Below are 70,152 nucleotides of genomic sequence, written 5' to 3'. Positions count from 1 at the left end.
GCCACCACCACGGGCTTGCGCACACTTGCATGTACTTGTCATCAGTGCGCACGCACACCAAGAAGACTGCAAAGGCTACAAAGTGCGTGAGGAGGGGGAACAGGCAGAGACCCAGACAATGTCCCATGTGAGAAATACACTCCATGTTGCATTTGGTGGCAACCCAGAGCAGCAGAAGTGAGAGAGAGAGTGCCCAGCATGCCTCACAGACAGGCAAGTCCAACTGAAGTGTAACTTTTCCTGCAGTCCCCTGCTGTGGGGTCTTTTAGGATTTGTGGGGGCATCTCAGTGACAGGCTATTATTTAGACCCAGAAAGGGAAGGACAACTCCACCCGTGCCCCTTGCAGGCAGCCTGTGTGCCCTAGAGTTGGTCACTGCTGAGGTTGTGTATTCTCAAGTCGACCCAGTCTATAAAAACCTGCAGGTCTGAGGGATATGGCTCCTTTCTTAACATCCTGTGTCAGCCCAGCCTCTGTCTCAGCCAACATGGGCTTTTACCCATTCTTTGCAGCACTCAGACATCTAAATTCAATCCTATTCCAGCCTGCTCAAAGCCCTATAAAGCCCTCACTACGTCAGTGTTACTCATCTTGGCCTGTCAACTAAATGATGATAAAGCAGCAAGGAGGAGAAGGAGGAGGAGGACCGACCCCTCTGCTGCTGGTGGTGTAGGACAGGGTGGCGTATGTGGAACATACACCTAAACTCGCAGAGATGCCTAGCAGGGAGTGCAGGATCTGGCCCAGTGTCTCTCCCTCAGCTGTGTTTGTACAGGGCCTGACACAGGCTGCTTTGTGATGCATCTCCTCTATGCCATCACCGCACCATGGAGACCAGTGGGGAAAAGCAGAGCAAATGTTTTTTTCTGGTCACTCTCTGGGTTGACCTGGAGGGAGCCGTAGTGACTCTCGAGAGAGTTAGCGGATTGTAACGTTTTATTCTAGTAGCCGTTAGATCTTTTCTCAAGTGTTCAATTATTTGTATTAGTCGTGATTAGTATTACTGTTCACAGTAATACTAGCGATATTGGCTGCGGGGACATGGAGGGAAGGAGACGCTCACAGCCTGTGCGGGTAAGTGGCCTGCTGGCTGTTCTTGTTCACTTCTGCTCTTCTGTTCCTGACAACTGGTTCTCTTCCTCTTCGATGGAGGGTTTTTTCTAGTGAGAGATTGCCGTGTTCCCACCCCTCATGCACTTTCTGTCCCTTACAGCCTAGTGCAGTCCAGTTGATGGAGGCTCTTTTGCCTGCTTTTCTCCTTATTCTTGTCCATTTCTGGCCCCAGCTGCTTCTCCTACTTCTTGGCACATCTAGCGTAGCTGCATCCTGCAGCCAGGATCAGTGCAGCCTGGTGCAACCTGACCGTTTTTTTCGGGTCTAGGTCTCTCTCTTCCTGCAGCCTGTTCTCTAGCTGGGGGACTTGCACTGGAATCACGCTCTGATCTGCACTGTGGCAATCTGCCCAGCTAGAATAACAACACGCCTGGCTTGGAGAGGAGTAACTGGCCGTTTTGCCGCCCTTGCTGCCTGGGCCCCAGGATGACTTCTGCTAAACATCTGCTGTCCATGTTCAGCTCCCCCAGGTGGAGGCAAGCCGCACGGCCGGACATGGCACACCAACGCCAGCACCTGCCCGGCCCAACACAAGCTGGAAAGCCCCCAGGGTCTGGGTCCCTCCAGAGCAGGACATGTTTGGAGGGCTTGGGAGCAGACAGCAGGTGAGTGGCTGTGAGGCACTGGCAGAGACGCATCTGTTGCCATCAGCTTTCCTATCTGGGCAGGTTGTGGTCCCTGTCCTGCACTCCCCTATGCCCTGAGCTGGCTGAATAGCCTGAAATGCTTGCAGCAAAAGGCAGAACAGTCCATGGACACCCAGGTGCCCCAAGAGGCCAAGCTGAGACTCCTCCGTTTGCAGCATCTGGGCACCTCCCAGCACTTGAGCCTGCTGGGGGGCGGGGGCGGGTATTGGCTGTAATTTAGAGATGGGGAAACTGAAGCAAGGCTGTGGGGAGGACGTGCCCAAGACCACCCAGGGAGTGAATGGCAGAACCAGGAATGAAGCCTGGCAGTTTTGCCCCCAGGCATGTGATGGGAGAAGGAGACGCATGTCACCTTGATCTAGTGCCTAGGATCTAATGGTGCCCCAGGTCTCCCCTTGTGCGAGGCTGCATTCAGGAGGGCCTGGTGAGAGCCCCTCTGGGCAGCACAGGACAGAGCCTGAGGTGCCTGCCAGGTTCCCGGGAGTCAGGGGGCTTGTGCAGATGACGTGGAGGACGGCAGGGGCTCCCCAGCACCTCGGGATCCCCCAGGGGATGATGAGGCTCCCTCCATTCAGCTGCCATGTCGCTCTGCTCAGGGCACTACAATGTGTTCCCTTGCAGGGTATCACTGATTTTGCTCAATACGAGAAACGCTGCAACCAGTATAAAGAGCTCCTCCGAAGCAGTCGTGCCCTGACCAAAGAGCTGGAGGAGCAGGAGACTGAGTTGCTGCGGCAGAAGCCCAGCAGGGACGTTTTACATCAGCTGCAAGATATCATGAGGATGGTAGGACCACGGCCCGCTGTCCCTCCCACCCCCCGCCCTCCTGTGGGGTGGGTGGGTCTGAAGGCCTGCTGAGGGGTGGGGCGTGGGGCTGCTGGCCTGGGCGGGTGTTACTGTGGGTGTGAGGCCGTGTGTCTGTCTGGTGGGTTTTGTACACATGTGAGTATGTGGATGGGAACGTGGTCTCAACGTGCACCCTGGGATGAGTGTGAGTGCAGGTGTGTCTGTCGGGCAGTGTGTGCACTGGTGACAAGTGCATGTACGTGCATGTGGTGTGGACAGGACTTGTGTGTGTGAACCTGTGGGGGTGGCTGGTGTGTGTACATGCACACGTGCTCTGGGGACTGGCCTGTGGGGGTTTCTGAATCAGGGGTGATGTGGTACAGCCGGTGCGGCCATGGGGCCTTGTCCCAGGCAGCTGCTTGCTGCTCCCTGTCCTGACGCTTCCTTTGCTCTCTCCTGCATCCCACAGAAGTTGCATCTGGTCGGGGAGATACAAAATTATCAGCGAGGAATCGACCTCCTTCAGGAGACAATCATGAGGAGGGAGCCGTGGCAACAGATGCGGGCCTGGGACAAGGGGCTGCCCCCAATCAGGTCTGTGTGGTCCTGGGCAGGACTGGAACAACCCGTCACAAGGGCCCAGGAAGGGGCTCGGCAGGGTTGGCTCTGACAGCAGGGAGCCTGAGTCTCTCCCTACCAGGGATCCTCCTTCCCTCGCCCTCTGGCCCCTCACACCTTCTCCTCATCCTGGGCACCTCTCTTCTGAAAACTCACTCAGGTCCTCCCTTTCCACTGCATCCCTCTCTGAGTGCCTCCCTTTCAGGGACTTCCATCCCCCACAGGTCTGCACGGCCCCCACTGCAGCCCCTGAAGGACTTGGGGAGCTGGGCTGTTTGCAGAAATCCACTTGCCTCCTGACACCCCCGGGGGTTTCTCCTGCTCCAGGCTGACCGCTCCGTACCAACCTGGGAACAAGACGCCACGAAGACAACTATCGGAAAAGTTCCCAGAGCTGGAGGCACGGGGCAGCCCCTGCAGATGGCGCCGGGACTGAGAAGAGGGAATAGATGCTTAGATTAAGTTAATGAATTAAAATGATTTTTAAAAATTGAATGATTTTATGTGGATACAGATGATTGTGTCCCTGCTGGAAAAAAAAAAAATCAAGAAGCTGTCCAAGTGTGGAAATACCCCATTTCCACCTGTTTACGATGAAAAGTGATGTTATTTATGCCTGACTTTTCAAACCCATTTTGCATCTGGAAATAGAAAAGTCTTCTTCTGGGTCTGGTCTCTCGGGACATCCCTGAATCTGTGCCCCCGCAGCCCAGTATGAACTGCAGGCTTGGCTGACACCCAAAGACATTGCTGGAAGAATTTCCACAGACCCGGGTGGGCTCTGGGTCACGTCATGTTCCAACCCCGGGATCCTTCACCATGCCCATAACCAGGGGAGTGACCAACCAGGTGACCTCCCTCTTCAGTATTTCTCCCCGGTGCCCCGTGCACCTGGCACAAAGTCCCTGATAAGACCCAGCCGCCTACTACGGGGGCGGCAGTAGCTGAGGAGACAGCAGAGGGGGCAGCAACAGCTGATTCCCCCTAAGGGAAGTGGGGCAGAGGGTCGAGCGTAGCTGAGGTGGATCCGAAGGGGCAGCCCTTCTGAGCCCTCTTAGCTCGCCCGACAGGGAGCCGCGCTCCCGAGCCGTGTGCGGGCGGTGCGCAAACAGGCGCGCTCTGTAAGGGTTGCTGGCGTTTTTGCCAGTGTTCGCATAAGGCGGGCACAAGGTAGCAGCCCGGAGGGGCCCCACCAGCAAGCGAGAGCAGTAGACGCAGCTCTGCAGACATCGTGCAGACACGGAGCGCCGCTGCCAGGGGCCTCGCCCTGGCGCTGCCGCCTGCCATGGGCTCTTCTGAGGCCTCCACCCAGACGGAGCTCATGGTGGGGTCGGCAGCCCCTTGTCCCCCTGTCTGTGAGGGGAGCTCGGTGGGGTCCTGGGGGCGGGGAGGGGAGGGCCTGGTGGTCCCCCTGCCTGTCCCTCCTGTGCCCAGCTTGGGGCCCTGGAGGAGCAAGTTAGCGTGCTCCAGGCTGAGATGAGCAGGCTGAGGGGGATCAGGGATGCAGAGGACGAAATGGATGCCTATCTCTGTTCTCTACAAGACGGTTGCCCGCTCTACAGCCCCCACAGGAGACGCGTCCAACGCAGGAGTGGCAGAAGGTGTCCTGATCCACAGCTGCGTGGCCTAGAGACGTGGAAGCTCCCCAGGTACACCTGGCGAACAGGTTTGAGGCCCTGGCAGCTGTGACAGAGGAAGACAGAGGAAATGCCTCCGGCGAGGATGATGCCACTCCCCACGCAACAAGGAATAGGCAGGGATCGAACACCGGCAGAAAAAAACTCTGGGTCCTCGTCATCAGAGACTCCATCGTATGAGGGCTGGAAGGTCCCATCTGCCAGCCTGACCCCATGATGCGAGAGGTCTGCTTCCAAAATAAGCCTCCTTTGCTGGAACTAGAGACCATTGCTCCTCATTATCCTACCCAGAGAGATGGTGTGGACCTAAAAAGGAAATCTCTTCTACTTCTACATCTCTGGATGTAGTCTTTCTGGACTTCAGCAAGGCTTTTGACACTGTCGACCATGCCATCCTCATTAAAAAACTAGGCGACTGTGGCATCAATGGCTACACGGTCAGATGGATTGCGAATTGGCTGCATGGTCCTACTCATAGGGTGGTGGTGGACAGGTCATATTTGACCTGGGGGGAAGTGGGGAGCAGAGTCCCCCAGGGCTTGGTCCTTGGGCCTGCGCTGTTCAATTTCTTTATCAGCGATTTGGACGACGGGGTGCAAAGCAACCTGTTCAATTTTGCTGATGATACCAAAATATGGGGAGAGGTGGGCACATTAGCAGGGAGAGAAAGACTGCAGAAAGACCTGGATAGGTTGCAGGGGTGGGCTAACAAAAACAGGATGCATTTCAATACTGACAAGTGCAGGGTGTTGCACTTGGGCAGTAGTAACCAGCGGCACACTTATAAGATGGGAAACTCCTTGAGAGTACGGAGGCAGAAAGAGATCTTGAAACCATTATTGACTCGAAGATGAACATGGGCCAACAATGCGAGGTCACGGTCGGCAGGGCTCACCGGACCTTATCGTGCATTCACAGGTGCATCTCAAGTAGGGCCAAGGAGGTGATCTTCCTCCTCTATGCGACACTGGTCAGGTCGCAGCTGGAGTACTGTGTCCAGTTCTGGGCACCCCACTTCAAGCGGGATGTGGGCAACATAGATAGGGTACAGAGGACGGCCACCCGCATGATCCGGGGACTGCAGGGCAGACCCGACAATGAGAGGTTATGGGACCTGAACCTGTTCAGCCTTCATAAGAGAAGGCTGAGGGGGGACCTGGTGACAATCTATAAACTCACTAGGGGGGACCAGAAGGGTTTGGGGGAGACCTTGTTTCCCCTAGTGCCCCCCGGGGTAACAAGAAATAATGGCCACAAGTTGTTGGAGAGTAGGCTTAGATTAGACATCCATAAGAAGTACTTCACAGTTAGGGCGGCTAGGATCTGGAACCAACTTGCAAGGGAAGTGGTGCTGGCTCCTACCCTGGGGGTCTTTAAGAAGCGGCTTGATGCCTACCTGGCTGGGGTGATTTGAGCCCAGTTTCCCTACTGCCCAGGGCAGGGGGTCGGACCTCGAGATCTGCAAGATCCCTTCCGACCCAACTTCTGTGTTTCTATGATTCAAATCGGGAGGTCCAGATGCTCTCCACCCCAGGGTGCTGAGGGAATTGGCAGGGGTTATTGCGGGGCCCCTGGAAGGGCTTTACAAGCACTTGTGGTGCTCTGGCCAGGTGCCGGATGACTGGAAGAAAGCCAATGTGGTCCCCATCTTCAAAAAAAGGAGGAGGGAGGACCTGGGCATCTATAGGTCCATTAGTCTTACTTTAATCCTCGGGAAACTTTTTGAGAAGATCATCAAGGAGCCCATCTGTGATGGGCCAGCAGCAGGGTTGATACTCACGGGCAACCAGCACGGTTTCATTAGGGGCAGGTCCTGTCAGACCAACCTGATTTCCTTCTATGATCCGGTCACAAAAGCATTGGGTACAGGTGTCGCGGTGGATGTAGTCTTTCTGGACTTCAGCAAGGCCTTTGACACTGTTGACCACCCCATCCTCATTAAAAAACTAGGTGACTGTGGCATCGATGCCTACACAGTCAGATGGATTGCAAATTGGCTGAAGGGTCATACTCAGAGGGTGGTGGTGGACAGGTCTTTTTCGACCTGGGGGGAAGTGGGCAGTGGAGTCCCCCAGGGCTCGGTCCTCGGGCCCGCACTGTTCAATTTCTTTATCAGTGACTTGGACGATGAGGTAAAGAGCATCCTGTTTAAATTTGCTGATGATGCCAAGATATGGGGTGAGGTGGGCATGCTAGTAGGGAAGGACAGATTACAGCAGGACCTGGATAGGGTCAGGGTGGCTAGGATCTGGAACCAACTCCCAAGGGAAGTGGTGCTTGATGCCTACCTGGCTGGGGTCATTTGAGTCTGTTTTTCTCTCCTGCCCAGAGCAGGGGGTCAGACTTGATGATCTACAAGGCCCCTTCCGACCCTACTTCTTTGAATCTATGAATCTATAGACAAGATTATCAGACGCCTTGTTTCTTTCTTTGCTTTGCAAAGGTCAAGAGCTGTCAGGGGCAAGGTTTCTACCCCTGCTGGTGCATTGCATGAGATGGGAGCTGAGCAAAGGGCCAGGCTGCAGCCAATAAGAAAGACCAGGAAGAGGAAAGCGGTGGGTGCAGAGGACTGGCAGGCCTAGATGGTGTATCATGCAAACTGCTGTGCTGAACTGCTCAGGAGGGGGCAGCAATGGCCAGGCTTGCAGAGATGTGCCGTGTACTTCCTGGACCACAGAGGCCACCAGCGAGGCTGCTGGCTTGGCGAGGCAGGCTGTGGACATGCTGCTTGGGAAGGAAACGTAGCGGTCTCATAACAGTCCTTACCCAGTAGTGCTGACCATCCTAAAGTGGTGCTTTGCTTTAGCTCCCATGCCCATACCTTCTCCCCTCCCCAGGCCCAGGATGACTTTCCCAAGGGTCAAGCTCAGGTTTCCCATGCCAGGGCTCAGCTGTAGTCAGCTTGCTCAGGGGCTCCTGCCGGAGGCCGCTGGAGCAGCCTGGACTGGGGCAGGGGCTGGGGCTGAGATTTGGTTAGGGACTGAGAACAGGCAAGTGTGGAGCTGTCTGTCTGCTCGGGATGCGTAGGACTCCCTGTTAGTGCTGTATTGCAGTGAATCACCTCCTCCACGCTGCTAAGAAGCTGGATGGAGCCTGAGGACCCCACTTGGAGATGGATCTGGGAGGTGTTTTGGCAGCAAGGAAATTTGCAGCAGGACCAGCAACGGGGTTTGGGGACTTCTAGGCCAGTCACTGGAGCCAGGCTGTGCGGGGTCTCCTGCAGGAGCAGCTGAGCGCAGGTTAGGGTCAGTTTTGGGACCAGGGTTAGGAACAGGAAAGGGATAGAGGTGTCTTCCTGCTTGGAGTTGGTCAGACTCCTGGAGATGTATTTAGGGTATGGTGGGAGAGGGCAACCCACATGCACAAGCTGGATCCTGGGGCAACCCAGCGGGGCATGGACTGGGAGAGTTGCCAGCATTGGGGTTGGCATTTTGAGTGGCAGGGGCGTTTTGCTGCACGGCTGTTTTGGCAACTGGAGATGCATCGACTGTGTCTCCCATGCCACCTGTGGCTTTCCCAGGACAGGTCCTGTCATGAGGTATCCCAGGCTCTGCTTCCTGGGGTTGCTGGAGCAGCCCGAGTGAGGTTTTGGGGGCAGAGGTGGTGCATGGCCCTGTGCCTGGTCCCCGGCGTTTGTTCAGAGAAGAGAGCAGAGCAAACCCAGGGAGCCCAGCAGGGGTTTAGCTGTGAGAAGGGCCCTGGTGCCATGCACACTGCTCCATGCAGTGCCCGCCATGCCTGTTTCTCGTGTTGGCACTGGTTGAAAACAAAGTAGTTATGATAAAGTGGGAAACAGCATTTCCTCCCCGTGCCCTCAAGTTAATGTCCCTTCTTGTTTCTGTTAGTAATCATCAGGCGCCGTTTGGTGAGCGACAGCAGAACCAGTTTCAGGGAGGATTTCGCTCTGAGATCTTTCACCCTGGAGTGAGCAGGTCAGGATCGGTCCTTGGGCAACGCTGCCGGAGGCGCCATCGGGGGTCGAGCTGGGAGGGGAGCGAGGGGCTCTTGTGCTTTCAGGCCTGTGGTCCGTGTCCAGAGAAAACATGAAGCATCAAGACGGAGCCGACAGGACCCTGCCCTTGGCGTGAGGGGCTGATTAACACTCCCTGCAGGCGTGTGTGTAAGACACAGAAGCTGGGCATGCTCTGGATGCCACCCCCTGCCGAAGCCATGATGAGAAATGTTTCTCCTTTAGCTCTGCGTGTTTTATCTCCAATTCAGAATATCTTTTATGGCACAGGTGTCGCACCTCTTCCCAAAGCTTCCTGGGACAGAGCTCCCCTCCCCACCAGGATGCCTGGAGCGCGGTGCAAAGCCAGTGTGGACTGGACCCCGGTTACAATCCACTTAGATCCACCTGTCTTGATGGCGCAGAGCAGGGGATTGAACTCTCCTGGGTACCAAGAGGCATCCAGTAAAGCTCCAGGGACAAGCAGTAACAGCTGTGGGGAGGAAAGAGTCCTGTGGAGGGTGGCAGGAGTTTCCCTTGGATGGTAGAAAACGGCCAGGAAGGGAAGGTCTGGGATGAACAAGCGTCCTGGTTTAGGCAAGGAGAGAGGGGAAGGGTTGGGAGGGAGGAAAGGTATAGATTTGATTCAGGGGAAGAGGCCGTGCATGAGGATGGCTTCCAACAGGATGGCATAGTCCCTTTCAGGGGTAGGTGTCCCCCCATCGACGGCAATGACTGCAGTTGGAATCGGCGAGGGACATCCATCAGAGGAGAGGCAGGAGACCTACGTACTGGAACCAAAGGGAGGAGTGCAGCATCACCAGGGCCTGTGAGCACCCGCCCAGCAGCGCTCCATCCCCCAGGGCAGGTGAGGGGCCTGCAGCACCGCGGGGGCTTCCTATCTCTGTGCAGGAAATGCAGAAATGGGCAGGAGATCCACTCCCTGCAATGTGGGCACGCAGCCCCTGGTGCTCCCTCACACCACTTCCAGCGGGGTTGGAGACATCTCCAGGTGCTGACACTCCCCACCCCTCCCCACTCAGCCAGTGCTGCCCAGGCTGAGCATGAAGGGAGCCCAAAGCTGTGATGCTGCTGGGCACCCACAGGACCCAGGGAAGGGGAGTCTGTGCTCCTCTTCTTGGTATTCCTGACAACCAGGGGCCTCAGCCCCTGGCTAGTCATGTGGGGTGAGAAGAGAGTGTAGCAGCAGGGAGCTGTGTGTCTAAACCAGCTGCAGGTCTTGCACCCTAAGCCCAGGGCTGTCCCCACCTGCCAACCCTAGTGCCAGGAAGGCTGTGGGCATGGCTCTAACCCAGGGTTCCCGTGCCTGTGTCTTGGATGAGCAGAGGAGGGGTTGGATGAGTGTGAATGCTTTGAAACCCAGTTCATGACTGCGCCTGTTCGGTGCCAGGATGGACAGGCTGCGGTGGTTGCTCAGGAAGAGGTCGGCCAAGGTGCTCTCCATGGGAGAAGAGAGCAGCAGGGAGCCTGGGCACGAGGATCGGGGCCCCACCTGCCGTGACGAGGAGGGGCCCATCAGGGCACGGAAGTGGCTGTGCCCCATCTGCTGCCAAAAACACCGGGACCTCCCAGTGGCAGGGGAAAGGAGGGAAAGAAATCAGGCACCTCCAAGTCCAGATGGAGGTGGCCATGGGTGCCACCGCCTGGGCAGGCGGGAGCCAGTGCCATTACAGCTCCCGGCACCTGAAGAGCCATGCAGCTCCCCTCCTGGGTCATCGGGCAGCCTGGAGCCCGGCCCTGCAGCCCCACAGCAGGAGGCAGCCCCCTGCCGAGCCAGGGACGAGGGCCCAGCCGCCCTGGGGCAGGAGCTGAGCCAGGCCCACAGCAGCCCCTGCTTCAGCCGCAGCTCCTCCTGGGATGACTGGCACACATCCCAGGAGTCCGGGAACACCAGCCCCAGCACCAGCTCCTCAGAGGAGGAGGTGGACCCTGAAAACTCCCCAGAGGCCAAAAGCACCAGCACGAGCAGTGGCTCCTCCTTGGAGGACACCGGTAGCTCAGAGGAGTCCAACACCACCACATCGACCAGCAGCTCCTGCTCGGAGGACTCCAGTACCTCCCTGGAGTCTGGGACCAGCCCAGCCCCCGGTCCCACCCGCACAGGTGAGGGGAGCCGCTGGGGCCGGAGGTCTCAGCACCTTTCACTATGCAAGGCCAGTTGGACCCTGCATGGAGCCGGGCAGAGGGATCCTGGCCAAGGTGAGTGGGCTGAGCCACACACCTCCCTGGCACGTCCTGGGGCAGACAGGGGACCTTAGTGCTGGTGAGGGGAGCACAACACCATGTCTTCCCCCAACACCCACTTCCCTTCCCCTCAGGGGCACACGAGTGACCCTCTCCCCTTTCCTCCCTGTGCAGTGATTCCCAGCCCGGCCAGTGAGGAGCTGGAGGAAGAGGAGGATGAAGAGGAGGAGGAGGAGGAAGATGGAAGGTCCCCAGAAGAAGCTGCCCTCCTCCTTGTGAAGAACCACCTGCAGGACCCAGGGGAGGTATGAAACTGCCCCAGCGGAGCCGGCACCCACTCAGTCCTCCATTCCCCCATGCGGCCCATGGCAGGAGGTCACCCCCTGGGACCCAGAGCCCGCAAGGGGACACACTCAGCCCAGGGGCGCTGCTCGAGGTGGGTGTTTGTGAAGCCCCAGCTGGGTCCCTCCCTCCACGGACACTGCCCTGCTCTTTACAACGCCTGCCCCGAGGAGATGCATCTCAGCACCGTGGGGGCAGAGGAGGCCTGAGTCCCACAGGGGGTTTGGGGAGGAGCAGGAGGCCCCTGGCTAAGAGCCTGCTTTAGCCCTGGTCTCGCTCCTGGTAGATGCCGGACGGGAAGGACAGGCAGCGCTTCCTGCTGGCGGTCATCAGCCTGACCATCGCTGTGGACCAGAGCAGAGCGGTGGCTGTGGAGCTGGAGGACCTGAAAGCAGCCGTGCTGGAGAGGGTCATGGTGAGCAGCACAGGACGGTGTGGAGAGAGGAAAGGAATGGAAATAGGGTCTCGTGAGGCCAGGAAGCAGGGGAGAGGTGGAGCAGGATGAGAGGGAGAAGGGCAGGCATGCCTGGGTCTGGGCGCTGGGCAATCCTGCATCTGGAGGGCAGGTGAGGGTGGGATCAGGAGAGGTTTGAGTGCCATGCTTGCAAGGCTGTGGGGGGGAGAGGGCCAGCCCAGCTGGGTGGGTGGGAGGGGGGTGGTTGGGATCCTGCTGCCTGCGCCTGCAGCACTGGGTGGTCTCCCATAGGGGAGGTGGCTGATCCTTACCTCCCCATCCCTTTTGGGGCTCACAGGACCTGATGGAGAACATCTCAGTGGAGGCTGACCGAAAACACATCCTGGCGTACAGCATAGATGCCATCCTCTGCCTCAGGTATGGGGACCTCTGCCCAACTATCCTCGCTCTGCCATGGGCCAGGGGGATCCCCACGGCTCAGCCCAGCTTCCCAGGCTGTTTCCTGCCACCCCAGTGCCACCGCCGCCCCGCATAGCTCAATCTGACGCAGGCTCCTCTCTCGTCACAGCGACCCGAAGCTCAGCCTGGAGCCAGCGCTGGAGTCGCGCCTCCTGCGGGCCGCCATAGAGAAGAGCTTCGTGGCCATAGGGCGTGAGACCCATCGCAACCAGGTAGGTCCCCCTGCCACTGCCATGTCCCACAAGCCACCCCCTGGCAGGAGAGGCCCCAGGCTCCGTGGCACTGACCCTTGGGTCTCCCTCCCCTTCCAGGTCATGCAGCAGCTGTACGAGGAGTACCTGGAGAGCCTCCTGTGCTGCATCTTGTCCAGCGCCCCCAGCCTGGCCAAGCTCTACTCCATCTGGGAGGTGAGTACCATGCAGAGGGGCTGGGCTCGGGCCGGGACAGCTCCTGCCTTCTGCACTGCACCAAGCCTCTCTCAAAGTGTAAGGACAATGGAGAAGTCTGAGCTTGAAACCCAGGCCCTGAGGAGGAGGATGCCAAGGCTGCTGAGTTAGGCAGGGCACGTGCTCATTGATCATAACATCTTCCTTCCACAGCACTTTACATCATGGATTGAGCCGTCGGATGCCCAGCACCGTGCACTGGGCATGAAGATGTTTACTGGTGTCATTGCCTTTGCTGTACAGCTCCTCCCACAGTTTGAGGTCAGTGAGCCCTGACCTCAGTGTCCTGGTGCCCTGCCATTGGGAGCGTGGGGTTAGAGCTGGACAAGGCTCTTCACTCCAAGGCCTCTGCTTCTGCCTCAGTGGTACCTCCTGGCTCTTTACGGGTCTCTTTTCCATGGCCTGCTCTGGGCATGGTCAGCCCTGGACACGGGGCCTACTAGCACTGGAGTATGAGGCACGGGGAATCATCCTGGGGCCCTGAGCAAGTCCCTGGGCTCCAGGTTCCCATGGGAAGAGAGGGGTGTCATGCTCTGGCACTGTGGTCTCTGCCTCCCTACCCTCCTGCTGGGTAATGGGGGGAGGTGGAGAGAGACAGCCGGGCCAAGGGAATGTAGTGGGGAAGAAAGGTGGGACATGCATGGATTCCTCGCTCCTCTCCCCATGCTTAGGGCTCCCCTGACATACCGGAGGTCGGAGACATGGCAGCCTGCCTGGGTCTGATGATCAACGACCCGAAGGAAACCATCAGCTGCAAGACCAGGGCGGGCATGTATTTGCTCGCTCAAATCTTCCTTCATCAGAGGGGTAAGGAGACCCAGGTGGAGTACAAGGCTCTGATGCCAATGGTTTCCCTCCAAAGGCCTGGTCCCAGGTGTGGGGCCAGACGCTGTGTCCCCCTCTGTCCATTCCCGACCTGGGAAATACTCTGGGTGTCTGTGTTAATGAACTTGTCCTTTCCACCTCAGCGCCCAGCTGTGGCCCTGCAGCCTGTGCTAATGCACCAGTCCTGGGTGTCCCATGCGGGCACCAGGGAGCCCATCCCAAGGCCCCCAGCCCAGACTGGTCCCAGGATGCCTGGTCCCGGCTGGCTTCTGCTGAACGATGCCCTCCCTGCTGGGGCCCTGCTCTTCACGCTGCCAAAAGGGCAGCCAGAGCCCCACTGGGTGGACAATTGAGCACTAAATCTAGGATGGCAGCTCAGAGCCACATGTCTCCACTTCTCCTAGGACAAGACATGCGAGGGGCAGAGGAGCTGCGGTGCAAGCACCAGATGGAGCAGAGCCAGGTCCAGAAGTACAGGGACCTGGCGAGAGTGGGAGAGGTGAGGATGATGTGATGAAGGGGTGCAGAGGAAGGCCTGATGCTTATGTCCAGATTGCAGGGGTCTTCCTGCGGTGGGTTACAGCCTTGCAAGTGCCCAGGGTGCCGTGGTGCCAGGCCCCAGAGATGTAGGGTTTCGGTGGGATGTGCCAAGCCTTGCATCTTTTTGTTCCAGGGCCTGAGAAAGATCTTGCTGGAGGAGCAGAGAAAATCTTTCCTGCAGAGGGCCCTTCATGCAGTTCACAGTGGACAGATGCACATCAGCCAAGCTGGGCTTGTCTTCCTGTATGCAATCCTGGGGGAAGCCAGCTGCTTGAAGGGACACAAGGTCAGCAGCCACGTTGGGAAGTGCGGGGAGGGTGGAGAGTGAGCTCAGGGACCCTCACCTCTGTCACATAAATTTGCTGTCATCCCATCCCCACTTGTTGCCTGGGGACAACATGGACCAGAGAGAAGTCACTGCACGCTGCAGTCTAAGCTCTAGGTCATGGTGGGGTCCATTTGCACCTCACAGACTAACTCAATTAATGACCTTCCCTTCTCTGGAAGGTGCAAATCTCCCTTTCCTTCTGAGCAAACTGGCATTTAGCAGAACAGGAGGCCTGCCAAGTGCCTTGGAGAAAGGAATGAATTCATCTGCCTGGGCAGGATGGTACCAGCCTGTCTCTTACAAGTCATGCCCCTCAGGGTCAAGATCTCTGGCCAGGCCTAAAGATACAGTGTGTGTCCCCTCTGGACAAACTTCCCCTTCCCAGCCTCCGGTCAGGAGTCCTTAGGAGCTCCCCAGAGCCCCACATGGCTACATTTCTCCTGCTGCCCCCGAGTCTGCTGGCGCAGAACAGGGAAGGGGACACCCCAGGCCAAGGCCAAGCTGCTGACCACTGATCCTGTATGCAACAGGCTAGACCCAGTCACTTTGGGGCCCAGATCCAGCCCACAGGCTGTAGAATGAGCATTTTGGATCCATCCCAATATACAGTCATTGAGGATCTCATGCCAAACATCTATTAAACGATTTTGTTTGGGAAGGTCCCTTCCAGTCCCTAAACTATGAAACTCTAAGCATGCTTAGGTATTGTCTCCTGCTGCATAATCATCCAGGGTCGCTTAATGATCTACAAAGCTCCTTCTGCACAACTCTCCTAGAAATGTTAAAAGACTGGGGACTGTCAAGGGTGGCGCTGGGGAGGTAGCTTATTTCAGACAGCTACATCTGACACAATGCTAACACAAATATCCACAAGAAGAAGTCAGCCCTCAGTTGAGGCTGAAGTGAAGCCTGAACATTTCTCACTTATGGGAGACAATCCCATCCTCTAATCAAAGCCACCCAGAGAAAGAGAGACATGGAAAAAGAAGATTAAATGCAATTAAAAAAAATAAAATTAAAAAAAATGAAATCTAAAATAAAATTTAAAAAATAGAACAAATAATTATAACTTTTATTTCTTCCTTCCTTTCCAAAGGTGTGATAGGGAGAATACAAATACACCTACCAGCAAGGGAGAGCCTGAAATGATTATCTTGCATCCAGCTGCCAGCAAGGTATCATTATCTATTGTTTACTTATATGGGAAACAATGGGCCTCTCTCTCTGCCTGGTCTCTCTGCTCAAGTGCAGCAGACAGGGCTCTTGGATCTAGTGATGATGCTATAATGATGCTTTCTGGATGCGGCATGCACCGGATGATATTATATGCATAGGACCTGATTACACTCCACTCTCTCTCTCTGCCTTGGCTAGTAAACCTTTAATTGCTTCTGTGACTCCCAGCAGTCATTAAAAGGGGGTTGGGATGTAGCCAAAGCCAGAGCAAACTCACCACAGAGAAGATCCTCCCTTGTCCCTACCAACTCACGGGGTACCTTTTCTTTCTGTGGCTGTTAGTTGTTCCTTCTCTCCAGACAAATCATTTCCCCACAACCACTAGGACCAGGGTGACTCCCTGGCCCTCGACACAAGCCTATATACTCAGAAACTCCACCTACTTCTGGTCACCCCATCCCTGCTTCTCAGGGCCGGATCCCCATTAACCAATCTATAGGCTTGCCTTTTTGCAGGCTCACTTCTGTGTGGCCACCTGCTTCCACTCAAGCTCCCTCTGCCCTGCCTCACAGCCACACTAGGCCTTCTGCAAGCTGCCCCTCTGCTCTGACTTGCAGCCCCTCAGTTTTGCTTCATGGCCAGTCTCTCTAGCAGGGGTAAGTTGCCTGTATTACTATAGAAGCAGCTTGCTGGAGCTGCTATTTACCTTATTGCCTGGACCCCAGACCTCATAGGTAGGTGGCCTGAAGCTTTTCTGTAGCCGTGGAGCTACTACTTTTCCTTCTGGGTTGCCCACTTCTCTCTTCTGGCCCCCTGTCACTGGCTGTCTCTCTCTCAGAGGGACAAGGCAATAGTCCTCTGTTACATCCCCCAAGGTCCTTTTCTGCAGTACTGGAGCTTAGTTCATAATTCCCTAGTCTCTCTTTGTACATGTAATTGCTCCATACCAAATGCAAGGTCTTTGCACTTGTCCTTATTGAACTGCATTTGATTCATTTTGGACTATGTCTCCAAGTTTATATCGATTATTTATCAAGGGTGGCTTCAATTCCACCCAACTAGGTGTCACCTGCAAATGGGCAGAGTGGGCACTCAATCCCATCTTCCACATCATTAATAAGGATATCAAACAATATCAGACCCCCGACAGACCTCTGGGGGAAACCAGCTTAGTACCTCATCCCAACTAGACGCCCCAACCCACTAACGACCGAGTATTCTTTGAATATGACTAAATAGCCAGTTCTATATCTGCTCTGCAGTATTACCATCGAGACAGCATTACCTTAGCTTACTCATGAGAATGTCATGGGAGACAGTTTCAAAAGTTTCCATGGAGACCCCAGCAGTACTGGGACCATGACAGCACAGGGGCAGAACTTGCATGGAGACCATGTCCTACAGCACTGGCAAGGTGTGTAGCAGGGCAGAGAGCTGGTCTGGGGCTGTGATCTTGCTGCAGTGAAAGCATGGTGTCGGGGCACAGCTGTGATACACTGCTCGCATGCCCCAGGCCGGGGTGTGCAGGCAACAGACTGTGGCTCTGTCCTAGCTCTGAACCATGCTGTCATCACTGTAAGATCCCAACCCTGGCCCTGGAGCAGTTCCCCATCCGGGAGCATGCCCTGCCAGCATTGCCGGGGCTGGTCTCTATAGAAATCCTGGCCCCGTGCTGTCACAGCCCCAGCCCCAGCCCCAGCGCTGCTCCAGGGAAATCGGATGCAATGATGTGGGCAGGAGCTGCTGGGAAATGGAGTCTGGCCACTGGCCAGATCCACCAATTTGCCCACCCCAGCTCTACATGGAGAGAAGCTAAACAGGAGACGCACACATCCCAACAGGGACATATTTCTGGGTCTTTCACATCAGACCTGGGAGCCCTGAGCACCAAAGCCATCTTTCTACTGACATGCTGGCCCTGCTCTTTGTCATCTTTCCTGGGGCCTTGACATCAACCCCAACTTCAAGTGGAGAAAGAGTTTTGCTTTCAAAGCTTCTTGAACCATGTACCTGACCACAATGGCCCTTTCCAATAAAACAGTACTAGATATTTTGTAATCAGCTCTACCTTGACACCCTGAGCTAAAAACACCAGATTTCTTTGGAGGGCTGGGGAACCCATGTTTTCCATAAGGGTAGATCATGTTTGCATCTTTCTTTCTTTGCAGGTCATGAATTTGTATTAGAAGCAGGAAGAGGAGATCAACAACAACACTTATTAGAAAAGAAAATTTGATATGAAATTTATTAGTCTAAAACTACTCTTAACTCCTACGCACTCATCCTACTCGGTGCCTGTGGTTCATTGTCTCTCCCTGCACGGCCTTCGAAGGATTATCCCTTCAGGGGGGAGCGCTAAGGCAGGCTGCTAACACAACAGATGCTGAAATGGACTGACTTTGCCCCGGTGCCTCAGAGGAAGGCGAAAAACCCCCAGATGATACTTGCACAGGTGAGGGGGAAAAAATTCCTTCCTGGCCCCAAATGGCGACTGGCAAAAGCCCTGAGGCAGGGGGTAACAAAATGCCACCCGCACAACACGAGCGTCCTCCATTAGGCAACCTGGGGACCACGAGCACATGGTGTCTGTGCTTTTGCGACCCTTGGCGTGGCAGGGCTGATGGATGAAGCTGTCGAACCCTTCACCCACGAGGGGCTTCTCAGGCTGCGTCTTTGGGGACAAGCTGAAGTCTAGGGAGGACCGCTGTGAGCGGGCGGATCTGCTCAGTCGGTGACTCTCGTGCGGTGGCTTCGGCACTGTTGCAGGATCTCTACACAGCCGCCAGGCTCCTGGTGAGGTGCTAGATGCCCTCATCGCTCATGGAGGGGCTCTTGTGCTCCTGATGGTTAGGAGCTCTCTCTGCACAGTGCGAGAAAAGGGAGCAAATGTTAAATATGGACATGGTCACACTGACACAAGGCCCTGCTCCGAGGAAACAGGGACTGAAAGCTTTCCCAGGACACAGAGACCACAATATGTGAATGAGGGAAAACAAAATAGTCCCCCCTTAGCTTTCAACATGGAAGCAGCTGAACACCTTCAGGCATCACAGCCCAACCAGATCTGAGCTGAGCTAGAAGCGCAGCATGGAAAACCCCAGCCGTGGAAAGGTGGACAGGTGGACGCGCGGGGAAGCAGCCTCCAGCCTGTCCTGGGGTTGTTTAGTGACTTGGGGGAGCTCCTTTGAGAAAGAGGGCGACACCTGCACCAGGCAGGTCCATCCACAGCCCCGGGGAGGGACGAGATTTGTGCACAGGCAGCAGGGCACGAGGCAAAGGATCCTGGCAGAGGCGGGAGGCAAGAGGATGGCCCACGGAGGATGGGCGGTGGGACAGGACTCGCCAGGGGCAGAGCAGACAAGTCCCCGCACATGGCAGGGAGCAGGTTTGGGTTAGTGGTGCGAGCCTCCCCCTCTCCCCCCACAAGACCTGCTTCCCCAGAGGCCCAGGGCACAGCACAGTACCTGCAGGAGGACCCGGGGGGCTGCTGGAGGGAGGAGAGGAGAGGAGAGGAGAGGAGAGGAGAGGGGGCCGGAGGAGCAGGCCAGCAGGCTGTGTCCTTGCAGCTCCTTGGGCAGCTCATGGCAGCACTTCATGAGGACCAGCTTCCTCACGATCCTGCCGGGGACTTCTTCCTCCTGCAGGGGCACAAGAGCCAGTCTGAGCCTCTGCTGCCCACATGAAGGACGGGGATGGTGGGACGGGTCAAGCCCCGGGACCCAATCTCCAAGACAGACTCTTCTCGGACCCCCGAGAGACCCCAGCCCAGTTCCCAGCCCACGGCAGCCGGAGCTACTGCCCCACTCCCCACCCACCTCCCTGGCACCTCCTCACCATGTGCCCACGTGGGGAAACCAAGACCCCACTCCAGCCTCCCCCACAACCCCAGCCAGCACTCGGCACATGAGGGCAGGGACTGGGCTGCAAGCAAGGGGTGTTGGCAGCAGCCCAGTGAAATGGGGGCAGGTTCCTGCAGGGACGTTTGTCTGAGAGTCGTGGGGAAGGCAGGGGGTGGCAGCTGGGGAGAAGGGGGCAGATGGCCAGTGCTGACTAGCTGAATACTCTGCTCTCCCTAGGGCAAGCACAGACCCAGGGGCAGCAGGGGAAATGCCCCCCAGCCTGTGATCCCAGGGCCCAGCCTTTCCATCTCTGCAGACAAATCCATCTTCAGCCTGCCGCCTGAGATTGGCCTGGCTCTGAGGAGGTGGAGGGGCAGGCCCATGGCCACGTCTGGGCCTTGGAGCAAGCTTCAGCCTCTGCTGATGTGACCTGGCGGTCACCAGATCTTGGACTTTCTATACAGAGCTCACGGATTCAGTTCACCTACATGGTACAAATCAACCCTGCCCTGTGCTACAGCTCACGCTCCCATAGCTAATGACCTCTCTCCACCCCTTGCGATGGGGGAGAGCGATAAGACATGGCACAGAGGCGAGGGGCCCTTTCTCAGTCCCCTGCACCTGAGGCGGCTGCTAACCTTGTCCCCGATCAGGAGGCTGGTCTCCCCCAGGATGGCATAGAGGAAGAGTAGCGCAGGTGTTTTAACGTGCATCCGCCCATGATGAATTGCCAGAATGGTCCGCTGCAGGAACGATCTTTTTTGCTCCTCGGACAAGATCTCTCTCAGCACCTGAAAGCAAGAGGGCGCAAGGCTTGGTGCATCTCAGAGCCAGGCTCCATCTCTGGGACCTGGGACCATGGCGCTCTGCACGTTGCAAGGCTCTACCCTGCCGCAGGAAGATCTCTGCAAGCTGGAGAGAAGCAGCAGACCTTTCTCCACAGCCCAGCACACAGCCAGGCCAAAGAGACACAAGTCCAGCCCTGCAGCTTGGCAAGCACTGGGCGCAGCATCCTCACCTCTCCGACTCTTGCCAGGTCCCTGTAACACTGGACCTGGCTCGGCTCCAGAGGGCACTCGCCGAACATCTCGTCCGCCCCGCGCATGTCTTGGCCTGTGACAAGTGGAGACATGAGGCTCTTAGCTGCCATCCTAGCTTTGGATCAGGGTTTGCGGGGGCGGGCACCATTTCCATCGTGGTCCAGCGCTTTGGACGGGTCTCCTTACCCCTCTGGTGCAGGAGGATTCGAGTGAGCCAGTACAAACTCTCCACGGCGTCGCAGCCGATGGTCTCCTCTGGGTCACTGATGGACAGACCCAGGCGCGCTGCCATGTCCCCCACCTCAGGCACGTCAGGGGAGCCCTAAGCAGAGGCAGAGGAGGGGGGGGTCCATGCCTGTCCTACCTTCCCAAACCTGCAGGTTCCCCAAGGCCATCTCCCTCGCTCCATCTCCCCCCACCACCATCACAAAGCAGGAGGGGGCCAGAGATCATGGCGCCAGGGCATGAAATCCTTCTGTTCCCACAGGAACCTGGAGCCGGGGCACCGGGTCAGCACCCCAGCATGATTCCCTGTGCCTGCTGCTCCGGGGCTACAAAGGTCCCAGGACCCCGGGGGGTGGGGGGTAGGCCAGTGCGCCCAGGGCAGGCCATGGAAAAGAGACCCAAAGAAGAGAGCTGGGGTGCACCGATGAGACAGAAGCAGAGCCCTGGAGTGAAGCTCAGGTCCCAGCTCTGACTCCTCTCTCCCAGGAGGGTCCTGACAACGGCAGGGGACCAGGGCACTGGGCTCGGGGCTCACTGACCTCAAAGTGTGGGAGCAGGAGGACAGCAAAGGACATGAGGGTGGTGCTTGACCTCATGCCCAGGGCTCGGTGCTGGGCATCCACCGCCTCCATCCAGAATGTGAATTGCTGCGGGAGGAAGACATCAAGATCAGCGGGCACATGCCCCTGCTGTACAGACCAGCCATGTCTGCTGACTCCTCCTCGGGGCCAAGGCTTGGAGCTGGGCCTTCATCCCCTGCCTTACAGCTCCAAAGGCATTGAGAGAGGCTCGTGCAGGTCACGGAGCTGCAGGCCACCCCTCCCCGAGCCCAGCCCCTCTCTATCCTGCTCACCTCCCACAAGAAATTCAGCCTGTCCAGGCTGGGGGCGCTGGACAGCAGGCACCACAGCAGGCCCTCCAGGTTGCCCATGTGCATCCTCTGCATGACCAGAAAGGGGAGGGAGAGCCCAGGGTCAGTGCCAGGCAGCTTGTGCCCGCACCTGCCAGGGGCTGGCTTGTGGGACAGGGCAGGGGCAGGGGCACCTACCAGGTTGCTGATGTTGTTGCGCCCTATGGCCCCAAAAGTCTTGGATGCTGCAGCTCGCAGGAGGCGCGACTGCAGGAAGGGGTCCAGGCACATCTCCAGGTCGCTGTCAGGAGACAGGAGCCTGTGTGACGCTGAGCTGTGAGGGGCGGGGGTGCCACTGGGGTTGGCAGGAAGAGCCAGGAAACCTGGGCCTGAGCAGCGGGGATCCCGCTGGCCCATGGCAGAGCTAGGCCAGTCAGGCAGAGGTCCTGGTACCTGAGGCACCAGATGGCAGCTATGATGTCTGGGATGGTGTTTCCTAGATAGTCTTCCCTGGGGACATCCTCCATCAGCTCCTGCGAGACCCAAAGGGAAGGGCGAGGTTACGGCCCCACAGGCCACAGCCCCGTCCCACACGGGAGACCACCCGGTGCTGCAGGCACAGGCACCAGGATCCGCCCATTGGGGTGCCTCACACATCCCCCTGCCCCCCACCCACTGGGCTGGTCCTCCCCCTCGCATGGCCACTCAGACATGTCACTCGAACCATCCCCTTGCTCCCTGATCAAGCCCTCATCTGCCCTCCACACACACCATTCCCCCCGGCCTGTCCCAGGATTTCCCGTCTCTGCTGCCCACCAGCGCGCCTGCCCTTCTTCTCTCCCCGCTCCAGCTCCATCTCTCCCCTCCACCCTGGACTCAAGAAACTCTTTCCCCTCTCTTCCCCTTTCCCCAAACCATGCCGTGCTACCTCCTACTCACCACGATCTTGTGTGGCACGGACGCTTTCCACCCCTGCAGCTCCACTGCCTCGTGTCCCCTCTGCTGCACGGCTGCCTGCAGGGTGAGGAGCTCCTGCAGCAGGCACTGCCCATCCTTCCTGTGCTGCATCTACCAGGAGCGGGACCAGGGTAAAGGGAGGCTCTGAGCCAGGGACCTCCCTGTCCTCCCCAAATCCGCTGTGGGGCTCAGGTCTCTTGGGACCCCCACGGTGCTGACATGAGTCTCCCCCTGGGCAGGCGCAGGGAGGAGCATGGCAGTGTCTGTGGCGGGAGGGCACCCAGGTGGGGCTTCACAAAGGCACCCACCTCGAGCACTGCCCGCGGGTGCAGAGCGTCTCTGCTTGTCATCTCCGGTCAGCAGGATGGGCTCCCCAGGGAGGGAACAGAGGACTGAGCGGGTTTCCTACCTTCCTGCGTTCCTGGAGGCGCTGGGTGACACTTAGCACAGCTCCCTCCTGCGTCCCCTGATCTTCCTTCTCCTGCTCTTCCTCGTCCTGCACCTTCTCTATGGCCGGACTGGCAATCACTGCAGCAGGAAGGAAAGTGGGGAGGGTGAGTCCTTTGCCCCCCAGAGTAAGAAACGTGAGCTGTGGGGGGCAGAGATGGAGTCGCGCTCCCTTCGCCAGCTGAGAGCAGACTGGACTGTCCCTGCTGCCCTGGGAGGTCCCTGTCCCCACCACAAGCGACTCTGCCTCCCCCTTCACCCACCCCCACCAAGGCCACCCCTGCGCAGGGACCTGGAGGTCATGCAGCTCAGCCCCCTCGCCTTGGCCAGGATCCCCCTGCCCAGCCCTGCGCAGGGTCTGACTTGCCCCCTGGAGCGAATGGCCCTGAGACTTGGTGGCCCCCAGCGCGTCTCCTCACCGGTGTGGCTGGCGCCAGGGGCCGGGGGGCTCGCGGACCCCAGGGAACTGTGCGAGTCTGCCGAGGAGGAGCTGCAGCTCAGGCTGGGGCTGGTGCAGGACGGGCTCAGCTCCTGCCCCATGGAGGCTGGGCCCTCCTCCGCGCCTCTGCAGGGGGCTGCCTGAGCATGCGGGGCTGCAGGGCCGGGCTCCAGGCTGCTCGGTGCCCTGGGCGGGAGGCTGCATGGCTCTTCTGCCCGGTGCTCCTCTCCTCCGGGCTCCCGCCTGCCCGGGCGCACCCAGGGCCACCTCCACTGGCACCTGGAGGTGGTGGGCTGCTTCAAAGGATCTCTGGCGCTGGGAAGTGCTGGTTTTTTATGCCAGCACATGGAGCACAGCCACGTCCTCGCCTGGATGGGCCCCTCCTCTTCACGCCTGGGGGGGCCCAGATGTTCCTGCCCAGGCCCCCTGCTGTGATCTTCTGGCACAAAGCCCACCTTGGCGGTCCTCCTTCTCAGCACCCGCCTCAGCCTGTCCATCCTGGCACCGAGCAGGAGCAGGCATCAGCTGGCCTTCAAGGCACCCCTGCACACACGTCTCCCCCGACCCTCCTGCTCTCCAGGAGACAGGCAGGTGTGCCCTGTATTTCCCCCATGACACCAGTATCCTTATCACTTGGGGATCATGGACAGGAAAAGCCCTGGGCTCGGGGTGAATGACCGGCAGGCAGCTGGTTTGGACACAGCTCCCTGCTGCTGCCTCCACCTCTGGCTCCATGTGACTGGCTGTGGGCTGAAGCCCCTGGGAGTCCAGGCAGAGGAGGGCAGGGGCCCCTTCCCTGTGACCCGTGATGCCCATCAGCGCCACAGCTTCGGGCTCCCTGCCCACTCGGGCTGGGCGGCACTGGCTGAGCTGGGAGGGGTGGGAGCTTCTGTACCTGGGGATGTTTCCAACCCCATGGAGCTGGTGGGAGAGAGCATCGGGGTGCGGTCACCACCTTGGAGCGGGGTGGATTTTCCTCCCCTTTCTGCAGTCGCCTGCACAGACACGGGAAAACTGCTGGCCCCTCACCTGCCCGGGGGGATGGTGCGCTGCTGGGCAGGTGCTCAAAGGCCCTCGGGACGCCGCGCACTCCTCCCTCTGGTCCGGTACCGAGGCCTCCTGCCTCGCCTCTGGGGAATGTCCCTCGCCGCCTGGATCCGCAGTCACTGCCTTCCCAAGGTGATAACGCCTGCCCCTGAAAGGGACTATAGCATCCACTCTGAAGCTATCTTCTTGTATAATCTCTTCCCCTATAACAGATCTGCACCTATCCTGCCCCCCACCCCTTTCCCTCTCTTGTTCTGTCCCCTCCAGGAGTCCTGTCCCCCCAGACCTTCCCTTTCAGGCCCTTCTCGGCCATTAAAGGAAACTCTGGCTGCCCTCTGGCACTTCTTTTCCACACCAGGACTGCTATTGCCTTCTCCCTGGACCTTGTCTTCATGTCTTTCACGATGCAGGAGAGCCCGACTCCCCTGCTCTGCAGAAACAAAAACCATGGCCCTCAATATAATGGAAGAGGAACCAGTGTTTTAATCGACACTGGCTGTGCACTGCACTCCAGCCATCCTGGCAGGGACAGCAACCCGGGCCCGGGACTGGTTTTGAAGCCTTCTGACACCCGTGCAGGAGAAGATGGTCTAAGGAGGCGATAAAAGACACACAAGGTTAGAGCGCAAACATTTCTTATCTCGGCCTCGGCAGGGGGTGTCCTGCAGAGCCTGCCCGGCTCCTGCCTCCTGCACACCGAGCTGGCAGGGAGCATTACTCAGCCCCTCGCTCCAAAGGCAGGGTCTTGTCGGCTCCGTCTCCTTCTGCACTTTTTTCCGAACACAGGCACAAGCCTGGAAGCAGAAGAGACCCTCACTCCCCTCCCAGATCTCCCGCTGCCGCAGCCTCCAGCAGCACTGCCTGAGGACCTCGTCCTTACCTGCTCACTCCTGGGTGAGAGATCCAAGAGCGAGATCCTCCCCGACCTTGGCTCTCCCGTCGCTCTCCAGACGATGCGTGTCGATCACTGAAAGAAAGAAGATGGAAATTTAAATGTGCAGAAAATACTTGTGCCCCTGGACTGTCATTTCAACGACAAAATGAATCCTCAGGCGTTGGAAGTGATGTGGGTTTGTGCTCCAATTCTGTGCTTCTTGAAAAGAGGGGAGACCCCACGTCTAGGTGCCTGCGGTGCGGTCACTCAGCTGGGCAAGGCTCCGCTTCCTCGCTCCGGGCTTTACACAGGAGCAAACCAGCCCCGAGAAAGGCACTGACCAGATGCCCACTGTTGACAACCTGCAGGACTGGGCACCACTGCCCTTCCCGGTGCCATTGCTGGTGGGGCTGGTGCAAATGTCACCCCGTTGGGCTGCGTCCCCCTGGCACACCTCGTCATGGGGCAGGAGGGTGCCGGCCTCGTGACTCTTTGACGTCTGGCTCCAACACCCCCCTGGGGCAAGAGGCCTCGTCTCAACACCCACGTTGCCCTCAGCCAGGGGCAGAATGGGGGCAGCGGTCTCCGCAGCCGACTTACCCGTCTGTGCAGACCCCGGGCGCCCGGCAGCACCGCTCCAGCCTCCGCCGGCAACTGCCCGGAATCCCGCGGTGCTGCGATGGTACGAACGCTGCCGCGGCAACGCCCGGGGACCAGCTCCATCGCCCCCCACCCCGCACCCAGCACCGCAGCCCCCAAACAGCACCCCACGTCCAGCCTGGAGAGCTGGCACTGCCTGAACCCCACTGGGCACCAGAAACCCTTCCACCCCCAACGTCTGACCCCATGGCTAAGAGCCCTCCCGCCCCAGCCCCCATGTGGGGTGCCCCAAGCTCCAGCCCATTTACTACTATCACCGACTGCCGTACTCGCCTGTGCCCCAAACACAGTGCCCACAGTCCTACCACATAAACCAGAAAGGCAGCTCCATCCCTGCCCATTCCCTAACCCTAATCCTTACCCTCAACGGAGCTGGAACAGCCCAATGCCAGGCCGCAGGAAGGGACCACGAGCAGCCTGAGCACAGGCACTACATTGAAGTGCCTGAAACCCACAGCCCTAAGTTGAGTCAGGAGATCCTTAGCTGCCTCAATCCACGGTGGAGTCAGAGGAACCATCAAACCCACACGCCTGACCCCATCTCTGGGAGTCCTCCCACCCACAGCCCTGCACGGGTGCTCCCCGGCTCCATCCCACTCACTACGAACATGGACTGCCCGATACATAGCTTCGACAGCCCTGCCGCCCCAACTGCACAGACGGCTCGAGTCCTTGCCTGCTCTCTCATGCGACCCGTAGCCCTAGCTCAGGCTGCTGAAGTCCTAGGTGCTACCCCTGTGTAGACATTAAAACTGCTTTAGCCTGGGGAGGGGTAGCAATCCTGGGCCAGCAGTGTGGAGATCAAGATGGGCAGCAAAACTGTTGGAGAAGCAGGGCCTGTTAGCTACCCCCTAAGTGACATGCTGGGGTCACAGAGAAAGATTAACAAAGCAAGTCTCTTGGTATCTGAGAGCCCGATCTCTTGCCTTGGTGAGTCTTGAGCCAGACCCTCAAGTGTTCACCTTCTACACTCAGCTGAGGAGCCAAGGCATGAACAAGCCCCGCAGACTCAATCCTTTAAGAAAGGAAGCATTTTCCGGTTGTGTTGAGTGTCTATGAGGTGGGCAGGACGCAGACACTATGTTAACTGTGTTGTATGTATTTTGCTGAGTGAAAGCTTCAGTTCCCAGGGACTTTGTTGTCAACACTGAGATTTCTTTACTAAGAAATGATCAGGCAAATCACTGAAAGAGAAAGGTCATTTCAAAAGCGTCTACAGCACTTCCCTATCCTTGACCTCTTACCTCTGACACTTGTGTCATCCCCAGTCTACTACCCCTGTCCTTTTGTCCTGGTTCCTGCCCATTTCCCTACCCCAAAGCCTTGCTTCACTATGGTTCTGGCTGGGCCTGGGAGCAGATATACAGAATGACCATCACAGGGGATGTCTCCGTGGTTTTTCCATCCCGACCAAAACTGGCACTCCACAGGGGATGGTGTTTCCCACAGCACATCTAGCCCCTTAGAAGCACCCACACAAGAACAAAGGTCTGTGGATGCACCTCACCTCTCCCACTGAAGCGCATGGGGAAAAAAATGATCTTGGATGACTTCCTTTTCTCCAGCAGTTAACTTCCAGGCTCAGCTTAACAGCTGCCCAATCTGAGACATTTTTTTTCTTTAGGAGCCCAGTTGGAATTGGTTTCTATAACCATCCAGCCACCCTGGCCTCATTTCTCGTATTCGACTCACAAGCTCTTTTCCAGCAGCCTGCAGTAAACTCCCTGGCTTTACTCGGGCATTCACTTCTCCTCCCACCAAAGACCCAGCGTCACCTGCGGCAGACTCCAAGCACACCTCAGTGCACACAAACCTCCCACCTCTCATTAAAAAATAATCAACCGTTCAGAGCGACTCAGAGTTCCTTAAGCAAGGCTGGGAAGACCATGCTTCCCCAGGTGGGAGTCTAAAGCAATCCATCACAGTGGCCATAAGAGAAACTGTCCGTGGCATATACCAACCTGACCCTGTTGGGTGAGCTCTGAGGCTATCATTCTCCGCCAACCTCCTCCCGGTAGCAAATCAGATGACGGAGGAAATGAGAAATGGTTGATTTGCTTTTGCCACAGCTCCTTCTGAACCCACTGGGTTATTTGTTCTAGCCATTAAGCCTGCAAATGTAATGAGTATCAATTTCAGCTGCTTCATTAGTTTGGCCATGTTCCATCCCCTGCTCTGTTCTCACCTTGCTTGTGGTTTCATTTCCCATCTTTCTTCCCTCCTTCCAGCTTCCTCCTCCCACTACTACTAGCTCCTTGCTTAAGCAATGTTTCATTAACTAATTAGCACTATTACCAGAGGGTCACATATCCTGCTTGGGGTGAAGCATAGTCATTCAGGGGCACATTCATTAAGCTGCTGTTCAATACACACACCTGGGCGACAGTTCTAGCTACCCTCCCTCCCAACCTACTGGACATACCATGGATTGCAATGGAAGCTTCTCATGCCTGTGGGTAGTGCCTTGCAAGACTCAGGCTGCAGCCTAGAGGGAAAGTTGTGAGTTCCCTATTATCCGCTCTTTCCCCCTGACTGCCTTTAGGCCTTTGCGAGATTCAGAAGGGTGAGAATAAGAAGCAAGGAAGGGGAGAGAAGTCCACAAGTCCTTCCACCAAACCAGCAACCATGCTGCCAGCCAAGTATGTGGCAAAAAGTGTGCAAGGACAGGGAATTTAATGTGCACTTGCTCACAGGGATGTGCTCACTCGTCCCTCCAGAAGGGACCTGGCTCTTGTGGATCTCAGATACTTGCTATGAGCTTGTCCAAGAGGGACTCTATTGTCCCTGGTTTAGGGTTTAATCCTGCACCATTACATGAATCAATAAGAGTTTTGTCAGTGATTTCAGTGGGAGAAAAGATCAGGCTCTCCAGGGCTACATGGCAATGACTGTGGCTGTTCCACGGGAATTACAACAGTTTACTACTACTCTCAATTTAAGGGCGTCTTCTCAGTTCAAACTGAAGACCCTGTGTGCGTGGCCTTAACACATTAGACCAGGGGTGGGCAAAATATATCCTGTGGGCTGGATCCAGCCCACCAAAGGATTTTATCTAGCCTGCGGCGGGTTCCTCTGCCCTGCCTGGCCCAGACACAGGGGGCTGCCTGGATGTGCTGTGTGCAGTCCTGCCATCTCTGGGCGCACAGCAGGGTTGGGACAGCACAGCGGCTGGACTCCAATTCTCAGCAGCCCCAGAGGTAGCAGCAGCCAGGAGCTCCTCCTGGCTGCTGCTGCCAGTGTTACCGCTGCCACCAGCCCCAGCCCTGCTGCCTGGGCACCCCAGCCCATCCACCCTGCACCCACTGCTGGGGGAACCAGAGGGTAGGCACAATCTCCATTGAGACTGGCCTGGGACCCCCGTGGGCAAAGCACACTTCACTGGGCAGATGGGATGGGGCTGCAGGCGAGTGGGGAGCAGCATCTGGGAGTGGGATGGGCAGGCAAGGCCAGGATCATGGGGAGGTGACAGCTCGGAGCCAGGGCCTGGGACAGAGCTGGCTACCATGCTCCCCGTGCATCCCTGTATGCAGGGAGTGGATTGCACTGCAGCTCTGCCCCAAGCTGTCACCACCTCACAATCTCAGCCCTGGCTCCACCTGCCCATCCTGCTCCCCTATGCTGCTTCACGTCCACCTGTGGCCCCATCCCACCCGCCCATCTGAGCATGCCCTGCCCACAGGGGGCCTGGACTGGTCTCCAGAGAGACCCTGCTTGTTCCATCTGGTGCCCCAAGATTGATCTAGTAATCTGCCACTTGGGGAGTTTTGGTGAGCTGCTGTGGGGCAGGGGAGGGGGGTGCTGACCCTGCTTGCAACAGCTCACCACTACTCCCAAAGTGGCCCTCCAGCCCAAAGAATTTTCCACCCCTAAGGTATTAGTCTCAAAGGCTGGAGTCACATGTTCAACTTAACACATGATCTTAGCCCACAAGAAGCCTATTAAACACAGATAAAACACAAGCAGATGCACGTTCAAGCAGTTTAGCATGTGTTAAGTGCCCTCACACCATTGGAAAGTTGTTCTCTTTCAGGCCAGGGTTATCTCCTTACACTACAAACTTTAATACTGAACTTTAATACCGCAGGCCACTGCATTCCAATGATTTGCAACTGCTGCAAGTGAATGTGTGACAGGGCCCAAAGTGCAACCCTGCCTTATGTGACTTTCCCGCTAACACGACCAACTAACTCTACACAAATGAGGATCCTGCTGGAACAATTTTCAATCACTAATGGAACTATTCAGATGATGGTTTATTTCTCCATTGAAAAAAAAATGCTTATCAAACAGACCAATACTTCTCTGAGTCAGGCTGAATTCTTCCAATTATCCCCATTGGGGGAAAATAAAAGAATTTATTTTAAAAGGCAAAGGTTCAGATTTTTTTTTACTGCAAAAGCAATATTTCTCTTTGCAATTTACTGCTATTTATTTAAAACACAATATCCCAAAAAGAAACAAAGCTTTTAGTTCCATCTAAAATGACAGATTTCCCTCCTAGTGATTTGGGCTAGCTGGACAACTGAACAACTGGTTCTTCGCACTACGAGAGTCAAGTATATTTGCACGTGATCTCTTTTATTGGAGCAACTGGATGGTTGCAAGAGACAAGCTTTTGAATGCCATGCATAGACCTAAAGAAGAATGCATAGCATCGGAAAACTTGTCTATCCCGATCATGCAGTTGTACTAATAAAAGACATCACCCACAAAAATCCTTCCCTCTTGCACATTTCCTGGACCATCATGGCTACAGCATCACTTCTTCTTCGCACTACTGTATTCTCAGCACAGGAAAAAGTCTGGGAAAAGCCATTTTCTAAGAGTCCCAGAGCATTAATGCAGCTCATTTCTGTCATTGTAAGATCCTTGGTAAAGCAACTGTCCATCCTTCTGTGTCTTGTACAGCACTGCACACATGGCTGGTGCTTAACAAAAATAATTAGTGGTAATTCTATTCTGTTTTCAGGGAGGTGGAGATAATCACTGAATTATTGGGTCCTATTATTAGCACCAAGTTCACACTGAGGTGCAAAGGAAGTGTTTCTGCTGTGCGTACATAAGCGCACGGAAAAGCATTTGCAAAAACTCAACGAATTTGAATAAATGAATACAATTAAATCAAATGACTCCCTAATGAGCATTTTTCCCTCTTCAAGGGAGTGAGGAGGAGCAGGTGAGGCCATGAGGGGAGCACAATGCTGTGTTTTCTTTGTGGCTTCCCCAGAGATTGGGCCCAAAATAGATATGAAAGCCGTGAAGGCTTTGCTGCTGTACTCATTGTCTAGGCTGCCCCTCCAGCCCTCTGCCCACAACCCACCTTTGTGCTCTCCCTTCTCTCTTTAGGGACTCCCTGCAACTCCCCCTATAGAGCCAGGGGCTTTATATACCTCCCTAACCTCTCTTTTTGAAGCCCAGCACATGCTTCCCTACAGTGCCAGGACTTACGTGCCCTTCAATTTTTTCTTGCCCCTTGTCCTCATGCCAAGAGTTTTTGTGCCCCTCCAAACCCTGTTCCCCACACCAGCTCTACATTACCTTCCCATATACCAAAGGCTCTATGTGCTCCATTTACCCTCTCCTCCTACTCCCGTTTCACCTCTCATGCCACAGCTGTGTATATGCCCCCATGCTCCTTTTCTTCTTCCCTCATATCAAAGGCTGTGTGTTGACTCTCATTCTGCCTCTCCTCTTCAGCCCATAACAGGAGTTCTGTGAACCATCTGCGTCACCTCTCTTCTAACCTTACCCTCCTACCCCCAGCCATTTTCCTCTTTTTTATCTTGCAGAAAAGAGGACCAGCATGCTAGACTCTTGAGAGGAAAGGCAGATCTGAGATGGTTTGGGTATTTTTTGGAAGCCATTAAAGGATACCAACTGAATCTTTGAATATGCAACTCTAGTATCAGGAGTCCTGCATGCCTTTCCCCCTTTTTTGCTTTCCTCTTTTCATCAAATTCAAGGGGGTTTTGGATCCCAATACCTAGGACACTCCTTGACATTTTGGAATTCAACTGGATGCAGCATCCAAGAGTTAACATGTTCTGGCCAAATAGAAATGCCATCAAGTTGACTGGAGGTTAGCCAACAAATGCTCACAAATATTGCGAGGTGTTCATTGCTTCTGATACAAGGATACCTGAGTATAAAAAATGCCTGGTATAACTTTGATTTGTCCAAAGTATTTTATGCTGGGATTTTCTAAGAAAACAAGGACGTTAGGCAGAAAAATCCTATGGAGTTTTCAGTTGGGGTTAGGCACTTAAAAGTTATGGGTCCCTTTCTACACGTTCCCCTCTGCCCTTAATCTTTTGATCTCTGCAGTAAAGTTGCAGAGCTAGAACTTTTGCTACAGGAATAGACAAAGAGAGCAATTATTCCCATTCAAATCAGACCTGGTAAAATACCTGAATTCTCCTCTACTGTCATGGAAGCCACCTCACCCATTCATTCCATAGAGAAACATGTACTTACTAAGTGTTCAAATGTGTCAACGAATCTGCCCATTCTGCTGGCAATTTTCAGTAAATTAAAATAATTGCTAGTATTGTGAATACATTTATTTCTGAAATGATTAAATTACTAAGCAATTTAATTGCCTACATTTTTTAAGGTAATTTAAAATAACTAGTCATGTGAGTAATCGGGTAGTATGTTATTGAACTCCTGGGTGATTTAGCATAGTCAAATTTATGAAGCAAACATTCTCTAAACCCATGAACTGATTTGCTAGTTCAGAGTGGAAGAATGAGCTTGAGCACGGATAGTTTGTAAAATGGAGTGAATGGAACATTACATTTATATACGCGTGTGTGCGCATTTGCATGTGAAAAATGCAGTGACGTTAAGTCCGAGCACAGAGACTGATCTTAGCTAGTTTTAAACACAGCAGCGCAAAATAAAGTCCTGCCATGATTTCAAACTCCTTCGCCTTGGTTATGGTTAACGAGTCTGAAGGATGGCACTTAACATTTATTTCCCCTCTTGTCTAAACAGGATCCACAGTGTTTACATGTGCACAGGAACAGGAAATTACTAAAGTAAAATTCTTTCTGGTTTGCCCATCTAGCCCTGTCACTATCACAGGCCAAAGAGTTCAAAACAACTTTTGTGCATGTTCAAATATCCCCGACAGCTGTCCTGATTCAGCCCTGACTTCTGGCTGCTTGCCTGAATGGCCCAGGCTGGTGGCGGTCGACATGTAGACATCGCCGCCACTGTGTGTGCTGCATGCATGAGACGCTGAAATTCAGGACACTTGAGATATTTCTAAAAAAAGGATGAGATTTTTCAGCACTCACCTTTTCAAACACTCAGCCCTCAGATTCTTGAAACACTCAGTCTTCTTCACAATATTGTTTGCCTTTGTTACAGGAGGGCCAGCTGCAACTGGGGCACTATTGCTCTGGGCACTGTACAGACACTTGGTGGGGGACCATTTTGGGCTCCACGTCTTAGAGACAGGACAGACAAAAAGGAGAATTATTAAGCCACTTCTGTTAGAAATGGTGAAAAGAAGCACAGGGAGACTGGGAGATCTGTCCAAGGGAACAGAAAAAGCTATTGCCTGAGTGCAGAACTGGCTCCATGTGTCTTGTGACCCAGTCTAGTGACTTAACCACACAGCCACCTTTTCGCTCAGAGAGCCTAGATTAAATCAGAGAACTAAATCAATGCCATGACTGTGCCCCAAGCAACTTCATTCTCAGTATTTTCTCTCCACCCTCTTAGCTCTTATCTCCCTCCTCCATTCTTTTGTCTGCACATTGCCCTTTTAGACCTCAAACAGCACTAGATCTTTACTTATTTCCATATTTGTCTGAAAAGTGCTCCTCATTTTGCATGCACTATAGAAATCTCATCACGGTCACAAATACATTGTCTTCATTGCCACAATCATCAGCAACTGCATTTAAGACAGCCATAAGATTTAGAAAAAAAAAGAGCCTCCTGGCTAGGCTGAGATTTGTCAAACTGACAGAGCCTGAAATCTTGAGTTAGAAAAAACTCACAGGCATCTCTCACCTGAACCAGAGGCAGTATCCTGTCTGTAAGGGTTGTACTAGTTTTATGCTCTTCTAACCACTAGATGGTCTCAGCCAGCAGGTTTGAGCTCATTCTGCAGGGGACGTATTTGGTAGCCATGTTGATCTGAGACAAAAAAGAAATGCAAAACTCTAGAACTCTTGGTTCAGAGATGATACCTTTTATTAGACCAACTAAGAAATCACAAAAAAAATATCTTTTTCTCCAAGCTTTCAGGCTCACACACCCTTCATCAGGCTCAGGGTAAATTAAGGATGGTAAAAAAATCCCCATAGGTAGGAAATAAACTTCATTTTGGCACAGAGGAAGCTGAAGATGGAAGTCTATCCTTCTGGATCCATGAGAGTGTCTTTGTGGAGGGGATAGTATTCTATTTTATTCTATTCAGGTTCTCACTCTCATCACAGTAGTGTCCAAGCATCTATCAGTTGGGCATTAGATGACATGAGCAACAGCTACCACATGGTTTGGTCTTTCTCTTACAATCATCTCAAAAGGAGAGCTGAGGATGCAGTGGACTGGTTTGTTTTGCTGGGGTTATAGATATATAATTTGCAGGTTTGCATTTATGGGTGGAGGAGCACAGCCTGTGGGTGCAGCAGAAGGTCATGAAGTTGGAGGTAGTCCATACCCTGACTGCAGGTCATGGAGCACCTTCATGATAAGGGCTGGGACCATGAGCATGACCCAACACGCTCCAAGGAACCAGAAGGGAAAGGAGATGCGAGGAAGTCACAGGAGCTTGTGTTAATAGTGAGTCACCACATTTGTCTGCTTCCAAACTTAGTCCTGTCCATCAAAAGCCAACAAGCGAATCCCTGAAGTGACTGATTAGAGATGTGTTTGAGTGTCACTTTGATCTGGCTGTTCTGGGAGCACTCCTTTTTGTAGGCCAGGGTGAGTATTGTTCAGCAAATGAAGAAGGGGCAAGGAAGGTTTCCCTGTTACTTCCATGACCCATGTTTCTCCTGTTGGAGCAAGCAGACAGTCAGACTATGAATCTGAGTTTAAAATTAAAAACATTTTTCAAGGATAAGAAAAAATAAATTCGGAAAGAAGCACCCCTATGCAGCGTGGGTTAAATACACCTGTTTATAGACCTAAGCACCACATAGGTCCCACCTCAAACTATATTCTAGTGATTCTTAAGTTCACCCTTAGAAAGTTATTTTACAGACTCCTCAAGTACTTTTAACAAATTAAGCTTCAACCAATGGAGAATCAGAACACACAAAAGTGCAGTGACTTTCCCAAGGTCACACAGCAAGTCAGTGACAGACACAGCATAGGAACTCAGGAGTCCTGACTCCCAGAGGCTTACATGCTAGCTACAATAACTCTAAGGATATATTTCCTATAATCTTGAGCGTTCTGTGGTAGCGTATCTGACCTGGAGCCAGGAGCAAAACAGCTTGTGTTAGAAACACATCCACACTGCATAATCACAGGACAGGGACCATGATTGCATCAGATGTATTCGTTATGCTAAATTACCGGCTGAATAATTTCTGCAAATAATCCTTGGGCCGTGGATTGTGACTATTTGTTATGCAAAGGTTCAGCTGCCTTGGTTAGTTTTGATTGGACGCATACGTCCCCGAGACCTGATCACACCACACCGTGGAGAACTCAATGTATTGACCTTAGAAGGATGAAGGGCTACACTAATGCGGTTTGGATGGAAGATGGTGTTGACAGCTTCCTACCTCCATATTAGACCATTAAGGCTCATTCAGCTTGCACCTCTCCTGTTGACTGTCTGCATGTCTTTACTGTAGAGCAGTGGTTCCCAATCTGCGGCATGTGCACTGGCGACACATAGGGGGTGCATGCAGGTGCACATGCACGCCCTGAGATTAGCTGTGCACCCCCTGGAAGTGCCAGCCACAAAACCGGAAGTACTAGCAGAAGTGCACTTCCAGTTTCACCGCTGGCTTGGCAATCAGTCCCTGGGGGACCCCTCTTCCCCCCCATCGGTGATCTGGTGCCCGCCCCCGCCCCCCAGACTCAGGAGGCACCAGTCATCCATGGGTACATGTACCACCAGTGGACTTCTTCCTTGTGGCACACCTTGACAACAAGGAATGATGGTTCTCCCCATTCTACAGATGGGGGAAGCTGAGGCACAGAGTGGTGTGGTCATTTGCCTAACATCACACAGGGAACCTGTGATGCAACTGGGTCATCACTCCAGTTCTCTGGAGCCCAAGACCTTGGCTACAAGACTCTTTTTCTTCTAGTTATGGCTTGTGTCAGAGTACCACATGGCAACCACAATGCTTTGGTTCAAGAACGATACCCAGCTCCCGTCATCAATTAGTCTCAAAGCAGTTTACAGACAAGGAAATTACTTGATCCAGTCCCTCAGAAGGTAAAGCTGGGAGTCGACCCCTGTGACCCAAGTCTCAGTGTGCTGCTCTGCCTCTCTCACTGTCCCTCCATGACCAGCTTGGCCTGTTGTTTCTGCAGGGCAGACATGACCACCAGCTGCACCTGTGCCATTGATTTGGGTTACCCATGCTTCTTCTAGCTTTACTTGCAAAAGTGAATCCCAGGATACAATTCCTCTTCATGGGTGACTTCCAAAGGTCCTGTTCTCTGCGGGAGCATTTTAGGAAAAACTCCTACCATATCTTGCTACAGACCTCACTGGACAGCAGCAGCTGCACCATCTTGACATATGACCACGCTATGAAAAATGCTCCTGTGTGGACATAACATAACCAAGTTTGCTGAACCCAGGGCTGAAGAGGGCATCTCAAGCTGGTTACATAACTCTCTTTGTGTCTACAGTGTAGTTGAAGCCTTAACCAGCCCCTCTACATTTCTGTATCAGTAGGGCATGTATCAGGCGAGATGCTCTCACACACCTGCTGTAATCAGGACTTCACCACTGTTATGTGGCCACATGGCAGGGATGATATGGCTGGCTGGGTTAACATGCATCCCCTTCAGCTGAACTTTGTGGCCCTGGCACTGGAAGTCTAGATTCAGTTCCCTGCTCTGCTGCAAGCTCTTTGTCTAACCTCAAGGAAGTCATTTAAGCACCTTATGCTTTGGTTTCACATCTGTGCAATGGGACTACATTCACTTCCACAGGAGCAATGGGAAGTTTAATACACTCATGTTCCTTAGATGCTGTAGTGGTATTAGTATCAAGACTAATTGAAGTCAGTGGGCATATTCAAATGTTTGTGTTCCCTGCTAAATTGACATGATGGAACGATGAAACTATTTAGGATGGCAGGGCCTTGTAAACAGGTGTACCTCCAAGATACCCTATTTTTTGTATACACAACATGACCTGGAATAAGATAGGCACGTTGTATTAGAAAGGCAGAGTAAAGGGGGGAAAAAAAACCCTTTCCTTGAACATACTAGTAAGCAGCAGTAAATGAGTAGCAGCAGCTAGGGAGCCCAGCTTGCTCATTTTACAGCTCCTTTTGGAGTTGTGTAGACTTATTTTCACTTTTCCCTGGCAAAGGCTGAAATGGCTATTACCATATTTCTTCGCTTTAATACCCTTCCCCCCCTATTTCCAGCAGCTGTTTTCTGGGAAAAGGTGCATGTTGTATGTGATGAAATATGGCATCTTATTTAGCCACTCCCATGGCCTTTCACACTACCATGAACCACAGTTCAGTGCCTCCCTTGTCAGACTCCCGGGTCTCCCTTCCCACCCCTCCTTCACTTTGTTTTTCCCAAACCCTTGTTCCATGCAGCAGTAGTGCCTGGGGCTCTCCTATGCCAGCTGCTTCCTTTTGCTTTTCACTGACTTGTCCACAGCCAGATGCCTTGTGACTCCCCGAGGGGCAGTGGTGAGAGGCTTATGAGATGCCAGCAAGCCATTCTTGTGTGCTCATCCTCCCCCGTCCCTCCTTCCCTGGCAAATCCAGGCAAGCCAGCTCATTAAATGTCATCCCTGTTAACTCTATTGGAGAGCAAATGCAATAGCTATTAGATAGGGGCATTTTGCCCACCCTAGCCTAGCTTTCATCCCTCCTCTGTTGGAGACCAGTCCTTCCCTGCTGCTCTAGCAGCTCCTTATAGAAAAAAAATCCTGTTGCTTTCAATAGGGGAGATCTAGCAGGGCTCTCAAGAAAAGCAGTGAGCTTCTTTAGAGACAGCTGAAAGGACCCACAGGTTACAAAACTTTTTCACAGGTGTGCTTGAAATCATCTTAGAGGAGAGCTATTCAGTTCTCTGGTCTAAGCCAAAAAGATGATGGACCTGTGCTTGTTTCCTATGAAGTGTGCTAGGTGTCATCCCTTGAACAGTCCCTCCATTTCAGTCATAACCTGGCCCCAATTTCCCAGTGTTCACCAATTTTAGCTGCTCATACCATCATTGTAACAAAGGAATCTATTAGCATAATGGCCATGCTGAGGATCTCCTCAATTTGGCCCTTATCTCTTTCAGGCAAGAATCTCAAATTTAATTTAATTTTTTCAAATGTTTCTTGTTCCAAGCCAAATCAATTCCGAATAAGTCAAGAACCACCCGTGGCCCTACTACTGGCAAATATCCTCCACCCCACCTGGGGCTACATATGTTCCAAAATCCTTTGGCAGGCATCCTACATGCAGGCGCAAGCCCGGAGGCTTGGGGTTCAGATGCCCCCGAGTTTTGCTGGTCGTCAGCCATATGGCCGCAGAAGCAAGCTAGGCAGGAGTCTCAGCCTCATCATCCTTCTGGCAGGCACAGAGGAACCGTTACCCACCACTTTAACATGGAAGATGGGGCATTGGGAGGTGAAAAGATTTAGCCAAAGCTTCACAGAGGCAGAAAGAGAAATCAATCTCATGAAACCCAATCCTATACCTGCTGGTATCAAGTGTCCTCCAGACTGCTAGCTGAAAAAAGGGGCAGGCCGTTTGGTTTAGCGGGGATAAAGAAAAGGTGATGAATAGGGTTCTTATAGCACAGCTAAGATACCATAATTTCTCCATATATCTGTGGAAAAAACATAAAGTAGACTCTTGAGCCCACCTGGAATGGACTCTGGAAACAGCCTGGTGGTGGGAAGGAACCGGGACTGGATTTTTAAACCCTCCTGAAATGGATTTTGAGCCCCACAAGGGAAGAAATACCTGCCATAGATGTATTTTACCCCTGACAAATTGTTCTTGGTAGACCCTGCTCCTAACCTGTTCACTCTGTTGCTATGATTCCTGCCTCTTCAGCGAAGAAGTGACCTCTTTTCTCACTGATCAAAAAAAGCTGTTCATTCCCTAGACAAAAAGGGGGGAAAAAAAGAAAGAAAAATCAAGATTAAAAGAAAATAATCAAAACGAATTTTCTCCACTTCCTTCTGATCCATTTAATTCTCAGGATATGCTCCTGTTGAACAATTTCATGGAGCATTACTCAGGGAAAGAATAGCTTTATTTTCAATGTCAGCAGTTCTGTTATTATGCTCTCCTCCCACCCCGCTGTAATAATGTATTTGTGTTTCCCTTTGAAGTCCCACATAAGCAGGCCGAAAACAAAAGGCAGGTCCTGAAGCGATGAATGGACTGCCAGCACTCTCAACATCGCCCTCTGTTCCCATGGGGATATGAAAGGCATCTCTGAGACATGAAACCCTTGGTTATATGGGGCTGAGGTATGCTATGTAGAAGGCCTTGGACTAGGTCACAGGTGCAGCGAGTCTGGTGGGTCTCTCTAATATGGCCTTAGTAAAAAAAAAAAGGAAAACACAAAAACACAGAGTCAAGTTGCAACTCAAAACTAATGAGAGTTTTTGCCATCGACTTTAGCTGAGCCATGATTTCACACTTGTAGTACAGTGAGAACCTAATCTATTTATGTGACATGTCTACAGTCCCCATTCCTGTAGTGCTGCGCCTAAACAGCTCACACTGGTTTTATCCTTTCATCACCCCTTCAGCTACGCCAGGCCTATTACTCCCATTGCACAGGTAGGGAAGCTGAGTCAGAAAGAGGTTAAATTCTCTGGTCAGGGTCACTTAGAGAGTCCACAGCAAATCAGGGAATTGAACTAAGGTTTCCCAAGTCCCAGGCTGGCACCTTAGCCACTGGGGCACCTTCTTCAATGCCAGGACCACTCAGGCAGAGGTCTGAGTCTCTTGCTGTTCCTGAAGCCAATAGAGCCCACACCGAGAGTTTATCATCACACTAGTGGTTACCTGCTGGAGTTTTCTTCCTCTCTCACATACATTCCCCCTGAAAGCCCAACAGCCTGTTTGTCTGCCAGCATGTGTCGTGCACCCATCCCCAAAGCAGCAAGGGGTTACAAATATGTGATGCTTTTATACGTCTCGACCCCACGGTGATGATCTCTTTGGCCATTTCTGCTGCAGCCACTCCCGGCATCTGAAGTCCCGTTAGCCATTCCTGTTCGAAAGCAGCCGTGGCAGTTAGAGTCCTCACTTAGGAAATCATTATTGCAAGGAGCAGGCTCCATATAACTCATTCGTACTCTTCAGCCGTAGCTGGTAAGTGCTTTCAGCAGGGTAATGCATTTTAAACTTCATTTGTACGCTAGCCTAAATGGAAGATACTTTATTACTTTTATCTCTGCATCTCAATTGAAATACTTGCCATCTGGGCATAAACAAGACCTTAACCTCTTCTGTGCCATATTCTTGAGCCATTCTCCCTGATTTATTTCTTGGAGATTCCTGCTCTAAACAATCTGTTCCTTGCTTTTAAGCGTTCTGTTGTTTTCGAGCCGGGAGAAGTTATTGTGATCCAATCTCCTACAAAACATATTGCTCTGTTGTTTGAACAATCCCTTGCTTAACCTAGTAATGAAGCAGGCTGTTCTTCTGAGCACGGCTGCCCCTGATGGGACGAACTGGAACTATTTAACGATATGTCTGTCTGCTGACGCCTGTGGGGGGGATCTCCCTAGCTCAAAGGCCAAAGAGCACTGATTATTCAGGGGGCAGAGGTTCTGAGTTTGGTCATTGCAGTAGTTATGAAGTTTCAAAGATAGCGGTCACAACACAACAATGGTTTGTGCAATCCTATAGCCCAGGATGTGTTCTTGATATTTGGGATTGAACCTTGGACAAATGGTGTCTTAAAACCCAAGACCTTACTGCCCAGGATAGAAGACCGTGCTCCCTTTCCCAAGATTGTGGCAGACTCGCTCTCATTCCATGGCCCAGTCACGTGAATACAGCCCCAAATGGGTTAGGTATGAAGTACACGTACAGCCACAGATTGTGGCAGGCCACTGCTATTTACTTCCCTAGCAGATCTGAGATGTGGCTGGGATTGCCATGTTCTCCTCAGGGTAGGTCATCTCCAAAAACATTTGAGCTACCTTCTTAAGGCAGCAGAGACCACTGAAGTGATGGAGATGAGACATGGGTCAAATGGCTCAAGAATTGGCTCGACTCTAGCTCGACTCATCCATGCTGGAGTTCCTTAAGCATAGCTTCTTGGTAAGTCACAAGCTCACCCTTTTGACAAGCAGAGCTGTGATCTCCAAGAAGCTCAATCATCTGATTTCCAGGGTATCTGGGCACTTAACTCCCTTATGTTCCTGGGAAGTGACAGCCTCAGTGTTGAATTCCTTTCTCTCCAGGTGAAGATATCTACTGCTTTGGACATGCTATGGAGAGGGCTTTGAGGGTGTTGGGTCATTCATGCCCATCTGCCATGGGGAACTGAAAACATCTAGATCCTTCTCTTCCATCATCCCTGTCCTTTCAGCTATTTGAAGATGATTTTGCAATTGAACAGATATGATTATAGTACGTGGAAATAATCCTTGTTCCCAAATTCAAGACAATCAAGATGATGGTGGCACTCAGATACTCTAAAATTGTCTTTGGATCTTTTCTGTGCAAGACCTATCTATCAGTTCTCGTGTTCAGTTTGAAGTTACTGTCACAGTAGCTATAGAAAGGGCACAACTGAAGGGCCTGAGACTTTGGAAGCAGTCATTTCAGATTCAAAGCCTGAGACTGAGCGGTGAAAATGAGCCAGCAGACCCAGTCTCAGTGTCCACACCAGTAAAATGAGAGAATGACAATAGATCGCCTCTATAAGGATTGACTGATGAAAAGTGCTGTAGCAGAGTTAGGTACACATGATTATAGCCATCTCTTTATGAAAGCCTTTTCATGTAGAGTTACCAATCTGAATTCTCCACAGTATCCAGGTCTGGCTGTGGCTGATACACCCCTTCTCTAAAGGTTTTCCCTGCTCTGCCTCCTCCAACATGGGAACAGACAACCTTGGTATCATATACTGAATGCAAACAAACTCAAGTTCTACCAAATCTTTCTGGGAAGAGAATTTCCAGGTCAATGTCCATTTGCTGAGCCATACCCTGTGGCTAGGCTCCTTGGCATTCACAGTTCAGGGTCTTGAGTGACTTCTGCAGTTGCTTTGGAACAGGAAAAGCAAGGTCCTTCCTCAGTCCTGAGCCAGGAGAGCTTTGTAAGTGAAACCCCACAGTGTGGACAGCAAATGCTAATAAGCTAGAAACCACTCGTGTTGAGCAGCTGCATCCCCCTCTGGCTGTTGTCCTTCAGCGGTATCCTGATGACCCCCCACTACAATGCATGGAAAAAACTGTGGGCAGGAAGCTGTGTGAAAGGAATATTCTCCTCTGTCCTATCTCCCAGATGTTCTACTGCAGAAGGTCAAGACAAAACCATCTGATGAAGGATCTCTCTCCTTTTAACAGCTAATGTCATATCCCCAAAGAAAGCCAACCAAGTTGTCATTTCCCTTCAAAGAAAAAGGCATCTTCCTGGCTAGCTGCCTGTCTGAATCAAAATGATCCCTACCCCTGGCACGAGCTGTAGCTACTTCACAAGCATTTTGGCAGGCCCCACAGAGAGGACAGGGCCTCAAAAGGCTATTGAATTACAATCTTCTTTTCCTCTGGAGCCAGGTGGTTATAAGGTTCCTCCCTTGTGTCCCATTGCTGTTTCAGAAAGAGTGATGCTCTCTGCAGTCTCATGGGTCTGAATCCCCAGGGATTCAATTTCCCAAGCATCAGGCTGACTGGAAATATTAACGGGGGAAAAGATATAATAAGAAGCTACTCTGATGAGCTTAAAAGCAGAATCACCATTTAAAGTAAGATCACCTTGCTTTATTTCCATGTAGAGAAGAAATCAAACACTCTTACCTCCTACACAGCTCTTTGTCTACTGGTAGCTTGCTTGGTAGAACAGCCACAGAAGCCAACTCATACAGAAGAATCTCAGAATAGTTTCTACTCAATGGGTACAGCTACATGAGCCATTAATGAGAAGCAAAATACTCCAGACCAGTTTGAGCTAAACTACCCCCAGGTGCACTGTTTACACGTGCACCCAGGACAGCGGCAGTTTGAGCTGGAGTGGAGCAGTTTACACCAGGGACATTCAGGGTGCTGAAAGTATGGAGACGTGTAGCTAAGCAGCAGGCTGAAGACTGGCCCCCAGCTGGCTGAGCTGACCGGGTCCAATATATCCCTGTGGTCAGCATCTACACATGTTTAATCACAGTAAATTACTTCATTGTAAGATAATGCTGTCCCTGGCAGCACTATCTTACTGCGGCATTAATTAGGTTACTGCAGCCTAATAGTGTCACACATGTAAACAGTGATGCTTTACTCTGCAGCAAATTAGTATACTCCACACTAAAGCGCATGTGTAGACGCAGGCAATGTGTATGTGACCAGCACGTCATGCACTGGGGTACTGATCATGGTTATAGTCTCTATACATAATATACCAAATATACAGACACTGTACACACACATATCTGCATACATACATATATAGGCGTGTATGGTATGGAGGGGTATATGTATGTATGTGGTATATAGCCTCTATATGCCATAATTCAAATAATAAATACATAATATTGGGAAAAATGTAGTGTGGCTATTGCATAAAAATACATTTTTACAATTCAAGAGAATTTAAAGAACAAAAAACCCTAAGAACTAAGCATCACTTTTGCTGGTTAGGATTTTTTCGGTAAAAAGATATGCCAGGTCATCAAAATGAAACCTGATCAAAAGAAAGGCTTGGTTATGACAATTTCTTTCAACTTGAAACAAATTTAAAATGTTTCAAAACGGTCAAACCATACATTCTTACTTCTGAAACAAACTAAGCCAGCTTTCTGCTTTGACATCACTCTTTGTTTTGCAATTTAAACTAATGATATAATAACTAAAACAAATGATTGCAGTCGAAAAGAAACATTTCAAAACGATCGACATGAATGGATTCCACTCTCTTGCCTTGGGGGGAGGGGGAGGGGCGTGGGGGTGGTCAGATGTTTGGTTCATGAAAAGTATTTTAAGATTTTGTTTTTTTGTCCTGAGCTGGGACAGGAAACATTTTCAAAATCTCGTAAACGTTTATGGGATGAAAAAGCCATTTCTACTTAACTCTAATAATCAACAATAAAAAGCATCCAACCAACATGCCTTAATTCACTTCCCTGGGTCTGGCTCCCCCCTGTTCAATCACTGGTGTATGCAAATCCTTGGGCTTTAAAAGAAACACCTTATTATTAAGCCACAAAAGAAGCTTCAAGAACAACTAATTTTCCATTAGCTCCTAATTGATGCGCTCACTAGGACAGTATATTTCAGTTTAATGTTTGCTATTAGCACTCCAGTTATTCAATATTCACTTTGCTTAATATTTCAGTATTGAGTTTCAATAAACCCTGAGCCCAATTCTCTGGTGATTTCAAGTGGGCGCAGGGCCAGGACATCTATGCCAATTTATACCCACTGAGGATCTGACTCTTGGCTATTTACCCTGGAAAAACATTTTCAAGGGCAGATGATAAAAGCAGCAAAAGCTCTGATGGATTTTTGCCTGTGAAATGAGCAGGCCCTTGGACAAAAGCACAGCTATCTGTACAGCACATGAGCTAAAGGCCACTGAAATCAATGAAAAGCATCCTGCTGATTTCGGTGGGGTTCAGTTCAGCACGCTGACCAACAAAGGAGATTGCCTAGAGCTAGATCATGCCTTCATAGCTTGGGGCCCTGCACAAAATGCAGATCCCAGGAGCATCCCAGTGTCTCACAGACAACCCCAATAAGTTTTGATGTTCTGTTGGGTCACAGATGTACATAGGACTGGAATAATATGGGTTAGTGCAGGTCAGGGCTGAGATGCACTGATGGGAGATGTTAGTGATGGCCAATGACTGAAACAGCAAGTAGTGCCTGCAGATAATGAATCATGGCTGAGCTTTAGCAGATAAGGGGATGGAACTCAAGGCTGGTATAGCAGGGGATACTGAAGGTCAAGAGAGAGCTGTATTGGCAGAGGGACATGGAAGGGCGGTATCTACTTAGCAGAGGAGTCTGCAGGTCAGGTTGGAGAGGTGCTGGAAGAGTGTGAGGATGGGATAGGAAGAGTTTCCTTAGGACAGGACCAAAGTGCACTGGCACAGGTGAAGAGTGTGAAGCCCAGGTTAAGAACAGCGAGACAAAGGCAGGAGGGCTGAGGTGAAGTGTCAGTGCAGTGAGGGGCCTGAGGATTGGCAATATTTGGAAGAACCGGGGGGGGGGGGGGTGAAATTATTTCCCATTGCTATCAGTTTCTCACTTCTATAAGCACTTCAAAACTCATCCAAAAGCATTTTCTTCATTAACTGAGATTCTCTCACGCTTCAACATCAGATGGACTTTTGCCACACTCTGTGGGCGAGAATAAGAGTCCATTCTACTTTTACCTTGATCTATGTTCTTTTAGACCCTGATACAAACAATCCCATATCAGTAGGGCATCAGCTCCCTCTCAGATCTTTCCTGTGGGCTTTTACATCTTTCTATTTCTTCAGCAATTTACAAGTCTACCCACCTACCTACCAAGGACTACTAGACATTGAGGGCCTGTGAATCAGCTTCCAGTTACTGCAGAACTGAATGATGTAGAATCTAGGTATATTCATAGTGTTACTGGTTTCAAGTACCCAGGTACAGTGGACCCAGAACAGAGGTGGTTGCAAACAGCCTTCAGGTGAACACCTTTTCTACAGATTCCAAAATAGATATCAATGCCCAACTCCCAGGAAGCAAGTCTACCTTAACTGCTAACTCTAGTTAGAGAGACAAAGGCAGTCAGCAAACTCTCTTGCTGCTTCCCACAGCCCTATCAAAAAAAATGACATCAGAAAACTTGCACCTAAACACCATTTCTTCCTAAACTAAAACTGTGTTCTCATGCTAAGAAAGAGAACTGGTAGGATAACTACCTTTAACAGTGTCCTCTGGAGACCCCTGCTATTATCTACCCACCTACAGCCCCAGCTACAGCATCCTCCATTTGAGTGCATAGCTTGTAGACTGAAAAGAGGACAATGAACAAAGGACTGTACAATTGTAGGACAGTAGAACTCAAGGGATCTCATGAGGTCATCTGTCCATCCTCCCGCTCAAAGCAGGATCATCCCTGACTAACCATCCCAGCCAATTTACCCAAGAGGGATGTAAATGAGGATAATTAGCTACAGGAATAGCTTTCCTTAAAGCTTTTTTGTACCTCATCAAGGTTGGTTACCTTGTTTCAAACCTCCTCATACCTTTAATGGAAACCTTGACATTCCAGGACCTAGTCAGTTTCAGGCTGTGTTAGAAGCCTTGAAATTGACAGCTGCTAATCAGTCACCAGCAATGCAATTAAAGGAAGCACAATTACCTTACAGAGGTGACAGTGGGGCCAAAAAGTTCCTATGCACTTGGGATTTATACAGAGCTACCCAGAATGTGTCACAATATAGATGATAGGCCAAAACACTTGGACTTTTCATAGAAGTCTTTAACTACCTGAAGGGGAGGTGCGAAAGAGGATGGAGCCAGACTGTTTTCAGTGGTGGCAGATGACAGAAGAAAGAGGAATGGTCTCAAGTTGCAGCAAGGGAAGTTTAGGTTAGATATTAGGAAGAATTTTCTCACCAGGAAGGTAGTAAAACACTGGTACAGGTTACCCCGAGAGGCGGTGGAAGCCCCATCCTTGGAGGTTTTCAAAACCTGCTAGACAAAGCTTTGGCTGGGATGATCTAGTTGGGGCTGGGTCTGCTTTGAGAAGGGGATTGGACTACATGTGACCTCCTGAGCCCTAATTGTCTCTATTTCTATGACTCAGCAGTGAGTTATGCAGTTAAGTGAATTATGCATGTATCTGAAAGGCATGTAAAAGGAATACATGGTATCTATCTAATAGCATTTACAAGGAAAGCCATCACATAACATAATCTCGGGCAGTTTCTATACTCACATCCATTCCCTGTGCGCACATGTTCACGGGCATACTCCAAGCCTGGAAATACACCAAAGAGGCCACTCCAGACTTGTTCCTGTCTCTCAGTCTCAAGCCCTTGGATTCTGGAGAGTCCCCACTGGGGCACACACAGGAGCATCTTCATCTGTCAGCTTCCAGGTTTGGAGTGTGTCAGTGGATGAGGACAGTGTGAGGCAACAAGGACCTCAATGTTGGGACTTGTCCCTACTAAGATGTGGGCAGGCCCTAAATAGGATTGCACCCCTCGTCCTCCCCCCAACTTGCTTGATATCCTTCTTGTCAGTTTGGGCAACACTGCAGAAGTTAAGAGAAGCCCCAGAAAGAGCAGCTCTAACTTCCATTCCTTGCCTGCACACTGTTTTCCAATGCATTGCTGTCTTCCACTGGGCTGGGAGAGGCCTCTCTGTCTTGCTTGCTGGCATTGGATTTCCTGGGAGTTTCTCAGAGACCCTCTGGCAAGGGAAATTGCACCATTTTATCAAGCTTGAGGGGAAAGGGGAGAGAGGAAAAAAAAAACCCTACACACTCAGTCAAAATATTTTCAAATTGCATATCCCATCCTGAGAGGCCAATGCATTTGGGTTTCTCACACCCCTGCCCTGGGCAACAGCTAGGCTGCGGGCCTAGGGGTGGTAGGAAAACCTTCGTATAAACTGAAGTTTTATCTCTCTGTTAATTCAAAAGCTATTCAGAATATTGGCTTTTAAAATAATCTTCCCTGCTGCCGCCCACACACCACAGTGAAAAATATAGCCAGGCTGCCAACTGCAGCGCTGTGTCCTCCCAGCTAACACAGCCCCAGAGCTCCAAGAGGCAATTAACACTATGAGAGCGTGCGGCAAGAGATATGTTTGCCTATTCCCCGCCTCTGCCTCCAGACAGACAGCACGGCCAATAGCAGTGGCTTTGAGGAAGTCGTGGCAGTAAGTCAACCCCAGTGAGATGTAGGAAGGGTGATCTCCTCAAGTCTCTCTCCTACCACACCATGTTTCCCTGTAGTGTCTGTTAGGTTGTGAATGCTGGGGGCAGGGGCTGTATCTCACCCTGGCTATGATGTGCCTTCAGTTCAAATAAAGGCCTGTTCTCACCTTGTGTCAACTAACACATGGTAATGAATGCATGATACAGCCCCAGTGAAAATAAAGCACTTGGCATTTATCACATGAGCTAGCAGGTCTATGTAAAGCATGAGGGAAACACAGGGTTTACCTTGCTCCGCTATCCTTTATTGAAATGGCAATAGCCTTCTCTTCACCAGGATTTTGTCATGTGTTAGGGGCCATGAAGGAAAAAAAAACAACCTTTCTTCAACTGTAGATAAAGTCCATGTGTTTGGACAGTGCCAGTCTGCTGCAGTCAATTATAATGCATTGGGAACAAAGATCTCTGCCAGTGACTCACTGTGTGATCTTGGGCACATCAATTGCTTGCTCTGTGCTTCCATCTCTCCAGTACAAAGGTGGGCCTAAAATGAGGTGTACAGCTGTTCCCCCTTTCACAGGGCATCACTAATGAATGTCCAAGCGCCTTAGATGAAAGAGGCTGTAAATGGGCAAGCATCATTTCATATCCCAGGACAAGAGGCTCAAGCAGCTTCACTGGGATGCTCTCCTGTCATGCATTTTATGGCTTTGCGTTATTTTTAAACTCCGGTAACACTCTCCATGGAGCCCGACATTAGCATTTCTTTCTGTGACGATTTTGTTCTATTCCATTTAGCAATTAACATTGATTTTCTTTCCCCCTGTGTTTCTAATGGAGCTTATAATTAACATAGCTTCTGATTTACTTCCTTGTTTGCGTGCCGGCCTCGTCAAAGATGTCAGCAAAGCTCTGATGATAATAACACCTTTGGGCTTTTTATAGCACCTTTCATCCGCAGGAATCCCAGAGACTGAGGAGGTGACTTCATAATGAACAGAGCAGGAGACTTGGAAGAAAAGATGGCCTGGACAGAAATTCAGAAGGCCTGAGTTGATTTCTTGCCTCTGCTATAGTCTCCATTTGTGGCTTCAAACAAGTTTCTTAAACTCTCTGTGCTTCATAATACTGTCTGTAAAATGGGGTCAATAACTCTGTCTTGCCTGTTTAGATTGCAAGATTTTTACAGCAGTTTTGGTCTGCAGAGTCTGAGTCTACCTGAACATAGTATGAAGCTTTCATCTTTACTGTTGTGTCAAGGTGCTACTGTTGTGTGATGCATGTTATAATAAAGAAATGCTGCATTAACCCTTATATTCAACCTCTGCCTAAATTTTCTCTGGCACTGAAATTCCCCATGCTTAGACCTCAGCTGCAAAGTAAACTTTGCGTCTCTCTAGGAATACCCCACCCCTCATTAAAATGCATCTTCCTAGGCATGGGCTGTGGCTTCATTCTTCACTGGCAACACTGCTCACATCACAGTCCTAGGCAGAGGGAAGTAACTAAAACTTCAGGATGGATTTTGTGGAGGCTTAATCAGCTGGCTTAATTGGGATCTGCCGCAACCCTGTGTTACTCAGTGTCCACGAGATGTGGTTCTACATCTCCTGCGGAAGGTAGCACATCCAGGTGCATGCCTACTGTCAGCACCGAAGGGGAGCCTCCAGAGAGTTCAGGTAAGTGATCTTTTCATCAAGCTCAGATAGGTTCCTAAGTGCCATAGGGTCAAGGAAAACTGAAGTGGATGAGGGCGAGGCATTGAAAAGAAAGCTGCACTGTCTGCTGGGGGCAGGGATGGAGTGCTCTGTGGCTGGGTTGTGGACTGATGAACATCACATTTCCTGGGGCCCCACTTCTCAGTCTTATGGCTCACTCTTGCCAGCCTGGACCCTCCAGTACTTGGTCCTTCTCTGCACTGAGACCTTCTTGGGCCAAACCCCATACAGCTGGGTTCCACCGTCCCTATCCATCACTCTGGCCCAGGTCCAGGAGAACCCTTATTGCTGGGCCACACCATGTTTGCTAGGGGGAGAGTTTACATGAGAAGCAACCGCTGGGAGAGCTTAACTTGGATTACCCCCATAGGGCAGCAATGGAAAGACACAAGATGCACTGTCACGTCTACATAACAACAGCAGATGCATGCCACTGGACAGCTCCTGTATTCAAGGCAGAACTCTGAACTCAGTCACTGGACCCACAAGCTGAGTGTCAGGCTACCTACTGCTGATTAAAAAAGATGATGTGGGGAAGATGAGTGAGTGGTCAGAGGTAGGCAAGGGTAGACAGTGCTTATGGCACTTATGGCCACACCCAAATCATTCTCAAATGGACCTAAACAAGACTTGGGTGGAACACAGGTACCTATACTTCAAGAAGGGATTCATTTTGACTCCATTTCAATTGCTGCAAAATGGCTTGTGCACACAAGGTGCTTCTAGTTTGGTGTGAGAGTATCCTGAGACACAGCATATAGGCAAATAGCCTTCACCGTTAAGTTAAAGGTATTTTTGATACACGCAGGCTGGCTCTGCTGGGGGAAAGCAAGTGGTCACTCGCTGCGTGTTTCTGATTTTCTGGTGGCCTGACTTGAGACCCTCGGAGTCCATTTCACAGAAGCATTGAACACTCCTAGAGGCAAATGCAGCCCGTGGGAGCTGGGGTTTGAACCTATCAAGTGCTATACCATGCTAGGTTCTCCAAAAAGCCATATCTCAAATTTGATGCCCAAAATTAGTGGATCCTTTTGGCCTTACTCTCTCTGTGCCTCAGTTTCCCCAACTCTAACATGGAGATAAGGATCACTACACCTCACAGAAGCATTTCAAAGACACAGTAACGTTTGTGAAATGTTCACAGAGACATAACTAACAATTCTGGCACCCTAGGCAGAGATACTGGAGGTGGGGACAGGGGGATGTAAAAATGCTCCAGCGATTGAGAGACTCGCTCCAGGCTGGATCCTACTGCTGTCACCCTGACATAGGCTCCCAGCACAAAGGCTGCTGCTATCACAGTGTGGGCTCCTTGGAGGCTATCATTTTGGCATCCCCTCTGCCACAGTACTGGGGTCTGGTGCCTCACTCACCTACCCCTGGTTACCCTATTGGGTTTCTTGGATGCTTAAGCAATGAGGAACATAGAAAAGCCTATAAGGAAATGAATCATCATGTCTTCAGCTCAGGGTTTAAAGGGGATGCAGTAAATAAGGCACAGGCGCACCAGGCAAATGAGAAGATAAGTACTGCAGAGCCACTCATTTGGTGAGCAACATCCTGCCTGTACGTGTAATAAGGTAAGGTCCTGGCAGGAAAAGATAACATATGATAATGTAATGAATCTCTGGATTTGCACAAGGGAGGTTGATTTGGAGATGAATAGGAGCTTTTCATCCTGGCATTTTCTACCATGTAGAGTGCTTTATTTCATAATCCTTGTACTGTCCTTTTAAGACAGTGTTTCTGGTCTACCATATAAATGAGTTTCTCTGCGACCAATGGGATTTTACTTGTCCTAATAGCTGAAAGCAGCATTCAGTACCGGATTGGTTGTAGCAGCTAAATCAAAGGGTACAGCTTTTAGTTGCCTTTATTCTATGAGCTAGAAAGCTCCCAAACAGATATCTCAAAGTAAAACATGTGCATGCATGCATGCACACGTGTGTGTGTGTTTGCTGGAGGTTTCCCCAGCTCTTGTGAATTTAATAAAGATGTCACCCAAATGTAAATCACCCTGTATGAGGAATGTTCCTTCTGTTATCTCTGCAAAACTCCTGCCTTGGGTTTCCAGCCTATTCAAATTGCTTTAGTATTTTGCAACCCAAACTGGCTATTAGCAAGGCCAGGGAAATCCATCATGTTTTTAGATGCAAGCAAATTCCATGAAGCTTTTCATCTAAAGGAGGCCTTCATACCACGTGTGTAATCATCTGACCAATGAAATCCAACTGTGGGCCAACCACAAGGCCTGATCAAACCCCAAGGAAACAAATGGAAAGGCTCCAGCTGACTGCCGCGGACTGCGGGATGAACAATGAGGAGATATTCTGTGCTTAGTTCCACTGCACCCTCACAGATGAACACACGCATACACACACATGCACACACATGCACACACACACAGAGCTTCTATGAAACTCTTTTAAATACTCTGGGTCTCAGAATTTTGTATTTTAACTTTTGTTGTAACACCTAGAAGGCCGAACCAAGGATTAGGACCACACAGCACTAGATGTGCCAAACAGAGCAGTAGCATAACCGGGGGTGGATGAGGGGGGCATGAGCCCTGGTCACTGTTTTTAAGGGGGGGGCACCAGACCCGAGACAGGAGGGAGTGCAAGAATGGAAATGCAGCAGCAGCTCAGGCTCCAGGATCATGGTAACTACAGTTGCAGGGGCAGAAGACAGGAGGATGCCCTTCCACTCCAGCCACAGCATTGGGCATTTTATTTCTTCACTTAGCATGGCATTCAGTGATGGGGGAGGGAACTGGCAGGATGGAGGTGGGGGGCAAGTGAGAAGCTTAACTTTTTGGCTGGAGGACACTTTTTCCTGTAGCTGCCAGGACCCTAGAGCTGCCCTAGCTCCATCCCCTGGGTCATGGACACCACCCAGAGCCTGGGACTGCCCATCTCTCTTATGCCTAAACCACAAAGGACACAAGTCACTTAGGGCATTTATACACATACTTTTTCATGCTGTGACACGCCAGAGATCCAGCACGTTGGAGCAGACTTGGTGAACCGAGTCTGCTGCTCTGCACGTGAGCTGACGTGCCCCACGCTGAATCACGTGCATTTGTACAAACAGTGAAATGTGCATCAGCGCTGGAAAAATGGCAGCGGTGAGCTTTTGAACTAAAACACCTTTTATGCGTTTTAGCTCAAAGTGCGCTGTCGCCATTTTCTCAGCGCTGACACGCATTTTGCCATTTATGCAAATCCATGCAATGCAGCACAGGGCACTTTTCAAAAGCACCTGGCACTGCATCACACACATCTAAGAATGCCCTTACAGTCCTAGCTGGGGAGCTCTTAGCTCTGGGGTTCATCAGCTCAGCCCCTGTGGTATCAAGCAAGCTAGCTTGCTATCAGCTGAGGCCTGTGCACCCTGACTAACCCATCCCAGCCAAACTGCCTGTCTGAGTATGCAACAGTAATGATTATTATGGTCTGGGATTTTGGGGGGTCCGTGGGCTGCCACAGATTTCCCAGGTGACCTTGAGCAAGCCGCTAGGTAATTCAATCCCTAGCTTCCCCATCTGAACAATGGGCCTAAGAGCACTAACCTACCACACAGGGACATTGCAAAGATTGTGGGATCCTTACCTACTGTTTTATCAGGAGCTGCATGCAATCCTTACATAAATTATTTCCCATAAGCAAGCCCCACTCAGCCTTGAACTGGACATGGAAGGTTCCGACTTCAAATTGCTTATAATCCAAGATAGGTGGAGTACAAGGGGGGCACCTGAGAAGAGGAAGAGCAAAAAGGTACCATTTATATTAGCCCCGCAAAGTTTTGTATACAACAATAAATAGAGGAAATAAAGTGCAGTTCTTGCTGCTGGTGCCTACAGCCAACCTGAAATGTCTGCTTTCTGGCAGGCATCACAGCAGAAAGGAAGCTGGAGTAACACCTGGAAGGTATGTGGGGGAATAAAATTGCAACCCACCTGGTTTTCCCCTGGACAGTCCAGGAATTGGGGGTCTTTGCCCATATCCAGGAACTGGACCTTCAGCAAGCAGTGACCAGATAGTGCCAGGGTAGCAAGCAGGTTGTATTTATTACAACAATGGACAATGCTAGGGCTGGGTGCTAGTAATAGTGCTATGCACGTGTCAGTTTGTGTGCTAATTTATATAAGCATATTTTCAGTCATTTGAGGCTGGTGTGTCCAGAAATGGCTTCAGCAAAAGGTAGCAACTTGAGTGTGGATTATTGTGAAAGCTGGTTTGAGAAGGGAGGACTGAATTAAAGCAGATGCCCTGATTGGTTTCTGTTTTGCCAACTCAGCCCCTGAGGTTGTGGATGATGTCAGGGCCTCCCATTCCATGTTTCTAATTAAGTTTTGAGTCTTCATGATTAGGAAGGAAAGTCTGAGTTGATTGTGATGGCGTGGCTGCGGCCAAAGTAGCTTTTTTCACTCCCTACCCTCAGCGGTGCCTGGGTCAGTTGCCCCTGTTGCCCTGCCCTTGTTACACCACTGGCCAACTCAGCATGCATCTTCAGGGGCTGCTAACTCAGAAGTGCTCTGCTGAGAGGGTGGCATGGAGAACCTGCAGTGGGGTGTACACAAGGGCATTGGACTGCCTTACTTGTGCCCTATGGGGAGGGTGTCTCATGTGCAGGGGACAGCTCAGAAGGGTGCATGGTGAGGTGGCTGGAAGGATCCTATTAACTCCTTAAATCCAGATGGAGTTTCCTCTAGAGCAATGGTTCTCAATCTTCTTGGGCTTCATTGGAGTCAAGGCCCTCCTTCATAATGTCTGTGAATTCAGTGGCACCATATTTCAAAAGCTAATTTATAGATTAAAGTGCTTACAGCACTTCCTTGCAGCGGGACCTGGTAATGGGGATGAGAGATAGTCCAGGCAGAGACACACCTGAGACTGTACTCATCTGCTTAGTTTATCTGCTCATCTCCTAACACCTCCCTTATCTCCTCACACCTCATGGCACCCTTCAAAAGGTTTGTGCGTGCCCTTCAAAAGGTCTGGCAGTACCCAGGTTGAGAATCACTGCTGTAGAGTCAATACTATGAAGACAATCTAGCCAGCATCCCACCCTGGTGTAGGACATCTGTATGAGAAACTGGGGGAGAGGGTAGACACTATCCTCCACATTGAAGCCTTTAAGAAGAGAGTCAGCTGTATCCAGGCTCAAGGTGCTGTACATCTTGGTCCTCCCTGGGATCTCTGCCTGGCTGCCATGCGTTTTGGTAATAGCCTGGCTGTCTCCTGGTGGGGCTCCTGAGCTAACTTCTGCGCTTACAGGTACAGTGATATGGAGGAATCTAATTGAAAACCCTGAACCTGCTGTGGGCTTTAAATACTAATAACCCACGCTCCACGTGTATATCCCTACACTCACCAGCTGCTACAGCAGCCACTGGGGCCTCTGAGGGCTCATGGCAGGTCCCTCCCCTTCAGTGTGGGGCAATGAGGGGCAGTGGGGGGCAGCGTGGATCGCCCCCTCCCCCCCATCTGGTAGGAACCAGTGAGCACAGTTTGATGGGGTGGGACAGCAGGCAAGGGATGGGGCTGGTTTGATTCGGAGATTCGGCCTGTTTGGCGGCAGCCAAATCTGAGAATTAGATTCGGCCGAATTGATTTGGGACAGTGATTCAAATCACTAAATCGAATCGCTGTCCCCTGAATCAGCCAAATCTGAATTCGAAGCAAATACTAGCCGCTTTGCACAGGCCTAGTAGATACCTTATAATTTTGAATGGATGTCTGTATTGTCAGTATGGACTAGCCATACTGTGAAGATGCCTATTGGACCAGGTCCCTCTTGAGACTGAGATGGACTTTAGGTTGTTCTCCAGCTCTAATATCAATCGCAATGAATCTTAGTCAGGAGTTAGATTTCTAGGTGATCACATTTCAATTCTGACCAGGCTTGAAAGCCTTAGAGTGCCTGGATACCCTGTAGTCCAAAACTGGAGGTACCTAATGCATTTTTTTCTGCTACAGCATGGCAGGGTGACAGTGGTGCTGGGAAGGAGGCATAGCCCCCAGAATTCACCTTACCCCCCCAAGAGACACCCCCCACACACACTCAGCGTGCTGCCACACACACGCAGAGGTGCTTTGCGGGGCTCCTGGCCTGAGCTAGCTCAGCCTGGCCCTGTGCCCAGCCATGGGGATGCAGCCCAGCAGCAGCTCTCTGCTGGGCAGTGCAACTGCAATTGGGAGCTGTGGGTAGATGTGGGGGTCATGGGGAGGTCAGTATCATGGAGAAGTGGGGAGGTCCTGGGAGTGGAAGTGATGTGGCTGGGGCATATGTGTGTGTATCTCTGTGTGCGTGTGTATGTGTGTCTGAACCTGAGTGCATGTGTGTGCATGCCTCTGTGTTTGCAGAGCATCTGTGTGTGTGCAGTGCATCTGTGTGTCTCTGTCTGCATCTGTGTGAATGCACCCGTGTCTGTGTGCACATCTGTGCATCTGTGTCTGTTTCTGGGTGTGCGCACTTCTGTGCATCTGTGTGAGTCTACATGCATCTGTGCAGGTGGGTGTGCACACATCTGTGTGTATGTGGGAGGGGTGTGTGTGTGTGTGTGTGTCTGGCAGGTAGAGTGTAGTTGTCTCTGTGTGTCCATGTGCAGAGAACGAGTAAAGTGTGTGCCTATCTGCGTGTGTGCATGCGTGTGTTTGTGTGGCAGTGTGTGTGCCTGTGTGCATGCATGCATGCGTGCATGTGTCTGTGTTCATGGCAGGGAAAGTGTGTTTGTGTCTGTGTGTCGATGTGCAGAGAGTGTGTAAATAGAGTGCGTGCCCATCTGCATGTGTGTCTGCATGTGTCTGTGTGTTCATGTGCAGATAGTGAGTGAAAGTAGATTTCATGCCTGTCTGTGTGCACACCTGCGTGTGTGTGTGTGTGTGTGTGTGTGTGTGTGTGTGTGTGTTTGGCCATAGCAGAGAAGAGTGGGGTAGGTAGCAGGGAGAACAGGCTTCATGTGCCCCCACAGCCCCACCCCAACAGGGTCCAGACAGCCTCTCCCACCAGCAAAAGGAGGGGAAGGGGCCCCTCCCCCACTCCACTGTAGCTCAGGGCACCAATGCACAATAATCTGCCCCTGGAGGGTGAGACGGGACGGATCTGGACCCAGAGCCCGTCATTCTTGAAGGGCAATTTGCTAGTATTTTTCAAATAAAAATAGACACTAATAAAATACAGAGTTAAGGTTAAATTTCAATCACATTCAAAACTCTGAATAATATAGTAGTTAAATGATTTGCGATGGATGAGCTGTGAATTGGAAAAGCAACTGTCTTTTTTTGGTGGAGTGTGGGAGAAGGGAGACATATTTTCTGTCTTTACTGTGTTTTCTTTTACTGTATGGCTGTGAGTTCACTGTGAGATTCAAATAAAAACTGACCTGATATAGAAATAGTTGATTCCTTCCCTTGGCTAAGGTACCTGTCTCTTATCCAACACGACAAATTTGAGTTTGTATATTCTTGTATAACAATAGCAGCTTCTGTTTCAAACAGGTCATTATCTTTTGAGTTTTTGTTTCATCAGAAAGTGATGGTAAATGCTGCCCACTGGGATATCTCCATACCACCTTGGGCTCTGGGAACCAGCCAGATAATCTGCAAATGATGCAGATACCCCGCTCCTGGTAATCCTCCACAAAGATGAGAGGAACAGAACCTAAGACTGAAGGAAAAATAGGTGAATTTGGCTTACTTGGAAATGTACACAATCTTTCAGTTGTGTAAAACTTAGGGCGTAGATTCAGAGTCTGTACAAAATTACAGAACTAGCGGCTAAAATTGATTTCCACATCATGCCCCTAAGTGGCACTTTTGTAGCACTTTAACTGCATTTTTTGGTCCTTTCCTCTCTCAACAGAATGGAATCACCTTGCTAGAAGTAAAACCAAGGAGCCTTTTAACCTAGTGAGTATATGTGATTATATGTGCTTGTTTGATATAAAAAAAATAGAAGAACATAATTATAAGTGTTAGGATAACAGTATGTGGATTTTTGGGGAGCATTGAATCTACAGCTGGATCAAGGCTTTAACCTGTGGCCTAGCAAAAGATGCTGACCACAAGACAGAATGATAGTTAAGCCAGCCATTTGCTTCTGCTAAGTAACTATCGTAAGTGTCAACCATTTTTATGAGGAAAAAGCAGCAAGTGAATCTATGTGACTGTGTGTGCTGTGAATGAGGTGGTGTTTTAGGAAGGTGAAAGATGGTACAACATGAGGCAGAAAAACAGGCTGGAACGTGAAAAACAACACCTAATTGGTATCAGAATCTGAGATGAACATATGCAAAAAGGTGAATGGTGATTGGTGAAGAAGCCTCCAGAAGCTTCCAGGTTTTGGTCTAAGTCTGCCCATTGACCAATGAGGACCCATGAGCAATTGAACTGTTGTCTCCCTAGTCATTGGGCACTGCATGGAGTCGGGGTCTAACAATAAGTAGGTTTTTCAGTTAGGTTTTTGGATTTCAATAAGGTAAAACTTGATTAACCAAAGGTACTTGTTGGTCACTTTCTTTGGACAGATGAATTTGGGTGCTTGAATGTAAATAAGGTTTAAAGGATTTCCAGGCTAAAGTGCTACGACTGTTAGGAATCTCTATGTAAAGTAACAGAGAGAATCGGTAGGAAGCGGCTGCAGATGTAAATGAATGAGAACCTTTCCAGAAGGACATGAGGAATAAACAGACTCTACAAGGATTTAAAAAAAAAAGATTGATCAGCAAACAAGGCTAGATCTTAAATGCCAAGAGTATCGCGATAATATGAGAAGTGTAAAACTCAAGGTGAATTACACATGGGGAAAGACATGAAAATTAATAGCAAAATATTCTTCATATATATAAATTAGAAGAGGACAGGGAAAAAGAGAGGACTGTGATGTAATGAACATAGCAAAGGGCCTATATTATGTTTTCATCATGACCTTGCCACAAGTGTTAGGAGTTTGCTGATGAAAGTTTCTAATGACAAATTGCTGTAACTGAAAACAATCAGGGCATTATACAGAAAAAGGGATAGAAGCTCAGGACTGAAGTAATAGCAATGGCATAACATTAATCTGCACAAAATGTAATGATCATGTCAATGGCGATGCGTAGGGGGTCCACAGGGGTGCACATGCACCCCCTAAGAGCGCTGGTGCACCCCCTGGCAGCCAGTGTTCCCTGCCTACGCAATGGGGGTGGGGGGCAGGCAAGAGTGCTGATGCCCCCGCTTAAGAGCACCGGCCAGGGAGTGGGGGCGTTAGGAGAAGCAATCCCCGTGGTCCCCCCACTGGCACTTCTGGGTTGGTGCGATTGGCCATGGGGGAACGCCCCGCTCCTGGTTAGTGCAATTGGCCGTGGGGGGATTCCCGCTCCTGGTCAGTGACTGGCTGGGGGGAGGGGAGGACAAGTACCACCCCCGCCTGCCCGACTCGGTAGGCACCAGTCGCCCATGGGTCATGTTCTTGCAGATTCATTTAAAAAATGTCTGGTATACACTGGCAGTGAAGAACATGGAAATGCTTGATAAGGAAGAGGACCTGAGTGTATTCCATAACGCAGGAGGAAAATGTCTACCCAGAGCGATGCACATGTGAAAAAGGCAAACAGAATTCTAGGATGTATCTGTCAAGGTATTTGCAGGAAAGAAAGAAAAGCATTAATGCCATTACACAGGTCCTTGGGTGCGCTCATGCAGAATACTGTGTATAATGCAGGTCACTCATGTTGGAGAAGGATGGATTGAAACGGGCAGGGAAGGGCTGCTAGAATTTTCAGGGAAAGAAAAGCATATCTTATGAGAACAGATTAAGAGACTTGGACTTTAGTTCAGCAAATGAGGGCTGAAAATGTGATATAACTATGAGTACTAAATACAAGAAGAGGAAAAAATTAGAGGGGGGAAAGAACAACTTGACCTAAAAGCAACTTTGGCCCCAAAACAAATGGGTGTAGGCTGACCATGGGTTAATATAGACTGGAAATTAGGAGAGGCCTCATAACAGTTAGAGAACTTAACATGTGGAACAGCCTCCCACTTTGAGTAATTAGTGCAAAAACCTTATGTTCACATAAGCCAGAACTCAGAACCAGGTATCAGTTGAAATTTGGGTGTTCAGGTGAAGGGTTGAGGCAGTATGGTGGTCAGAGCGGAAGGTAGGTCAGAGACAGGAGGTCCAAAGAGAATAAAGACAGGGAGTGTAGTGAGCCTGGGATTAAGCAGGAGGAAAGAAGAAGGCGCAAGAGCAGAACTGCAGCAAGGCTGGAAGGAGGCAGAAGCAGGGCTGGAGTCAGGCAGGAGCAGGGCTGGAGCAAAGCAGAGCCACAAGGGGAACACACACACACACACACACACACACACACACACACACACACACACACACACACGTCGTCATCTGGGACAAGTCCCAAAAGAAGTAGGAAGGTTTTTATTGCCCTCTTGTCAGGGGTCATGGTGCCTATATGTCCCTCCTGGTCACCTGACTCCCCATTAATGTTCCTATTGGAAGAACTAGGCTGGGCTTGGGCTAGTGTCTGACCAACTGTGCGCTGGCCTGGATGCCCTGGGGCCAAAATGTCCAAAGGCAGTATTGGCAGGTTTTACCCAGCGTTGAAGCTGTGTACCTTTAGGCAGTTAGGGGAGGGGAAGTCATACGTGGAGTCACAGCCTAGATGTAAGCAATGACTCTGTGTACAGGAGTCAGTGCAGAAAGGGCCAAATACCCAACCTCATCTGGCAAAAGTAAGAACCCACTCATTTTTCCTTGTAGCAATATCTTGCCACAGCTGGACCTATCCAAACAACCACTAGTGTGCAAATCGGCATTTAATCTTTGCAGTAGCACTTTAATCACAGAGCCCAGAAAAGAGTCTGGCACAACTGGAAAAAACATGTTTATGAAGAAATCCTTTCTTTTCTAGGTTAAGGAACCCTTCTTTGTCCATAAGGAACTTTTTTGAGGAAAGGCAGTATTCATTAAAATGTATATATTAAAATGTTTAACATTTAAATTATGATTTATGAACTGAGCATAATTGTTTGCTAAAATATAGCCACACCTCATTATAATCAAGCAATTCACAGGCACACTCTCAAAGTTATTATATTATGAAATTAAAAAAAATTAAAAGACGCAAAGATAGTATCCAAACAAGCAACCGACCTGCTATGTTCAGAAGCAATGCAGTTTCAGCATTAGCAGTCTCATTCTGAACAAAACAGTGGTATTGCCCTTCATCAGCACGTTTGATATTGAAAATCTTCAAAGAAATGTTTCCATTCATGATGCCACCATTCAGCAGCTCTGTCCTGCCCCTATATTCTGGTATCTGTTGTCCTTTCTGATCTCTCCCATCAGGGTACAGATGCACAAAAGTGTCAAAGTAATTTCGGAACCACCTCACTTCCATGTTCTCCGCGCTCACTCTGGGGGACAGGTGACAGGGTAACACGATGTCCTGTCCCACAATAGCAGTGATTGGTTGAGCAGATCCAATTACTCTGAACTGGGCTGTGACATGTGCCAAAACAGAACTATAAGAAGCTCAGAGAGACAATAGGAATTTCCAAAATAATCACCACGATACAGATACCCACATTAAAAATCTGCAGTTTAAACAGGATAAAAAAGAAAAAGCAGTTGAAAGCACGATCTTGAAATAGGAAGTGTCAAGCAGCCTTAGAAATACATGTACCTGACAACTCTACCCATAAGTTATATAACACGTTGTACCTATAAGTGGGTGGGATGTCCTAAGTATATGCAAAACACCATGTTAACACTTTTCATAGGACATTTTCTGAACCATTCAGCATACAACATGTGTCCTGACATTTCATTCCAGTTTGTGATAACAATGAATGTCAAAATATAGTAATTTCCAAAAAGAGAGTTGTTTCCTGATCAGGTCTATCCTTTAGTCTATCCTTTAGTCTATCCTTTAGTTGTCTTTCTGAAAGGTCAACTGCATACATATAGAATAAGGACTGAAAGTGGGAGTTCACATATTGTTGGCTATTAGGATGATAGAAAAGCCCCCTAGGGATTTCTTGACTAGGAGGCCCAGTCTCTTCCTGTGGAATATGAGAAGGTGGTGAATACCTTTGGGAGGACTGGGAGGTGTTAATGTCTTAAGTGTTAAGAATTGGTTGTAAAGACTACCTATTTTGCATCATCCTAGTCAAGGTGTAGTTTCCTGAACATGACTTGGAAGTTGACAAAAGACTTGAGGAGGTACAAAACAGATACCCCCATGACTGATCACTCCCTGCCTGCTCCCTGGCAGACCCGGAAGTGGACTGGAAATACTTCCAGTCCACTTCCAGTTCACCGCTGAGCACGCAGGGGGCCCCCACACTCCTGTGGGACTCTTCATCCAACCCAGAATTGCAGTGATCATGAACTGCACCTGGTACCTAATGGTATGTAGAACAAAGATTTAAAGCTGTGTCTATGTCCGAACCGCTGATTCTCCAAATCAGCATTGAATCTTCAGATTCGGATTCGGCCAAATCGAATCAGGGACAATGATCTGAATCAACGAATCTAATCACTGTTCCTGATTCAGGCTGAATCCTAATCAAATAGGGCCTCCTTCACACGCCCCTAACTCCTAACTGTTTTTATACCTGTATGATGTGATGAGATGGTTCAAAGAAGAATACATGTACAAATAAGCATGTTTTCAGGAGACCTTCAGATTTGTTTTTGTACTCTAGGATTTACCTCCTCTGCTGGTTGGACTGACTGGCCAACTGGCAGGAAATAAAAGGTATTAGGTGTCTTTTACTCACTGGGCTGGAATAAAAGTCCCTGGAAGTTGTGACAACAACAACCACATGATTACATGGAAGGGAAGGGAGATCAGACTAGCGCATGAGAGAAGGCTTATTTCATAAGAAAAAAAAAAAAAAGGAAAAAAACAAATAACTATTGATAATCATTTACTCTGAAACTTGTGACCATTTTTGTTGAGTTTTGTTTAAAAGACTTGAGTCATTACAATAATGCAACCACTGAATAAAATCATAAAACCTTGCAAGCAGCACAAATACACATTTCTACCTGATTCCAGCTTCTGGTTCCAAAACAAGTGAAGAAAATGATCAAACCAGGGACAGAGGTGCTGGCCCTGGAGCTCAGACACAAGGAGGAAGCCACCTTCTTCTGCATTGTATCTTGAATCTGAAGGTACAAGCAGCAGAGGGAAAAATACCAAGGTGGTGAGCACAACATACTTCTTTTCACAGTGGAGGGAGCCAGCACACTGATTATCACAACTGGAAACTGAAATTAGATGACTAGAAGCATCACATTGCACAGACTATTACGGGTGGTGGGCATGGAGAAAAAACAATGCTGCTTAAACTCATGAGATTATGGAATTAGAGCAAGTACTGAGACTGGGATCCCATTAATTAATGATTACTCCCTTCTCCCTTCCCCTGAATTAGAAATCAGATAAAGTAGTAGGCTGGGAAGGTAAACTGAGTGTGTGATAGAGTCTGCATCACATTCTGCTCTAAATTAGATCCATTCATAAATCCAGGGGTCCATTGCTGCATGCTGCTATGAACAATTCCTTTGAGGAAAACCAGTTTCATGACAAGACAGCAATGTAAAATTTCTCTTCCCAAACCATTGATTACAGATAAATTTTACTCATTGTAACTGAAGACCATTACTTTTTCTGCCCCTGCAGACACAGAGAATAAATAGTCTAATGTCATCCTCTGTCTAACCAATCTTCAGTTTTTGAAAGACTATGACCAGTCCTCTTCAGCCTTCTCATCTCTAGACTAAATCATCCCAGTTCTTCCACCTTCTTTTTTCTATGTGAAGATTTCAGACGATGTAGAATGCAACACATCTAATAGCAACTTGTTCCAGCTGTAGTTTACTGTAGGTGGAATACCTGCACTTCAGATCTGAGCGTCTGGTTTAATCTTCCACTCTTTAGATTGAATTTTGCCTTTTTTCTGTGACATCAAAGAGCCATCAACTACCAGAAAACTTTTCCTTTCTTGTCACCAGTTTTTACCTTTTTCTACAATAACTGAGTTGGCATAACTCCTGATTTCTTTTGTGGTAAGGTATTTTTTCCAGACTTTGGATCATCCTGTAGTTGCTATTTTAACCCTTTCCAAAACCATCAAAATTCAATAATCTTTTATCAACTTTTCTCATGATAATGTCTTTATCTTCCTTTTTCGTCTCCACTGCATTGATGCTTTTGCCACAGAAAATAGATACATGATGCTGAATATGCAGGGGCTGGAGCTTACCCAGGTTCAGATTTGGATCCCAGTCTATTTTCATTGACCTTAGTCTTATAAAGACATGATATAAAGGAAGTTCTTAGTTCAAATAGTTTCAAAATGCAAAGTTTGAAGTGACAGAGGTCTATCTGTTTTGTTTGTTTACCCCTCCATCCTTACTTGGAGGAGAAAAAGTGGTGAAAAATATGCCATAAATTAAATAAATAAATACATAAATATACTAGCAAATTGCCCGTCAAGAATAACAGGGGCGCTGGCAGGGGCAGAGCCCCATGTCTGGCCCCACAGCCCCCATCCACCCCCCACTCTCATCCGACCCCTCCCCCCATCCCGCATCAGGTGCGACCTCACTGCTCCCCCACCTCAGGTGTGAACCTGCCCCCTGCCCTCAGCCATATCAGGTGGACCCCGCTGCCCCTTGCCACCCCCCACTATGTCAGGTGTGATCCCACTTCCCCCAACCACATCAGTTGCAACCCGCTCCCCCTGCTTTCCCGCCATGTTGGGTGTGACCCTGCTCCTTGCCCACCATGTTGGGTGTGACCCTGCTGCCCTCCCTCCCCATCCACTGTGCCGGGTAAAACCTCACCCCCCACTCCCTCCATGCCATGTCAGGTATGGCCCAGCTGACCCGCCCTCCCCTCCACTGGGTCGGGTGTGACCCTGATGCTGCCCTACCCCCTCACCCCATGGGGTGAGACCCCACTGCCCCTCCTGCTCCCCTGCCATGCCGGTTACAACTCAGCTCCCCTCCCCAGTGCAGTGCATCAGAAGTGACCCCACTGCCTACCCCCGTGCTGCTGCATTGGGAGTGACCCCTCTTCCCTGCCTCCCTCCCACTGCATTGGGTGTGACCCCACTCACCCCTCGCCCCTCTGCCACGACAGGTGCAACCCAGCTGCCTCCCCACTACATCGGATACATCCCCACTTTCCCCCTGCCCCCCCAGGAGAGATCCCTCTTTCCCCTCGCCCCTCTGCCGTGTCATATGCATTCCCACTGTCCTCCTGCATTGGGTGCCACCCCGCTGCAACCCTTCCCTCCCCGCTGCATCAGGTGTGACCCTCCTGCCCCCTGATCCCCCACCATGTTGGGTGCAAAGTCACTCCCCCCCACTCACCACCTCGAATGCAACCCCCCTCTCCCCCACACCCCTGCCGCACTGAGTTTAACCCTGCTGCTGCCCGGACCCCCTGCTGTGTTGCATGCAACCTCTTTCCACCCCCGCCCCCCACCATGTCAGGTGTGACCCTGCTGCATCCACCACTGCATCGAGTGCAACACCGCTGCCCCTCCACCCGCTGCCACATTGGGTGTGACCCCGCTGCCCCACCTCTCCCACTGCAGTGTTGGGTGCGACCCTGCTCCCCTCCCCCACCGCTGCATCGGATATGACCCAACCCCCCGCCCTTCCACTGCATTGGGTGTGACTTCACTTCTCCCCTCACCCCACTGCCCCGTGGCATACGACCCCACTCCCCTCCTCCCCCCCAACCCCTGAGTGCGACCCCATTCCCCCCGCATCCCTCTGCCACATTGGGTATGACTCTGCTGCCCCCCCCTCCCATTTGGTGCAATCCCACTGCCCCTCCTCCCATCATATGAGCCTTCTTTTAATAGAAAGAGCCATGTTCTTTATTTCTAAATAATAGTGAACTTCCAAAATGATAGAAATTCTGTTTGGTGTTTTATAATGATCAAAATAAGAATTTCCAAGTGTTTAGTCAGAACTCTGGGGACTTCATCCTACAGGGCAAGCATGTAGCTGTTTTCAAGGCATTTATTTAAGTCAGGAGTGGCTGACTTGTAACTTGCACCACAAGTGGCACAGGCAGCTTTCACGTGTGGCATGTGGCAGATCAGAGGGGACAGGCAGTACAGGGGCAGAGGAGGCAGAGAGGAGGAGACAGAACAGCTGATCAGGCAGGGAGCACAGGGTAGGCAGTGGAAAACAGAGACAGACTGAACAGGAGGGTGCAGGGCAGGGAGCAGGAAGCAGAGCAGATTGGGCAGGGGAAGGGGAGTTGAGTGGCACTTGAGGAGAGTACAGAGCTAATTTGAAGACCTTGGCTGAGGTGCATGGCTGGGGGGACTTGGGTGAGGGAGGCGTTAGGGAGCCCCACTGCAGATTGAGAGATGTAGGGAAGGGGGTGGAGGGGATGCTGCTGTGGATGAGAAGGCAACTGTAGTACATTGCCTTATGGCTGCTCCATTGGGCTCCTGCTGTGTTCTGCCTGCTTCTGATGTCTGTCAAAGCTGGTACTGTGTTGGCAGCCTGGTGCCATCAAATCTTCCTGAAAGAAGAGGCGTATGTGTGTTAGCAGGTGGCCTCCCTTCTTTTTCCCTCCCCTGGCCCCGTGGTAGTCTCACCTTCAACCTTCCTGAATCGCACTGGAGGGGCAGCTGGGCTCCAGACGTGGGGGTGCTTCCTTGCAGGTAGTGCTGGGATAGTAGCTGCTATGTCAGCTCTACCTGTACCCTCTCCTCCAGCTCCCAGCCTCAAGTTGGAGCCAACCTGGCAAATGTAGAGTGGGGGCTAAGTTTTCCTGGCACATGGTTGATGGTGAGTCACGAGTTGCAAGACAGGCCCCACTAGAGCTCCAGTTTGGGCAGGAGGCAGGGGTGTGTGCCTCCCTGCAGACAGTTGGTGAGTGTAGCTATCGCACTTTTCCAGGAGTGCTCTGAAAGGCTGAGATATCTTTTCAATGGCAGGTCTTCTAGGAGCTTCAAGAGCCCCAGAGGCCAAGTCAGCAACTGGTACCTCCTGGGTTTGGGGGGGCACTTGGGGTCCCCCCACAGTTGATTGCCAAGCTGGGTGGTGCAAGGGGTGGGGGGCAGCATGCTTTCCGGTGGACCTGGAGGTGGACCACAACTACTTCCAGTCCACTTCTGGGTTCACTGCCCAGCATTTGGAGGTCCCTCCCTGCACTTCTGTTGCACCCTGCTTCTGCTATTGAGAAAAAAAGCCAGTGCCCTTCGTTCCCTCCTGCCCTTGATGCCTAAGTCCCCTGAAGCGCGTGAGAAGTTTTCCATCCCCTCCTTGCCCCTTCCTTCCCCTCTCCTGGTCTCTCCTCCTGTCCTCCATCTCCTGCAGCGTGTGTGTTCTAATTATGCCCGAGGACTGGAAGGGGGGACCTGTCCACTCCTGCTGTCCCCGGCTGAAACAGGGGCTCCAGTCATAGGGCATGGCCATGCCAGGTGCTAGTCTTGGCAGGGGACAGTGGCAGTGGTGGGTGGTCTTCCTGCACTTGCTTGCTACCTGGTTTCCTTGGGTGTTGCCCCTTGGCTGGCAGCAGACATGAGAAGAGGGAATCCAAATGCTGCCAACTGTCCCCAGCAGAGCTTAGCTCCACATCAAGCTGTTCCCCACATCTCCCAGTGGAAGCAGGGCAGGGGCTACCTGTGTTCGGGTGATGTTCAGGCCGTGACTCTTTAACCTGACAGCAGGGGAGCCATTTCCAACAACTGCTAGGAAGGACTTTTCAGTCTTCAGAGTGTGTCACTACAATGAAGGAGGCCGAAGACACCACAAATTTTCTCATGGTAATTTTGACCCTATTTGTGCAGTAGATTGAAAGTTGAAATAGTTTGGTCATCTTGAAACTGCAACTCACTAAAAGGGTAGGAAACCTTCAATATCCACAGGAGCCTGGAAACACTTCATGTATTTCATCTTTTACTTTCATTGGACCAGAAAGAAGTCACAAACTGATCAGAAATAACTCAATGAGAAAATTCAGTTAAGACCTGCTGTACTGCCCCTCCTGTTGAAAACACTGGCTCAGACTATTGACTTTTAACCCTAGAAGCCCATGGTGTAAAGCTGCTCACCTCAGAACTTGAAAGAGCCTGGGCCTGTCATTACCCATCACTATTGCTGCTGCAGGGGTAAATTTAAGCCCTTGCAAGAAGAGTGCCATCCTGTGTGAGTACACATCAATGACTCTGGAAGATATAAGCTTAGCTTCTTTTTTCTTTCTTTCTTTCCTTTTTGTTTTGTAGATTATCTGGAAGGGGAAGTCGGCAGCAGTCCAGTTGTACATGGCCACAGCAGCACATCACCCAGTACTGCCCACCGTCTCACCAGAGTGCGATGCTGAATTGTTTCAGAGAAGGAAATCAGTTTGGTCAGTGCCTCCAAACGACGTACACCCAGGAAATTAAATATCCAAATGAGAAGAATGGGAACTGGACAGGAGGTGTCCTCATATTTATCAAAGGTTGTTTATTACCATAAACGTGAGGGCAACCAGTCACAGGGGAGGCATTGTTCAGGAACCAGACAAAGGGAAAAAGGACGAGATTTGCACTTCTCATGACTTAGGGACTCTGAATGGATGAACTGCAATGAAAGAGCCTCCTGGATCAACAGCATCCTACAATCCCTCTGTTCCCTTGCTTTATCTCTGGGTCACACAGGCTCAGAAAAAGGCTTAGATTGGCTTTCCACCTGAGTTGTTTCCTGCTCCCTGTGCAGCACCTGACCCTGCTCCTCCAGGGGCACAGGCTGCAGGGCTGAAACGCTCCAGGAGAGGAGTCCTCCAGGGTCACAGAGATGAGCAAGACCGAGGGTACAGCAGCCAACTAAGAGCCCCTCTCTGGTGCAGTGCAAGGTGGCATCGGTGGTGCAGTGTGAAATGTGAACTGCACGGCTGTATCCTCCAGCGAGAGGAAGGGCCGGATGCTGTCCCCAGTAAACGAGGGCAGCGGGAAGGTGAAGATCGGGGCCTCGGTGTCAGCATCAAAAAACCAAACCTGCCTCCCTGCACAGTCCAGATACACCCGGACACTGCTGGGCATCACAGGCAGGGACAGGGGCCTGCGATCAGAGCCTGTGAGAGCCCAGAACACATGCCCCCAGCGCTGCACACCCCAGACCCCCTCCTCGGGGCCAAAGCAGATCCATCCCTTCCTCCTCACAGACTCTCTGGCTACCCCCACGGCCCAGTGTCCTCCCCCCCCCCAACACCTCCACCTCCCACCAGTGTCTCCCAGAGAAGAGTTGCTCACGGCCCAGCACACACCACTCAGAGTCAAATCTCTGAGCACTGTCAGGCAGCTGCTGCCATGTCTCTGTCCGTGTCACACTTCTCCCATCCTCAGACAGGACGAGCTGGGGATGAGCCTTGTCTGGATCCAGAGTCACCTTCACTGTGGGGAAAGGACAGAATCAGAGCATCAAGAGTGGAGCTTGGCCCGGTTAGAGAGTTTGATAATTTCTGTGACAGCATAAGCCCCAGCCGGGGGGTGAATCAGGCAGTCTCCTTCCTCCAGCATTTACCTAGATCTGACTGGGAAGGAGCTCTGAGGCCTCAGCAAAGGGCAGGGCAGATTCACCTCCCGCAGGCAGAGACGAGTCAAGGACAGAGACTAAACCTGCCGGGTTAGGGCTGGGCCTCAGGATCATTCCCCTCCTGCACCCACCTGTCCTCAGGGAGGGGACTAGAGACCCTCATGTCAGAGGGGAGCCCAGGCAGAGGGTATAACAGGAGAACATGGACACAGCTCACTGCTCTTTCTCTTGGGAACAGCCTAATTCGGTGGTAGATGTAAGTAAGCAAAGCATATTACCAGGTGGTGCTTGGAGAGAGGAGACAAAGAAACAAGAGGAAGTATGGAGACCACTGCAGGTCCCAGGGTTTTCTACATTTAGTCACAACACATGTGTGATGAGGACTCTGCCCTTCTGCACATTAGTGGAGCAGAGGTGACAGAGTGGAGCAGTGCTGGTACATCACAGGATCCTGCCCTGGGAATCAAGGAGAGGAAAGGAAAGACTTTCATTCATCCTTGGGGAGAGCAGAGAAATGCTCCTGAGCCCTCATTCTCTTTCAGTGGGAGAGACAGGAGACTTTTGGGAGAAAACAAGTGGGAGAACAAGGGGAGAGGTTACTACAGGCACAATGGAAGAGATCTCAGGGAGAAGAGAGAGTTGTATTGAACGGGACAATGAAAGACACCTGAATGAGGATCATGGTGGAAAAGAGGGAGAAAAAGGTAGTGGGCAGCAGAAAATGAAAGATGAGAGAAAATCACCCCTTTGTATGAGGGAAGACTGCAGTTCAGACGACCCAGCTGTC

At 51.1% G+C, this 70,152-nt stretch overlaps 2 protein-coding genes across 6 annotated transcripts; one reads left to right on the top strand and one right to left on the bottom strand.

The window, feature by feature from the left end:
* Nucleotides 1–10,940: 10,940 nt before the first annotated feature.
* On the top strand, nt 10,941–17,745 carry LOC132243702 (uncharacterized). The gene is made up of 11 exons (XM_059714096.1): nt 10,941–10,970; nt 11,584–11,712; nt 12,050–12,129; nt 12,281–12,383; nt 12,483–12,578; nt 12,771–12,878; nt 13,289–13,424; nt 13,847–13,941; nt 14,116–14,268; nt 15,407–15,485; nt 17,655–17,745. The coding sequence occupies exons 1-10, from the start codon at nt 10,941–10,943 to the stop codon at nt 15,410–15,412; spliced, it is 936 nt and encodes a 311-aa protein (XP_059570079.1). The 3' UTR covers nt 15,413–15,485; nt 17,655–17,745.
* On the bottom strand, nt 17,713–33,990 carry LOC132244117 (uncharacterized). 5 transcript variants are annotated; one of them, XM_059715123.1, is made up of 16 exons: nt 33,890–33,990; nt 33,166–33,317; nt 27,826–27,975; nt 24,313–25,297; nt 23,264–23,781; nt 22,807–22,925; nt 22,380–22,508; nt 21,894–21,973; nt 21,639–21,741; nt 21,444–21,530; nt 21,130–21,237; nt 20,552–20,687; nt 20,344–20,438; nt 19,964–20,116; nt 18,951–19,124; nt 17,713–18,346 (listed from the first exon to the last, which is right to left on the bottom strand). In XM_059715123.1, exons 5-16 carry the CDS (start codon nt 23,778–23,780, stop codon nt 18,305–18,307), a joined length of 1,743 nt encoding a protein of 580 aa, XP_059571106.1. In that variant the 5' UTR covers nt 23,781; nt 24,313–25,297; nt 27,826–27,975; nt 33,166–33,317; nt 33,890–33,990; the 3' UTR covers nt 17,713–18,304. The 5 variants fall into 5 exon arrangements, with proteins under 5 accessions (XP_059571106.1, XP_059571109.1, XP_059571105.1 ...); XM_059715126.1 differs by lacking the exon at nt 33,890–33,990 and having other exon boundaries at nt 24,313–24,920; nt 25,211–25,297; nt 33,166–33,448; XM_059715122.1 differs by lacking the exon at nt 33,890–33,990 and having other exon boundaries at nt 33,166–33,448.
* Nucleotides 33,991–70,152: the final 36,162 nt, after the last annotated feature.

The sequence above is a fragment of the Alligator mississippiensis genome, chromosome 11 (assembly GCF_030867095.1).
Source record: "Alligator mississippiensis isolate rAllMis1 chromosome 11, rAllMis1, whole genome shotgun sequence".
NCBI classification, from domain to species: Eukaryota; Metazoa; Chordata; order Crocodylia; family Alligatoridae; genus Alligator; species Alligator mississippiensis.
Note: the sequence above shows the minus strand (reverse complement) of the source record. Positions and strands in the feature narration are given on the sequence as shown.

Coding starts and splice junctions, on each gene's coding strand:
- LOC132243702 (XM_059714096.1), top strand. CDS start 10,941: ATGGAGCCGGGCAGAGGGATCCTGGCCAAG. Junction 12,579..12,770: donor AGCTCTACTCCATCTGGGAG/GTGAGTACCATG, acceptor TTCCTTCCACAG/CACTTTACATCATGGATTGA. Junction 13,425..13,846: donor AATCTTCCTTCATCAGAGGG/GTAAGGAGACCC, acceptor CACTTCTCCTAG/GACAAGACATGCGAGGGGCA.
- LOC132244117 (XM_059715123.1), bottom strand. CDS start 23,780: ATGGACAGGCTGAGGCGGGTGCTGAGAAGGAGGACCGCCAAGGTGGGC. Junction 20,688..21,129: donor TCCTGCTCCCACACTTTGAG/GTCAGTGAGCCC, acceptor GCCTCTGCTTAG/GGCTCCCCTGACGTGCCTGA. Junction 19,125..19,963: donor GCCTCCTGATCGGGGACAAG/GTTAGCAGCCGC, acceptor GTGCCCCTGCAG/GAGGAAGAAGTCCCCGGCAG.